At 43.0% G+C, this 72089-nt stretch overlaps 3 protein-coding genes across 3 annotated transcripts; 1 reads left to right on the top strand and 2 right to left on the bottom strand.

Moving 5' to 3' along the window:
* Positions 1–21249: 21249 nt before the first annotated feature.
* On the top strand, positions 21250–48795 carry LOC142203852 (cationic amino acid transporter 2-like). The gene is made up of 12 exons (XM_075274938.1): positions 21250–21477; positions 29830–30205; positions 31085–31240; positions 32383–32548; positions 33727–33863; positions 35989–36211; positions 37031–37167; positions 37859–37961; positions 38712–38839; positions 43488–43654; positions 44093–44201; positions 48664–48795. The coding sequence occupies exons 2-12, from the start codon at positions 29830–29832 to the stop codon at positions 48735–48737; spliced, it is 1776 nt and encodes a 591-aa protein (XP_075131039.1). The 5' UTR covers positions 21250–21477; the 3' UTR covers positions 48738–48795.
* Positions 48796–50241: 1446 nt separating this feature from the next.
* On the bottom strand, positions 50242–55665 carry LOC142205033 (zona pellucida sperm-binding protein 4-like). Its single transcript, XM_075276383.1, has 12 exons — positions 55593–55665; positions 55185–55306; positions 53871–53964; positions 53229–53384; positions 52707–52891; positions 51563–51660; positions 51355–51482; positions 51082–51271; positions 50861–51011; positions 50700–50778; positions 50462–50566; positions 50242–50384 (listed from the first exon to the last, which is right to left on the bottom strand). The coding sequence occupies exons 1-12, from the start codon at positions 55648–55650 to the stop codon at positions 50242–50244; spliced, it is 1509 nt and encodes a 502-aa protein (XP_075132484.1). The 5' UTR covers positions 55651–55665.
* A 7957-nt stretch (positions 55666–63622) lies between these two features.
* Positions 63623–69423, bottom strand: LOC142203844 (zona pellucida sperm-binding protein 4-like). The gene is made up of 12 exons (XM_075274928.1): positions 69364–69423; positions 68448–68541; positions 68160–68312; positions 67894–68084; positions 67638–67735; positions 65454–65581; positions 64837–65026; positions 64616–64766; positions 64345–64423; positions 64185–64268; positions 63876–64001; positions 63623–63765 (listed from the first exon to the last, which is right to left on the bottom strand). The coding sequence occupies exons 1-12, from the start codon at positions 69406–69408 to the stop codon at positions 63623–63625; spliced, it is 1482 nt and encodes a 493-aa protein (XP_075131029.1). The 5' UTR covers positions 69409–69423.
* Between the last annotated feature and the right edge of the window lie 2666 nt (positions 69424–72089).

The following is a 72089-nucleotide window of genomic DNA, read 5'->3' as shown; positions in this document are numbered from 1 at the left end:
GTCCATAGTAATCAGTCCATTTATGAAGAGAAGAACCAGATTACAGATTACTGTTCCTTGAGCAGGGTCTTGCTTTGCTCCCAAGACAAAAATGGGGTACAGATGAATCTGATCTCTCTACCAAAAAACAGTGGCATGGTGGCTACCGTGTTAGGATCAGACAATCTGCACTCCAGCAAGATCTGCTCTCTATCACTGGCTATGACACTTCTCCAGATTTGCATCAAGAGCCAGATTCCAGTCTTGGTTTCTGTTCTCTACCACTGGGTTTGACACTTCACCGGACTTTCCGCAGTAGGATATATTCACTCATGTAGTGAGGCATCTGCTGTATGAAGAGGCAGATTCCAGACTCAGTCTCTGCCATCTTCCACTGGATTTACCTTTCAATGAATCTTCCACAGTATGATGTATTCATTCAACTAGTGAATTATCTGCTCCATCCATCAGATGATAGCTCAGAAGCTCAGTGACTATCTCTGTAGCCTTGCAGCGTTGGAGTCCTGGTTTCGAATCCCAACAAGGACAACAAATGCATGGAGAGTTTATATGTTCTTCGCATGGGGATAACTTCAGGTACTCTGGTTTCCTCCCAGACTCTAAAAATATACTGGCAGGTTTATTTGACGTATAAAATAAAATTAATTATGTCTTAAATAGCAGTGTACCTCAACCTTTTTATGGAGCTTCACAGTACTTAAAGCAAAGGTGATCAACCCAACACATTATAGAAGAGTCAGGTGTGATCTTCACTTCATCCCAATTCCACACATTACGTTCCATACCCTGTGTCCATATTAGCAGTCAGTATTCATTACAGTAATTGGTAAATGTAGAAAGAAATGAACTTCAGCCTGGGTGGGGTCTGTGATGCATGTGTGCAGGCAAAAGAGTATACACCAGACCATAAAATATCAGAGCAATGGATGGTTGTTTTAAGGAATACACCCAACATATCTGTGAAACTCGTGCACTTTGGGAATTCAATTAGCACATATATTTCAAAGTATGGCTAAATCTAATGTGAACAGAGCAATATTTTATAGTTCCCCTGCAGTCACTAGTACATGAATGTTTGGCAGTATTAGAACTCTTTCCGTTTTTGCCCATAGTGGGAAGTTCATGAGAGGAGAATTTTTTATAAGAATTTTTGCTTAATAAAAAGTCAGCCCAAATGGTCAAATATTTTCTAACTATAGCTAACCAGCACATTGCCAAAATGCCATGTAACACTTGATAAATAGAGACAAATTCATACAATATTGTGTCAAAGTTTAATTTAAATTAAAAAAAAAATATATGTTTGTGGTTAAAAGTGTGCCCAAACAAAAAGTTATTGTGTGTGGATGACACATCCTAACAATGTCTTTTTTCAGATCCCTTTATGGTTCTTCCGATGGCTCTTCACATGTTCTGTATATGCAGCTCCCACTCCTGACTGAGATGTGCGGCTTCTCCAGTAGTATTGTACTGATGTTACTTTCTAGGTAGTCTTTTGGTGAACAGGTTGACCACCCAGTTTATGATCTGCAGTGTTGGTGGTATGATAGTTTTCAGACCATACTAGACACACAAAGCTGAAGTCTCTAAAAGGCTTCTGAGACTTTACACTGGCAGGCTCTTCCTTGTAGCAAATATTTCAATCAAGTCTTAGGTTTTCAGGAACTGACACAAGTATCTCAGGGGGAACTGCTTTCCTGTTCTCCACATCATTCCAGCCGACTGTGGGGGATTTTGCACAGAAGTCCTTTAAACATCTGGACAGTCCCAGGGATTAGGAACTTTGGGTAGTAAGGAGTCTTGACACAGATAGCAATCTCTATATGTGCTTTTGATTAACCCCTGAAAGGGAACCATCCAGTGGACATTTTGTACAGAGTCACTCCCAACGCAAAGAAGTCAACCCCTCGTCCATATTCCAAGCCCTTGACCATTTCTAGTGCAGGCTATCCTTTTGTTCCTCGACACTTGTCTGTGGTTCACTCATGTACATCCGTTATAGAAATGCCAAAATCGGCTAATTTGATGTGTCCCTCTCAGATCAGTAGAATATTTTTTGCCTTCACGACACAGTGTATGATTCCTTTTTTATGGAGAAACTGCAGACCATAGACGACTTCTGCTGCAATGAATCTTGATGTGGGAAAGTCCAGACAAAAGTTCTTCACAATCAGATTATCTACAGTCATGGCCAAAAGTTTTGAGACACAAATCTTATATTTTCACATGATCTGCTGCCCTCTGGTTTTTATGTGAGTTTGTCAGATGTTTTTATCACATACAGAAATATCATTGCAATCATATTATGAGTAACAACAGCTTATATTGACAGTTAGAATGAGTTAATGCAGCAAGTCAATATTTGCAGTGTTGACCCTTCTTCTTCAGGACCTCTGCAATTCTCCATGGCATGCTTTCAATCAACTTCTGGACCAAATCCTGACTGATAGCAGTCCATTCTTGCACAATCAATGCTTGCATTTTGTCAGAATTAGTAGGTTTTTGTTTGTCCACCCGTCTCTTGATGATTGACCACAAGTTCTCAATGGGATTAAGATCTGGGGAGTTTCCAGGCCATGGACCCAAAATTTCTATGTTTTGTTCCCTGAGCCATTTAGTTATCACCTTTGCTTTATGGCAAGGTGCTCCATCATGCTGGAAAAGGCATTGTTGATCGCCAAACTGCTCTTGGACGGTTGGGAGAAGTTGATCTTGGAGGACTTTCTGGTACCATTCCTTATTCATGGCTGTGTTTTTAGGCAAGATTGTGAGAGAGACGATTCCCTTGACTGAGAAGCAACCCCACACATGAATGGTTTCAGGATGCTTTACAGTTGGCATGAGACAAGACTGGTGGTAGCGCTCACCTCGTCTTCTCCAAATAAGCTGTTTTCCAGCTGTCCCAAACAATCGAAAAGGGGATTCATCAGAGAAAATGACTTTTCCCCAGTCCTCAGCAGTCCACTCCCTGTACCTTTTGCAGAATATCAGTCTGTCCTTGATGTTTTTTCTGGAGAGAAGTGGCTTCTTTGCCCTCCTTGAGACCAGACCTTGCTCCAAGAGTCTCCGCCTCACAGTGCGTGCAGATGCACTCACACCTGCCTGCTGCCATTCCTGAGCAAGCTCTGCACTGCTGCTAGCCCGATCCCGCAGCTGAAACACTTTTAAGAGACGGTCCTGGCGCTTGCTGGTCTTTCTTGGGCGCCCTGGAGCCTTTTTGCCAACAATGCAACCTCTCTCCTTGAAGTTCTTGATGATGCGATAGATTGTTGACTGAGGTGCAATCTTTCTAGCTGCGATACTCTTCCATGTTAGGCCATTTTTGTGCAGTGCAATGATGACTGCACATGTTTCTTTAGAGATAACCATGGTTAACAGAAGAGAAACAATGATGCCAAGCACCAGCCTCCTTTTAAAGTGTCCGGTGGTGTCATTCTTACTTAATTATGACAGATTGATATCCAGCCCTGTCCTCATCAACACCCACACCTGTGTTAATGGAGCAATCACTGAAACAATGTTAGCTGGCCCTTTTAAGGCAGGGCTGCAATGATGTTGAAATGTGTTTTGGGGGATAAAGTTCATTTTCTAGGCAAATATTGACTTTGCAAGTAATTGCTGTTAAGCTGATCACTCTTTATAACATTCTGGAGTATATGCAAATTGCCATTAGAAAAACTGAAGCAGTAGACTTTGTAAAAATTAATATTTGTATCATTCTCAAAACTTTTGGCCATGACTGTAGGAAACTGGTGGCCAGTTTCATCACACAGTAGAGGTAACTCTTAGTCTGGAAGGCTGCAAGACCATGGGGCAGATAGTGGTTCTCATGGGATAGATGTCATGCTCTGCCAGGATGCATTCATTTTCTATGTGCAAAATCTTGCTGACCACTTTAACAGCAACATGTGCTTGCTGGATGATATCTGTTGCCAACATAACTTCCTCAAACCCTCTACTTACTAAATGAGTGTGGAAGGTAAAGGATTGCAGAGTTAGTGGCACTGTGGCAGTCTTCTTCCTCTGAGTAGGTGAGATTGCTGCTTCTTTCAGACAGACATTGTCACTTTTCTCCTCATGGCAACTGCTGGGACTTTATGTTGCTTTTGACATCCCATTGTCCTCTCTGTCCTCTGTCTCCACTCCAGAATGCTTCTCGCTCTCCTGCCCACCATAGTACTCTACATATACAGCCTCATGGCTTTGGATTTGCTGTTGCATCTGGTGGTAGCGTTGGAGAATTTGCTGTTCCTCACAGAAAATAGGATTTTCCTTCCTGTCAGATGTCGTATTGACTGGGGAAGAAAAAGAAATTGAAATATAGATATTAGTATTAGTATTTTTGGGGCACAAAACGATGGTTTGTTGTCAGCTAATAGAACAAAAAATGTTGGTGGGAGATTTAACAAGTGAGTAATGGGGGATATCATCATTAAATAATAGGGATAATGGGTAACTAATGGGGGGATATAATGAGTAAATAATACGGGATAAAATTGGTTAATAATGGGGGTTATAAGGGGCAAGTAATGGGGGGTATTATGGGTAAGTAATGGGGGATATAATTGGTAATGGGGGTTATAATGAGTAGGTAATAGGGGATAAAATTGGTTACTAATGGGGGTTATAACAGTAAGTAGTGATGGATATAATAGTTAAAGGGGTATTCCCACGAGCATAACCATTTTCAAATTTCTTGATAATTAAATTTTAACATTTTTGCAAGTATAAGTAATTAATCATTAAGTACAGTGTTGGCCAAAAGTATTGGCACCCCTGCAATTCTGTCAGATAATACTCAGTGTCTTCCAGACAATGATTGCAAGCACAAACTCTTTGGTATTAATATCTTCATTTATTTTGCTTGCAATGAAAAAACACAAAAGAGAATGAAAAAAAAAAGTCAAATCATTGATCATTTTACACAAAACTCCAAAAATGGGCCGGACAAAAGTATTGGCCCCCTCAGCCTAATACTTGGTAGCACAACCTTTAGACAAAATAACTGCGAACAACTGCTTCCGGTAACCATCAATGAGTTTCTTACAATGCTCTGCTGGAATTTTAGACCATTCTTCTTTGGCAAACTGCTCCAGCCCCTGAGATGTGAAGGGGGCCTTCTCCAAAATGCCATCAAGAGATCTCTCCCCCACAGGTGTTCTATGGGATTCAGGTCTGGACTCATTGCTGGTCACTTTAGAAGTCTCCAGTGCTTTCTCTCAAACCATTTTCTAGTGCTTTTTTTTTTTTTTTTTTTTTCTTTTAAATGTAGATTGTGAGCCCCACATAGAGCTCACAATGTACATTTTTCCCTATCAGTATGTCTTTTTTTGGAATATGGGATGGAAATCCATGCAAACACAGGGAGAACATACAAACTCCTTGCAGATGGTTTTTTGCCCATGGCGGGATTTGAACACCAGGACTCCAGCGCTGCAAGGCTGCAGTGCTAACCACTGAGCCACCGTGTGGCCCCTTTTTCTAGTGCTTTTTGAAGTGTGTTTTGGGTCATTGTCCTGCTGGGAGACCCATGACCTCTGAGGGAGACCCAGCTTTCTCACACTGGGCCCTACATTATGCTGCAAAATTTGTTGGTAGTCTTCAGACTTCATAATGCCATGCACACGGTCAAGCAGTCCAGTGCCAGAGGCAGCAAAGCAACCCCAAAACAACAGGGAACCTCCGCCATGTTTGACTGTAGGGACCATGTTCTTTTCTTTGAAGGACTCTTTTTTTTCCCTTTAAACTCTATGTTGATGCCTTTTCCCAAAAAGCTCTACTTTTGTCTCATCTGACCAGAGAACATTCTTCCAAAACGTTTTTGGCTTTCTCAGGTAAGTTTTGGCAAACTCCAGCCTGGCTTTTTTATGTCGCTGGGTAAGAAGTGGGGTCTTCCTGGGTATCCTACCATACAGTCCCTTTTCATTCAGACGCCGATGGATAGTACGGGTTTACACTGTTGTACCCTCAGACTGCAGGGCAGCTTGAACTTGGTTGGATGTTAGTCGAGGTTCTTTATCCACCATCCTCACAATCTCTTGAAATCTCTCGTCAATTTTTCTTTTCCGTCCACATCTAGGGAGGTTAGCCACAGTACCATGGGCTTTAAACTTCTTGATGACACTGCGCACGGTAGACACAGGAAAATTCAGGTCTTTGGAGATGGACTTGTAGCCTTGAGATTGCTCATGCTTCCTCACAATTTTGCTTCTCAAGTCCTCAGACAGTTCTTTGGTCTTCTTTCTTTTCTCCATGCTCAATTTGGTACACACAAGGACATAAGACAGAGGTTGAGTCAACTTTAATCCATTTCAACTGGCTGCAAGCGTGATTTAGTTATTGCCACCACCTGTTAGGCGCCTCATGTAAGTAACAGGTGCTGTTAATTACACAAATTAGAGAAACATCATGATTTTTCAAACAGTGCCAATACCTTTATCCACCCCCTTTTTATGTTTGGTGTGGAATTATATCCAATTTGGCTTTTTGACAATTCTTTTTGTGGTTTTCCATTGAAGAAAAATTAAATGAAGATAATAATACCAAAGAATTTGTGATTGCAATCATTTTCTGGAAGAAAATTAGTATTATCTGACAGAATTGCAGGGGTGCCAATACTTTTGGCCAACACTGTATATATATATTTTATGCCCTCTGCCGCAAAACCGTTTTTTTTTTAAATCGGACACAGAGTACTGCATGTCTGACTCTGTGTCCGATTGAAAAAAAAACGGTTTCGCAGCGGAGAGCATAAAACGCTCACCGCCGGACATCTTACAAACCCATTCAAATGAATGGGTATGAAAGAGTCCTGCAGCTTTCCGTCTCCTGCCTCTGTTTTGTGCAGGAAACGGAAACCTGCAGAACGGAGACCGGGCACAGATATGAACGAGCCCTTAAAGAGATATTCCCATGAACATGACAATATATAAATTTATAGATACTGAAAAGTTAAAATATTTTGCAAATATAATTAAACATTTTGCATAGTTTCAAAGATTTTCTCTAACCATCTTAGTGGTGATATCTGTTGTCTTCACTGGATGCCAATGGATAGGACAATGAATGCAGGAACTTTCTGTGGTCTGGTATTTATCAGAGAGCCATCCATGGTTTTATTATTGTGGCCAGGTTATTAAGGCAAGACACAAGAAGATAATTCAGATGGATTTCAGACAATAGAAAGTCATATCCATTGGCAACTGATTAAAAGAAAAGACTCTCACCGCCAAGATGGTTAGAGAAAATCTCTGAACTCTGCAAAATTTATTATTACTTGTATTTGCAAAAATGTTTATCTTTTCACGATCTTCAAATTTAATTATGGTTATGTACATACACCCCTTTAAGTTCATTCACCTTAGTGACCAACATAGACTGACAGTTATTAAAGGGATTCCATCATTAGACTTAGGCACATTTGCCTAATGACATCTTGGAATATCCTTTATTCTTCGCTGTCTAGGAAGCACAGGGTTTGTATGCGCTGTAGTGAGAAGTGCTACAAGAATAAGAAGAGAGGGATCGCCACATGAATGCCACAGGGATGCGTATCGGCCAGACGAGGCGGGATACTGGATATGACTGTGCTGTGTTGGAGCACCAGAGGAACGCACCCTGTGCTCCGTGCACAGAATTAGCATATAAGAATAAAGTCTGTGTTTCAAAAAGAGTGTCAGCAAATGTATGGGACCCTGGAATAGTGATAGAGATGGCATCGGAGAGTCAGGAAAAAGAAAACCCTGTGACTTTGATCTGAACGTTTGCCACAGTTATGGACGAAGAGGGTGGGTGCTCAGTTAAATCCTCTAAGGATTGGTAGGCAGGCTCCCCATTCACATATTCATCATTAGAGGGTGGCTGAGAGACAGTCTGTATTTTGTTCTCTTTTTTTTCATTGTATTTCCCAACAATTCACAATAAGGATTATCCACAAGCAAAACATCTGCAGAATAGAAGACACTTGTAGTACTAAAATTAAGCCACTAGATGGATCCAGAGGACGATGGAGAACTAAAGCACAGCGTCCATAGAGCCTTATAGGGAGTAACAGAAGGGAAAAAAGGAAATGGCCAATTCCATATTACCTAACAGTCCAGGGGGTATAGAGCAGAAATGGCAATCTGAAGAAGGACCACAGGGGCCCAATACAAGCTATGTTAGCAGCCCCCATCTGAAATGGGCCCCAGGTAGTGACTCGAAAGGGGAAGAATGCCAGGCACAGGAGGGCAAGATGTGTCAGCTATCAGTAGGATAGCATGCCAGGATACTTGGGAGCAGCGGAGATATGTCGTCTCAGGCACAATCCCCCCCCCCCCCCCCTCCATTTTGAGAAGATTTAAAAGACAACATGCAGCCCACAATTTGATATACAGCTTCTACCAAGTACAGAAATAACCCACATATGGATGAAAACTGCAGTTTGGGACAGCAGGCCACAGAAGGCAGTGAGCACCATTAGAATTTTGAAGGGCAGATGCATTTTCTGGTGCTATCATGGATTTGCAGAGCTCCTAAGGTGCCAGTGTAACGGAAAGTACCAAGACGTGACCTCATTTTGGAAACTACACCCCTCAAAAAATATATCAAGGGGTACAGTGATCATTTTGACCCACTATATGGTTTTCAAAAAGAAATGTATAGCGGATGGTGCAAAATGAAAATGATAATTTTCCCAGGTTTATGCTATTTCAGTGTCCGATATGTCCTGCCAAGCTTGTGGCGCAGTGAAAAGCTATCTCTACAGTTATTGTGCTCTGATTCCTGATTTTGGAAATACCTTACATACGGCCTTAATCTTTAGCCAATAGAACTCAGTAAAGCACCATGCACATTGGAGACCTAATATCAGTTATTTACACTGCATTTGCAAAACCCCTGAGGTAAAATAAATTACCCCTTTTTAGAAACTTTACCCCTCAAGGAATGTAGCAAGGGTATAATGAGCATTTTGAGCCCAAAAAGGCTTCCCAAAAATTTATTAAATACATTTTTAAAGAAACATGCCATGTCGGTGCCCTATATGTTGTGTCCACTTTGTGGGTGCGTAGACTGAATGGACTTTCACACCCCTTAAACCTCTTGGTGACTTAGTTATGATTAAACCCCTTATATTACCATTTTATTAATAATAACAACAGATGCTGAGGGTAAGACACAGGCCTACGGCCCCTCACAGTATTTTATACTCTTGCTCCCCCTCCCCATTTTTTGTTAATAAAACGTCACCAATTTCAAATCAAAACTGCATCTCCCACGCCCTTCAGTCCATGGCCCTTTCCTTAGGCAGTGCAGGGCCTCACAAAAGTTGTATTTGTGGGTATAAATTACTCGTTGAGGACACTGCAAAGCTGAGAAAGGAAAGGGACGCCATGTTTATGGCCATGTTTTCAGACTACAATGAGGTCTCTATGGTTTCCGCACGAAACATGCGGAGAGAAAAGTGCTGCTTGCAAGGAATTACAAAGGTTTCTTGTACACAGCAGCGATCCAGCACAGGTCGTCCTCAGAATCAGTGGGTAGCAGATTTGGCTAGACTTGACTTGGTTAGGGAGGGGGCCTGGTGGGGGGAGGGAAATGGGACCATAGGGCCGAAGGTGAGTAGGGGGAGGGGGGGGGGCCCGGATTGCACATGTGGAAGGGAGGGGGGGGTTAGGGTCACCGTAATCTCTAAATGGGGGCAGGGGGAGCGGGTGGTGGGCAAGGGCAGGGCCGGCGGCGCGGGAAAGGGGGGGGCCGGGACGCAGCAGCGAGGCCATGGCCTTCCGACCCACCATCCTGTAGGAGGGGCCCGCAGCGGCCGCAAGGAAAGGGACGTGGGGGGCAGGTGGTTCACGCCAGGGTCAGGGGGGCTGCGGACGAAGTTGCGGGTACAGCTAGTTGTCAATAAAGTTTTTTTTTCAATTTAACACCCGATTAAAGTCTTTGTGTATTTTTTCCACCATATTTAGTTGGGAGTCGGGATCTATGGAAAATGTCACAGTAAAGATGCCAAATATATCATGTGCTGGAAAACAAGGAACAATGTGACACTAAGGATGTCCCTCATGTACACCCATCTACAGAAGACAACTTGTATAGATGGGTTAGTAAATTCCAGCCAACGGCTTATTTCTAAGAACACTTACATATTAGAGGGTCCAGGTACAGACAACATCATACATACAGAACAATAGGATTGAGGGTCCTGAGCGCAAGAGCTATGATGAAATAGGGGTGACTCAAAATGAATAGTGCTGGTTTTGTATAATGGTCACTTATCACACAAGGTAATACACATAACCCTGCATGATCCAGTCACTAGTTAGTAATGGAATACACACAGACCTGACCTGCATTCTGTTTTGCCAGTGTTTTTTTATTGACACCAAACTAGAATTTTTGTCCGCTGAGTTCTGCCGGCTATAGGTGTAAATGATGTTCAGTGGGGACTGAGATTTTTCGTTCCACAAAGATCCTAGATATCTTTCTACATGTTCTTCTCTTCTGCAGATATTGCTGAAGAAAACCTGCCATGTAAAGTGTCTTACGCTTTGAGCCCACAGCATGTCAGTTTCTTTCTGGAGGTTTAGCATGTATTTGCAACGCAAAATTCGTAACCCTTCGCCACCTGCAGCAAAAATAAACAATGTCAGCTGTCTATTACTGGTGGGTCCTTGCCAGGATGTCCACCATGAATATCCCGCAGTAGCCCACCACGTGTGTCCTATGGGTGGGTTAATTCCTATAAAAGAGATGAAAAGAATTAATTACCCTGTGATTTATGAGAAAGCCCATCTCCATACCCAATTCAGGCACTAGTAATATCCATCACCCTAGATTTGTAAAAGTGTTCTGCCAAACTCAAAATTTTTCAATATTTGCAACAAACACCATAGGGCAGTGATGGCGAACCTATGGCACGCGTGCTAGCGAGGGCAGCAAAGCCCTCTATGCTAGCACGCGTGCAGTCGCCTGGATCGCTCACTAGCAGGGAATCCTGTTGATGAGCGATCACTGCCTTCAGTTGTATGTGTAGGCTGCAGATCGCGCGACCGCGGCCTACACTGACTGCAGAGTTTCATCTCTAACCCCGATGTAGGCGCGATCGTGCCCATCTGTGCCCACAGTCAAAAGGAGGTGGACGCTGGCGGCTCTTCATGAGTAAGTTTAAGAGTGTGTGTGTGAGAGAGAGTGTGAATATGTTTGAGTGTGATTGTGTCAGTGTGTCAATCATACTGAGGAGCATATAATACTGGGGCGGAGGCATACTAAAGAGCATATAATACTGGGGGGGATGCGTACTGAGGAGCATATAATACTGGGGGGGATGCGTTCTGAGGAGCATATAATACTGGGGGGCTGTACTAAAAAGCATATAATACTGGCGGAGTGTACTAAAAAGCATACAATACTGGGGGAGTGTACTAAAGAGCATATAATACTGGGGGGCGTACTATAGAGCATGTAATACTGGGGGATGCGTTCTGAGGAGCATATAATACTGGGGGGCGTACTAAAAAGCATATAATACTGGGGGAGTGTACTAAAAAGCATACAATACTGGGGGGCGTACTATAGAGCATGTAATACTGGGGGATGCGTTCTGAGGAGCATATAATACTGGGGGGCGTACTAAAGAGCATATAATACTGGGGGGGCGTACTAAAGAGCATATAATGCTGAGGGGATACGTACGCTTATGGCGAGGATGTGTATTGAGGAGTATATAATACTGTGTGTGGGAGGGGGCGTACTGAGGAGCATATAATACTGTGGAGATGCATACTGGGGGGTACTGAGGAGCATATAATACTGGGGGGTGTATTAATAAGCATATAATACTGTGTGTGGGTACAACTGTGGAGCATATAATACTGGGGGGGCTACTATGGAGCATATAATACGGTGTGCAGAGCCTACTATGGAGCATATAACACTATAGGGGGGGCTACTGTGGTACTGTAGAGAATATAATACTGTGTGGTGGGCCTACTGTGGAGCATATAATACTGTAGGGGGGGCTAATGCGGAGTACATAATATATACTGTCTGGGGTCCCCTCACTATTTATGTCACAAAGTATCAGAGTATAATAATATAAGTTTCCAATCGGACATATTCGAACAAAACCACTAGGCAAACTTCGCAAGATGAATCTCATGAGGCTTAGCCAAAAAATTCTCTTGCCTCAGGCAAGCATACATGTACCGCAGGTGGAGAACCACTGTTCTTGGATACAAGTGCACTTCTGAGGTTCTAACATGGTGTATGAGATCTATTAACTTTCCACAGTGGATTGGGACTTTTTAGACGAAGAAATGACTTTGAATGAGATTTTGGAGGCTCTGGGGAAGTGGTGAGTGGCAAGTCACCATGACCAGATTGCATGCCATTACACGTGCACCAAAAATAATCAGATATTTTAGGGTCCTAGTGTATCAATATGTACCACAAAGCGTATGCAACTGGTGGTAGTAGGCATACTCCATCTCCTTGCATATATGATGTGATTTTAGCGCTTTTAAAATCCGGGAATGTGGGTACTATAGGCACCTTTCAATTCTCTATATCAGTTATAAGCTTCAGGCTAAGATTCTGCCTTAACCTTGTCATCACCAGAATGATAAATGAGGACAAACCAGTTTCATCCCTGAGAAATCAACCTCAGAATATATCCACAGGATCAATTGGGCTAAGTTGTGACTGATGTTGGGTGGCCTGAAAATTACTATTTCCAGCAATCACAGAATCTAAATATATACATCACAAAAAATCTCTCCATGTCACATGTTTGTAACATATATCCAGAAATGTAAAACCTAGAATACAACCCCCCCCCCATCCCTGCTATCATTGACGGGTAGAATCAATTTAATTAAAATGGCTTCTCAAAGAGTTATACTTACTGAAGCATGCGCTTGGTCGCATACCTGAAGACATTTTTCACAGACTACACTCACTGATGGTGTCATTCATATAGCATAATGCTATACGTGTATGCTATACTGTCCGGTATTCTAAGTCAGGAAAGAGTCTCGCGTTACTAGATTTCTTACTGTATTTTTTTAGCAGGTCAACTGCATTACCTTGTCTCATAGAATCACATGGAACTCCTCCCTAAGGCTGGATAAACATGTCTGTGGTTGAACAGTAAGGATGGCACACGGATGATATCCATGTCCTGCTCATGCCCCCAGTAACTAATTACTTTGCTTCATAGAGCCAAGGTTGAAAAAAATGGACAGGATAGGACCCGTCCTGAGATTTGCCCCAGGCTCACTGTCCTATAGACAGACTCATGTTAATACATGGAGATGTATATGGGGCTACAGAAAATAACGGGCCAGTGGGCAAGCCAATCTGTAGATTATAGGAAAACTTTTTCCTGGAGTTGGTGCTGAGGAGGTCTTGGCTATAAACTCACTCAGGTGGTTGAGACCCAACAGGGGTATGGCTTGTCTGTGAGCAGGTTCTAAAGGAAGGTGTACCTGCATATACATGTATTAGTCTATGTGTACATATGAAATGGAAATAGATAGATAGATAGATAGATAGATACATTTACTAGACACAATGGAGATACATTTACTAGACACAATGGATTACCATATGAACTTGCCACTTTAAGTTAACCAACGTCTTGCAGTTGGCTTTAATATTTTTGTCAGATTGTTTCAAAAAGTTGGCGAGATTCTGAGATCTTGACATCTATCCAGCTAACAGAAAGCCCCATTCTTTTGATGTCCGGGAATAGTGCCAGCATCATGGGACATTCTCTGACAAATGCTGCAGAGTAAGACTAAGGCTATATACAAACAGTCACAAAATGTCAGCGCTGCTCATATTATTAGAGATTAAATACTATAAAATGTGATTGTCAGACATATAAGATATCAGCAGATGTTAGGCTAGGTTCACATTTGCGCTGTAAACTCCACTGTAGAAACCAATGAAAATCGGTGAAGAGAAAAGTCCCACCAGTTTCAGTATAAAAACAGTGGAAACCTGATGGACTCGGATCGGCGGGTGTCCACGGGTAACTACTAATTTAGCAGTCCAGTTCTCCGTCATTCGGGTCCCCTGACCAACCCGACTGATTGAGAGTCCAGCGCAGGTGTGAACTTAGCCTTACCAGGAGTGTAATAAGTACACAGGGAGGTACATTGCAAAACTAACTCTCTACTCTCTGACCTCAATGAGCAGAAAATAAAATAAAACCAGTTTATTAAAATGACCTGTTTTTCCAGCAGGTCCATAGTCCATTACCTGCTGTAAACTCTGCCGCACAGTCTTCCCTTTGACCTTAAAAGAAAAGTGTCACCAATACTTTATGTATTTATTAAAAGCAGATATTGAAATATATTACTTTATCTAATCTACTTTTAGTTTTTTAATTTATTTTTTGTGTCGTAGTCATTAGAGATGAGCGAGTATATCTGATCGAATACATCCCCTGCATTGTCATTGTTGTAAAAAAAAAAAAGCGCCAAGGAAGGTGGGAGGGGATTTGAGTATTTACTGCGTGGTATTCGACCGAGTACATCAATAACTATGCAAAGGGAGGTATTCGATCAAATACTATTCGCTCATCTCTAGTAGACATCTTGCCTAAGCTTCAGTAATAGTATGGAGAAAACTCCAGCATGGGTGAGTTTGCTACACATGTTGTGTTCACGGAGGGGGAGAAGATAAGCCTTAGGCTGCATGCACACGGAGTTACGCCGGGCTTGTAAAAATCCTCATTCACAGCCGTACGCGTGAGCTCAGCGGACGGCTCCCAAACACTTCCCATTCACTTCAATGGGAGCACTCGTAATGCCGGCGTTACGAGCGCTCCCATTGAAGTGAATGGGAAGTGTTCAGGAGCCGTCCGCTATACTCGTGTGTACGGCTGTGAATGAGTATTTTTACAAGCCCGGCATAACTCCGTGTGCATGCAGCCTAAGGGTGCATTCACACTGAGTAAACGCTAGCTTATTTTGAAGAGTAAAATTACACTTGTAAATTTTGCTATCCCATTGACTTCAATGACATTTTACAGGCGTATTTTTACAGGCGTATTTTTTACAGGCGTATTTTTTACAGGCGTATTTTTACACTTGTAAAAAAATATCATTGAAGTCAATGGGATAGCAAAATTTACAAGTGTAATTTTACTCTACAAAATAAGCTAGCGTTTACTCAGTGTGAATGCACCCTTACATTCCAACTTTGAAAGGACAGAAAAAGGGACAGAATGTGTGGCAACTTTAGCTCCACACACTTCTGTATTAACTCTATCCATTCCGATCCATTTCTTCTCATTGTGCCCTACAGATTGCTCCCAAAGTATAAAGTCCCTCTCCTGGTGCACCCACAGTTTAATGTCCTCCTCCAGCTTCCACCAGTTTAATACCTCCTTCCAGCTACTCCCATGGTTTAATGTCCCCCCCACCAGCTGTCCCAGTTTAATGTCACCCTTGCTTGCATGGTTTAATGTTCTACTCCAGCTACCCCCACAGCTTAATATCCTCCTCCAGTTACCCCCAGTTTAATTTACCCTTCCAGTTGCCCTCAGTTTAATGTCCCTGTCCATCAACCCCCACAGTTTAATGTCCTCCTCCAGTTGCCCCCAGTTTAATGTACTCCGCCATCTTCCCAGACAGTTTTATGTACCCCTCTCTCCATCTGCCCTCAAAGTTTTAATGTCCCTATCCATCTGCTCCCCCCAGTTTAAGGTCCCCCCTCCATCTGCTAACAAAGTTTAACACTAATACCTCTCCTCGCTCCACGCAGATGAGTTGAGGCCAGGAGAGGACCCTAAAACCAGGACTGTTCTGTGGAATCTGGGACAGTTGGGTGGTATGGATAAGTTCTGATATGCAGTGCTCTTCAAAATGAGGTTCTGCAGTAGCAAAAGTGTGTATTATGAGAAATAATGTGCTACCTCTCATATATAATATAGAATATTATAAATCCCATAATCTGACGAGTCACTCAGCCTGCAGCCATCTGCTTTTATCTGGTTGTCTTGTTGTCTTCTAGTCTAGTCTTAGTAGTGGATTTATTAGCCATATATGATAGATTGGTGACATTGTACTGTCAGAGCTCACAGTCTATGAAGTCAGGCCATGAATACATGAATTACATTATGAAAAGTTAGACATAATATACAAAAATAAAGCATGGATTCCAAAGAATGTAACCTACGTGATAGAATCTGCTCCCACAATGAAACTCTTGCAAATGTTAATTATGGCCTTAACCCTCGCAGCCAGCGCATCGGCTCTTGTACAGAATTTGGAAAGTGTTGTGGGAAAAAAGTCTTTTTGGACTGATCCTCTTGTTGGAGCTGGTGGTAGGGGTTGAGTGAGGGCCTTGGTAGGTGGGGAAACGGCTGAAAAGAAATCCATTCTCAAAAAACTCAATTATTTACACAGGTCTGCCCTTACAATACACTGGCTCTGGACCACTCCTCTTCTCCATCCAGTATATCATGAGGGTTTATAGTCTCTGCACACTGGTTTCATGCAGTCTCTGGAAGTACAGTAAGTTTAAGATATTCTACTATTAGATTAGATTATAATTTGTATTGTATTGCTGCATTCCTTGGAGAACCAATGGCCTTCATCTTCATCTTTCACCCATTGAAATATGGTTTACATACTGAAGGGGATCCAGATTGGAAAAATAAGCAATTGACAATAATTCCTGATGGTCTAGTGAGTTTAAATTGAAGCACTTTGGTATGTAGAAAATATTCAGAATGCTCTTACCCTTAGTTCTTCACCAGGGATCTGTTTCTGGCAGTAAATAGCAGAATGGGAAATGATAGATAGCAGAAAGATAAACTCTAATGGGAACTGAGATTAACAGAAATTTTATAAAAGATAATCTCCAATAGTCCATCATCTGAGGAAGTGTTAATGCCATCATTTCTGGTGGTCTAGGGTGGCAAGGGGCTTCTACCTGCTTCCTTGATCAATGGTAAGAGATGGATTAATATCAGCCTCCTTTTATCTTTTTAGGTTTTGGGTAGTGGAGGTTTTTTTGTGTCCCTGGTGGTCTAGTTTGGTGGATTAATTTAATCTTTTCTGGTAGATTACAGTGGTAAATGAATTAATACCTGCTTCTGTGATGGTCTACAGTAGTAGAGAGATCAGTGCTGTCTTTCCTGTTGGTCTTGGTTAGTATATGTGTTATCGGCTGGTCTAGGTAGTTAGTATTTGGTTCTGTGGTGGTATACGGTAATGAAAGAGTTAAAGGGGTATTCAGGTAACACAAAATTGCCCCCTTTCTAAAGGGGTAAAGTGCTGATCAGTGGGAGTCTGACTGCTGGGGTGCTCTGCATAAATGGGCACTGCACAGTACCACTTTTTTACCTTGTATATACAGGCACAGCACTGTACCACCTATGTAGTAAGCTTGGGTCTTGTATACCGTGTTTCCCCGAAAATAAGACAGTGTCTTATATTAAATTTTGGTCCTAAATATGCTACCGTATATACTCGAGTATAAGCCGAGTTTTTCAGCACAGTTTTTGTGCTGAAAAAGTGCTCCTCGGCTTATATTCGGGTCATTACGGTAATTTTCTGCTAGCAGGCCAAGATAGCAGACTCCGCCCCCCCACCGCTCCATCACACGCCGGGTGACGTAGCCACGTAAACTCAGGTCCGCACCCGGCGTGTGGCTGCTTCCTGGCCTGCTAGCAGAAGTACCGTAAGTACTTCTGTAGATTTTAATGTACAGCATCGCCGCGCTCCTGGCAGGAGCGTGGGGATGCTGTGGGCCCCGGCACCCGCCCCGGTGTCTGGATGCCGGGTCCGGATGCCGGGCTGTAAACGTAATGGCGCCGCTCTGCAGAGCGGTCGCCATAGAAACCAGCACCTCCGCTGTAATGCTTACAGCAGAGATGCTGAAGCTTATGCCTGCGATCTCTGATTATAGGCATAAGCTTCGGCATCTCCGCTGTAAGTGTTACAGCGGAGGTGCCCTCCGGAGATGTCCTCCCCCCTCCGGAGATGTCCTCCCCCCTCCGGCCTGCCCCATACCTTTAAAGTTGCAGGCCGGCTCCTGCGCAGCGAGCTCGCAGGAGCCGACCTGTTCCGACGACAGCCGGGAGCCTAATGAGGGCTCCCAGGCCTGTCATCGCTATATTACTATTACGGCTGGTCTCTATGACCAGCCGTAATAGTAATGTAGAGAATCTCCCATAGACGGCAATACACTTGTATTGCCGTCTATGGAACTTGCAATCAAATGACTGCAGGTTCAAGTCCCCCAGGGGGGCTAAAAAAAAGTTTTAAAAAAATATAATAAAAAATAAAATAAATAAAAGTTAACAGTGGGTTCACACCAGCACCTGATCTCAGTTATGCAGGTTTCCGTTTTCTGTCAGCAGAAGACAGAAACCGACATTCAGTGTCTGTGGGTGAGCCGTCTTCTGCTGCCCATGGCGAAACCGTTTTGTTTTTTACTGGACACAAAGTCCTGCATGTCCGACTAAAAAAAAAAAAAAAAACGGTTTCAATGCGGAGAGCAGAAGACGCTCACCGGTGGACACTTTTCAAACCCATGAATGTTTCTCGGGCAGGAAACGGAAACCTGCATAACTGAGATTGGGCGCTGGTGTGAACCTGCCCTCAAAGTAGAAAATGACTGTGAAGCACATACACATTAGGTATCCCTGTGTCTGACAGTGCCCGGTCTACTGAATATAGGGGATCTGCAGTGCTCCTGTTCTGTCAGAAAGGGGTTAATAGGAGCACTGCAGATACCCTATATTCAGCCAGGCTGAATTCCAAGTGGGGGTAAAAAACCCAGTCCTCAAGCTCAGGGAAGGGGCAGACAGACAACCAAAACACCCCCTCCCCTTTCCCAGCACTTACTGCACCCAAGAACTCGGCCATTTTAATTTTTGAAATTTTCCAGTAGCTGCTGCATTTCCCCCTAGGCTTATACTCGAGTCAATAAGTTTTCCTAGTTTTTTGTGGTAAAATTAGGGGGGTCGGCTTATATTCGGGTCGGCTTATACTCGAGTATATACGGTATGTCTTATTTTCAGGGGATGACTTATTTTATTTTTGTGTGCTGCTGCCACCACTGCGTTACGCTGAGATGTGCTTGCTGCGCAAAGACATGAAGAAAAACATTGCAGCCGGCTGAACTCTGTGTGTGATGCTCTATGTGCACAGGAAAGCCGGCTGCTGCCTCTGCTGTGATACCGTACGTTGTAGCTCATCCTGCAACAGCAGGAACAGTGGATACAACGTATCGCAGTGGCATCAGCAGCCGGCATACCTGTGCACTCGGAACATCGCACACAGTGTTTTCCTTCATACAATCTTTGCACAGAAAGATTATTAATATTGGTGTATGTCTTACTTTCAGGGGGTGCCTTATATTAGGCAATTCAACAAAACCTCTGCTATGTCTTACTTTCAGTGGATGACTTATTTTCGGGGAAACAGGGTAGTATCTATTTACTAAACTTTGCTCTGTTACCTGGAACTGTGATAAGATATTTGCAGATATACCAGCATGAGCCGAAGGCTGGTCAGCAGCTAAAAGACCCTCAAGACCCTGGACTTGCTCAAACAAGAAGTGTCCCCATAACATTTATCCCATCCATAGGCACCCGCATAACATAGTGTGCAAGTAATAATATTGTGTGCCAGCCATAGGTAACCCCATAATAAAAAAAAATGTTCTTGGCTGTTTTTACTTCCCCTATTCATGAGTCACCCCTCCCTCACCATAGACCCCAATGCTTTACATGGGAACTATCAGGGTTACATCATGCAAGTGGTCTTTTAGAAAGGCTTCACTGTACATGTTTTCCTGCTTTTCTAGGGCAATGGAATGTTAAGTACCTACTTTCCTGGTGGTGGGGGTAGTGGTGGTTAGTTATAATACCTGGCGGTATGGTTATAACATAAAATAATCCTTTAATAGTCCCACAGTGAGGAAATTTCAGCATGTTACAGCAGCATAGTAATACAGATACAGGATAATACACAGTAATATATTACGGAAGTAGACACATAAGCTGAGAAGAGAAGATATACTAGGAGTCCATAGCAGCTAAGGAAAAAACGGAAGAGAAAGAAGGAAGACTTCAGGATCAGTTAGTTCTCAGTGCGGAGTGATCTTCACTTGGTCTGATGTAGATTATGTAGCCTGATCGCGGTTGGAAGGAAGGACTTGCGATAGCGCTCCATCTCACACTTGGGGTGAAGCAGATGGTCACTTACAGCGCCGCTAAGTGCCATCAAAGTCTCATACATGGGGTGGGATTTGTTCTCCGGCATGGAGGTCACCACAGACAGTATCCTTCTGTCACCAACCACCTGTACTGGGTCCAGGGGGCTACCCAGGACAGAGCTGGCCCTTCTGATCAGCCTGTCAAGTCCAAGTGAAAAAGGCCCTAAGAAGTGGCCCCTAGACTCCAAAGGACCTCAGCCTCCTGAGCAGGTAGAGTCTGCTTTGACCCTTTCTGTGCAGCGCCTCCAGGTGATCAGCCCAGTCTAGTTTATTATTGAGGAGCACACCCAGATACTTATAGGTCTTGACTATCTCAATGCATGTCCCTGGGATCTCCGCCGGGATCAGAGCACTTCTCCGTTTACTAAAGTAATGTACACTGTGTGACCATATGGGCACAGCACCAACAGACGCTAAGGCATGGAGCATCATTTAGGCATGCAGAGCGACTATCACTCTGTAATACAGAACCACAGGGGCTCTGCGCGTGGTCTTACCCCTAATACTACTCCAATACAGTTCTGTAAGAAGACTTTGCAGTGAACATTGCAGTAAAGGGCGAGTATCTGTCGACAACAGTGACTGATCTTGTAACACTGATATAAGTCAGCAGAATACTGTCATTTAATAGGACGACTCATATGAATAAGGTCTTTGTACCATACATTACAGAATGTGAAGAAAGGACAATAAATTGTGCTGTCCGATGAATAGAAATTCACATCCATAAGTCAGATGTTGTCAAAGTTTTTAATTGTTGTTTCCTTAACTTTTCTTCTACCAAAGACAATGTTCAGCCCTCTCAAACCCGATGCCAACAAAAGGGACCAAGTCAACAATTTGCTGACTATTGCTGCTTATAACAAGCGGAGGCGAGACCTGCAGCACATTCCCAACGCAAGGAGATTATGAGATTTGAGAAATGCATAGCAAACTTTGAATAGTTCCTTAGTATTGGACGGAGCTGGCTTCTTAAGTGGCTTTAACCCCTCCTTTCCAGTCGTTTCATCCATTGGTTGCCAACAGAAAGCTGAGTATCATGCGGGGAACAGGTTTATTGTAAGCTTGTGTTTAGTATTTTGGTAGCCATGGTATGATGCATTATGCAACCAACATTTTCTTGGTAAAGTTAAAGGGTTAAAATATTAGAAGGCTTAAACAGTAGGGGGAAAGGCTTTGGGAATTAAGTTAGAAATACTTTCCTGGAGGTACAGATCAGCCGCATGGTCATATGGTGGAAGTATAACTCTTAAGGTAAGATTTACTCTAGCTTCATACTTTTTCTTCATCTTTTATTTGCATACATTTTGATAAGTGTCTCATTGCTGGGGGGGGGGGGTCTTACCGCTAGGACCCTTGAAGACCATAAGAATGGAGGTCCTGACATGTGTGAATGGAGTAGTAGTGCGCATGCACAACCACAGCTCCATTCCCCTTTCATTGAGATTACAGAGCACAGTACTATGGTCATCAGTCCCATGGAAGTGAATGGAGTGGCGGTAGTATATGCCCACTACTGTGTTCTTGTGAACGCTTTCTGGGAAATGCCCTTTAGACTCCATCTACGTCTGCATTATTGTTCCCATTTGTAATTGAAGCCATGGCACTCTGTTATATTCATTGTACTTTGGGTACTAAGATTGCCCTATAGAGCCCATTTACTTACTTACAATGGGGTCTGTTTTTCTGTAATGTTATTTTATAGGAAGGATAGCTGCATGCATTGGTATCACCTCTCAAAACGCCATACAATAGTCAATTTCTGACTTCCACCCCAACCATCTCTGTCCCATGGGAAGACTGACATCCTCCAGCTGGAGTCATGTTCCTGACTACCTTCTTGGGGGAAGTCAATATTTCTGCTCTTTGTAGAGCTAGGTGTAGAAAGCAGAAAATGGGTGCACCAGGAATGTAATATTGCATATGAAAGTGTGTGTGTGTGTGGGGGGGGGGGGTTGTTTTTTTTTTTTTTTTTTTTTTTCAAAATGCCAGAACATGTAGTGACATCAAAATTATTTCTGGAAACCAATTACATTGCTGTTCCCTACACAACATTGTCATTTCTATTGTGATGATATTAAAGGTCATAGACTTCATTTAAAGGGAGTCTATCACCTCCCCCAGTATACCCAACTGTCAGCACCTATTATGGAGCACACTACAGTAATAAATAATATACCATTGTTATGAATGTCATCTTTGTAGATTTGAAGGAAAACTATTTAGAAGTGTTATGCAAATGAGGCTATTGGTTGAGTGGGGGCGGGCCTTCAGCTCCCAGGAGAACTGCTCTTGCTGCTCAGATCCCTACCATCTCCTGCCTGCATCACACCTCTAGCACTGATAGTTGATCCTCCTACTACTATGACGTTACCCATCCTATTATGGCAGCAGAAGCAATGGTCCAGGGAGCTGAAGAACACCCCCAGTGCACAACTGCAAAAGTATTTAAAGTTCTTTTCCTCCAAAGATACATAAGTGATATACATAACAGAGGTATCTTGGGTATTATTGTAATGTGCTCTGTAATGCAGTTATGGAAAATTAATATGATTGGGGGAGGTGATAGACTCCCTTTAAATTTGGTGGGATTTGTAACGGAACCTCCAACCTAAACTTGTAAACTATCATTACACTATTTTTGCTGTGTTTGTTCATCTCATGATGAAGCCAAAAGGGTATCCCCTAGCACAAACCAAAAGGTCTAAAACCTGTTACATCAGATGAACATGGCCATAGACCACTATAGACTTGTTGGATGCCTCAAAATTGTCCTCCGCTGGGGAGGTGTATGTTGGTATATTTTTGTTTTTTGCTTACATATGATCAGTAGGATTCAGGTTGTGCTTTACCTACAAGATCCTATATATGATGTATATACTTAGGGGGCAATCACACGATGTAATGCGGCATTGATTCTGACATGATAACTCATGTAAGAATCACCGCTGCAAAACAAAATCCCATTGACTTCAGTGGGTTCCGTTTAGTTCTTGTAACACATTGAAATCAATGGGTTAAAAAGCCTCCCATTGATTTCAATGTGTTACGCACGCTAAACGGAACCCATTGAAGTCAAAGGGATTCTGTTTTGCAGCGGTGATCCTTACACGAGTTATGGTGTCAGAATCAACGCCGCGTTACATCGTGCGAATGCCCCCTTAAGGATCGAGTAATATCAGCAGGTTCGGCAGCTATTAATCTATTGTATATGGCCAGCTTAGGCCATTGCCAGACCCTTGTGGCAGTCACAACACTTTTCCCTGACATCTGCAATTGAGGAAAAGTTTTAAGGCCTCCATACATGGTTTACACTCTAATATATATTATTATATATGTTTATATATGTTATATCTACTATAGTAGCAGTCAATAACATAGGGACAATCACAATGAGGACTAGAGAAAGATTTTGCATAGCCTTCCTTGTCTAATACCAGTGTGATGTCCTAGGATTAGAAACGTTGCAGGAGTTGTGTTATCTTACACTGCCCAGCACCACTGACAATGGAGGAATATTTCAAGTAGCAAAGGAAAAATACTGAATAAATATTGTAGAAGATTTTGTAGAGATTTTACTCAAGAATTTAGGTCAAAGCTTTACTTTTTGACAATACCGTCATCCTTCACCCGCACCCCAGTGTTATATATCCTCCATTATTTCCAGTAGTCTTTGAAATACACTTAATATTCTATTCTGGTTCCAGAGCTGGAGAAGAAATAACAATGCTGTTAGGACGGGTACGCTACTTGCTTACAAATGAAAAATCGGCCCTGGTGGGAAAACACTGTCATTTCTTTCAGTCCTAGCAGGTGTTATATGAGCATGTTTGAGGTCATTCAAGGGCAATAGAGAATTACACCCAGGGGCTGAAACTGTAGCTTCGGGGCCCAAATGCAAAATCTATAGTAGGGCTCCCTACCTACTATGTTCCAATGCTAGTGTCTTTTTAGGCTTCTTCAAAGCCCAGATGCAACTACTAGCTATGCCCCCTAGAGTTCTCTACTTCCTTACATTTCACAAACATGTGGACCCGTAGAATATCAATCTGATTCTTCATTTATGGTATCACAGGTTCAATTGAAAGCAAAATATTATTTCTCTGACTTGGACACTGTTCACACCGTTATTAAAGTCTATTCTACCAGGTTTCTGTAATAGTTAGCAGTGGTGTACATAGGCAAGAGTTGGCTCATAGCATAAATGAAACTCTCCTTACTACAACTGCTGGGACAGAAGGACCTGGTGTTTTGTTATTACCCTCCATTTGTTTTCCACCCCTTGGTTTGATACTATTGTAATTCATCTTTATTTGCTTGGATGTTCTCAGAATAGCCATGGAAGAATAAGGAGATAGATGAGAATGCATGTGCAGCTCCATGTCAGGTTGACCCCACATGGAGACCAGTGATGTTCCCTGAAGATCCATATCCAATGGTATATCTTCTATGTAGGCAGACCACACCATTGCTTCAGAGCCCCCCCTGGAATGAGGGCCTGGCAGAATGAGTTTTCAAGCAATCGCCACTAGGGGCAGCTCACTGCATAGAGACTTTTACAGCTCTTTTTGAGCTCTATGGCATTTGAATGTACCCCTTTGTACTGCGCACCCCCTCGTGATGGTGCAGCATGCCCGTGGACACTGCATAAGTTGTTTTATGATAGTGTTCTGTGCCACTGGCTGTATATTTTGTTTATATATTATTTTATATGTGTTTATGTATGTTTGCAGCTTCCCTTATGTTTATAGCCCTATGATTTATCCCACTGGTTGGCTATCCTTCTGTGTTAGAGGGCTTTTTACAGTCTTGGCCTATTTCAGGCCACTGGGCTTGGGGTGGATACTAAGTCTCCAGAGGACCATTACTCAGTCAGTTGAGTGTGTGCTGGTATTAAGACTGGACCTCTGAGTGTGTCCTCGGCAGCCCCTGAGGGAGAAGTTACTGCTGATGGCCATCATGTCCCCAAGACAGCCCTGAAACAGGGAACACATAGCTGTCGACCTCAAAGAGATGACAAGTGTGACTAACACTAGAAAGGAGTCGTGCTTCTCAGAAATGTATTAGCTGGGACCCAAAGGCATCCAGGTATCTGGTCCCCTGGGACTTCGGTTTACTCGGTTCCCATACTCAATACTGGAAGAAGCAGATTGTTATCCATTATCTGGAAAGGAGTGAATGCACCATACAGTTGTGCTAAAAAGTTTACATACACGGGCAAAAAAATTTTGGCCTTTTTTAAGAGAATGTGAATGATAACGCAAACACTTTTCTCCACTCATGGTTAGTGGTTGGTTGAAGCCATTTATTGTCCAAATTCTGAGTTTTCTCTTTTTAAATCATAATGACAACCAAAAACATCAAAATGACCCTGTTCAAAAGTTCACATACCCCAGCTCTTAATACCATATATTGGCCCCTCTAACATCCATGACAGCTTGAAGTCTTTTGTGGTAGTTGTAGATGAGACTCTTTATTTTCTCAGATGGTAAAAGGAAAATGTTTGTTTTGGTACCGTGTTAGCCAGTGGTTATAAAATATAAAAAAAAAAAAAAAAAACTTTGCAAGTCTTCAGTAGGTGATACCTTTTTTAATGGCTAACTCATAATGATGACAGAATATGACGAATATGAGAGGAAAGCTTCGAAACGTCATATTCTGTCATCATTATGAGTTAGCCATTAAAAAAGGTATCACCTACTGAAGACTTGCAAAGTTTTTTTTTGTTTTTTATATTTTCTCAGATGGTAAAGCTGCCCATTCTTCTTGTTCCTGTAAATTCCTGGGCTGTCTTGCATGTCCTGCGGGCTAGAGATCTCCCCAGAATGGCTCAATGATATTGAGGTCAGGAGACTGAGATGGCCACTCCAGAACCTTCACTTTCTTCTGCTGTAGCCCATGACAGGTCGACTTGGCCTTGTGTTTTGGATGGTTGTCATGTTGGAATGTTCTAGTGCGTCCCATGTGTAGCTTCCTGGCAGATGTGTGCAAATTTGCAGTCTCCAGTATTTGCTGATAACGTGCCACATTCATCTTTCCTTCTACTTTGACCAAGTTTCCTGTGCCTTTGAAACTCACACATCCCTACATCATCAGTGATCCACCTCTGTGCTTTACACTTTACTACATCCGTCTGGTATCCAATTGTTAGGGAATTGCTAGGACAGCAATTCCCCAGTAGCTGTTGAAAACCCTGGGACGGGACACACGAGAAAGTGAGCCCCAAGCTGAAGCCCCCAACTGTCCGTTCCTATTGTCAGGACCTATCCTATGTAATAGGCGGCAACCACAAAGACGATCCCTTCCTGTATATGTGATATACAAAACGCAGACAATACGGACAACAACAAAGGAAGGTCAGCTAGCCAAGGGTCAGTAAACAGTCGAGCAATGCAGTGCCAAATCGGAGTCCAAAGAATAGTCAGTAGGGAAAGCCAGAGGTCAAGGATTAGAATGCAAGCAGAAATAGGGACAGTAAGGAGCAAGTACGCACAAGGCAATAGCAAGCACTGGTGTGAATGAGAGCCAAGGCTAAAAAGGGAGGAAGAACCCGCCCCTGGAGTTGACAGGAAGGCAGGCTATCAACCACAGGGCAAGGCCAGATTAACCATTAGAGGAACAGAGGGAAAATGTAGGTGAAGGAGATGAGTGTGGTAGAAAATCAATCACAGAACTAGAGCCGTGTTCACACAGTGCAACCAAAAACTTTAAGCCAAGAACCAGACTGCACACGCCTCCTGCACCGCCGCATGGGAGCCGAGGGTAGTGCAGTGACCCGAACAGGCAGAGATGTTACACCAATATTTTGTATATATATTTATACCATATATACTCGAGTATAAGCCGGCCCCAATATAAGCCGAGGCCCCTAATTTTACCCCCCAAAACTGGGAAAACTTATTGACTCGAGTATAAACTGGGGGGGGGGATGCAGCAGCTACTGGAAAATTTCAAAAATAAAATGGTCAGCCTGTCTGAATACAGGGTATCTGCAGTGCTCCTATTAACCCCTTCCTGACGGAACAGGAACACTATAGATCCCCTATATTCAGTAGACCGGGCACTTTCAGACAAAGGGATACCTAATGTGTATGTGTTTCACAGTCATTCTCTACTTGTATATGTATTCTAGGGAATGGAGGGATTTAGAACCTTTATTTATTTTATTTTTTTATCATATGTTTTTTTTTAAAGCTTGCTTTTTTTTTCCACTATTTTATGGGAGATTCTATACATTTATACATTACTATTGCGGCGGGTCAATGACACCCCCCTCCCCCCCCAAAAAAAAAATATATATATATATATATATATATATATATATATATGAAGAGCTCAACGGAAAAATGGCCTAAGTCCAAAAATCAATATTGTGAGAAAAACGAAATTTAAAGTTTTAGCCTAAAGCAAACGGGCATTATTGTGGAATATATCTATCCAATGTAATCAGCTAATGAACACCGTTAATCCTAATCATGGGTGTACAAATTCTGACCGGGACTAAGCGAGCACGCTTATAACAAAAGTTGCACGACATCTAACAGGAGTACCTTCAAAGCTGTATAAGTTCCAAAATTTAATACAAAAATTGCATAACAGAAATAAAGGCACATCTTAAATATGGCTTACACATCGAAGGCGCTACAGCACACGTATCTTTATGGTTGCCACAGCAGTCGGCTTAAGTGCAATCTTATGCTAATATCGTCAAATATACCGTAAAAATTATTAAACGATGAAGAAGAATAATTACCTGCCTCCCTTTTCGGCGCTAAATATGTGCAAAAGTCGATTTAGAGCCTTTTAAACAATAAGACAAAGTTTTTACACTAATATAAACAACAGACCGGAAGTCACGATTTCAATGAAAAAATGACCAACGAGAGTGAAGTAAGTAAGTTTGTATTGGACTTAGGCCATTATTCCATTGAATGTAAATTCTTCTGCATTGAAATATATGGACTTAGGTCATTAATCCTAGGTACCTTGTAAACCCAATGCATAGAACGAGGTACAAAGAAGCTTTCTAGGTAATAATTTGAAATATGACAAAATGTGGACTTAGGCCATTTTTCCGTTGAGCTCTTCATACATATATATATATATATATATATATATATATTTTTTTTTTTTTTTTTTTTTTGCTTGACTCGAGTATACACTCACCGGCCACTTTATTAGGTACACCATGCTAGTAACGGGTTGGACCCCCTTTTGCCTTCAGAACTGCCTCAATTCTTCGTGGCATAGATTCAACAAGGTGCTGGAAGCATTCCTCAGAGATTTTGGTCCATATTGACATGATGGCATCACACAGTTGCCGCAGATTTGTCGGCTGCACATCCATGATGCGAATCTCCCGTTCCACCACATCCCAAAGATGCTCTATTGGATTGAGATCTAGTGACTGTGGAGGCCATTGGAGTACAGTGAACTCATTGTCATGTTCAAGAAACCAGTCTGAGATGATTCCAGCTTTACGACATGGCGCATTATCCTGCTGAAAGTAGCCATCAGATGTTGGGTACATTGTGGTCATAAAGGGATGGACATGGTCAGCAACAATACTCAGGTAGGCTTTGGCATTGCAACGATGCTCAATTGGTACCAAGGGGCCCAAAGAGTGCCAAGAAAATATTCCCCACACCATGACACCACCACCACCAGCCTGAACCGTTGATACAAGGCAGGATGGATCCATGCTTTCATGTTGTTGACGCCAAATTCTGACCCTACCATCCGAATGTCGCAGCAGAAATCGAGACTCATCAGACCAGGCAACGTCTTTCCAATCTTCAATTGTCCAATTTCGATGAGCTTGTGCAAATTGTAGCCTCAGTTTCCTGTTCTTAGCTGAAAGGAGTGGCACCCGGTGTGGTCTTCTGCTGCTGTAGCCCAGCTGCCTCAAAGTTCGACGTACTGTGCGTTCAGAGATGCTCTTCTGGCTACCTTGGTTGTAACAGGTGGCTATTTGAGTCACTGTTGCCTTTCTATCAGCTCGAACCAGTCTGGCCATTCTCCTCTGACCTCTGGCATCAACAACGCATTTCCGCCCACAGAACTGCCGCTCACTGGATGTTTTTTCTTTTTCGGACCATTCTCTGTAAACCCTAGAGATGGTTATGCGTGAAAATCCAGTAGATCAGCAGTTTCTGAAATACTCAGACCAGCCCTTCTGGCACCAACGACCATGCCACGTTCAAAGGCACTCAAATCACCTTTCTTCCCCATACTGATGCTCGGTTTGAACTGCAGGAGATTGTCTTGACCATGTCTACATGCCTAAATGCACTGAGTTGCCGCCATTTGATTGGCTGATTAGAAATTAAGTGTTAACGAGCAGTTGGACAGGTGTACCTAATAAAGTGGTCGGTGAGTGTATGTCGAGGAGGGCTTTTTCAGCACAAAAATTCGGCTTATACTTGAGTATATACGGTAATTGTACGATTTTTTTTTTTTCTTGTACAGTAGAATCCTCCTCAACAATATCACCTTTTCAGAAAACTGACCACCAAAACGATAAATAAATGTGCAATATATTATTACATGTCAATGCTTCAGTCCTAATATCACGCACAGATTTTGTTGTATGCTTGTTCCTCCCAGATGCCATCCTGTGATGCCCTACATTACTTTTACCAAAGCCTAACAAGAACAAAAAAGATCAATCTAGAAGGCACCCCGGGATCTGGCCTATGTCGATGTCTGACGTCAGTGGACCTGGTGGCGCTGGGTGTCGGAAGCACCTTGGGGGCTGGTGTTTACGTCCTAGCTGGTGAAGTGGCAAAAGTGGATTCAGGACCAAGTATCATCTTATCCTTCCTGATCGCGGCTCTGGCCTCTGTGCTTGCTGGACTGTGCTATGCTGAGTTTGGTGCTCGGGTACCGCTGACTGGATCTGCCTACTTATACAGCTATGTGACGGTTGGGGAGCTCTGGGCTTTCATCACAGGGTGGAACCTGATACTGTCTTATGTCATAGGCAAGACCTAATTTGTCTCCATCTGTTATGTTCAGTGCAAAGGCTGGAAATTCTTATTTTACCAATGCTGAAGTTATTTTCTATCATATTCTACCCTGTTTACGTACAGATATACCCAACCTTAACCTTGACTTTCCTCTTGGCACAACACATCCTGGGAAAAAGGTTGTGGCAAAAAATAACCAGCTTTTTATAAGCAAAAAAAAAAAATGGAAATTTTGATGTCTATCATATAGATGTGTTTATATGTGGCCACCTAGTGGTTCTGTTGTGAATTGCAGCCAGTCTGCAGTTTGATAGCACAAACTGTAAAACAAAGACATTAAAGGGAATCATTGGTGAAAGTGACTTTTAGATAAACACAAAAAAGGCTATTCTGCTACTACCTTTAATTTTTATATTGTCCCTGCCGTTCCCCAGGGCCTCCAAGCACCCCCCCCCCCCTTCGCGTCATACCTTTCATCAGCCCCTCTAGTGCTTGTGCTCCATTTGTTCTCCTCCTCCTCCTCGCATACTGTGCCGTCATCTTTTCTCCAATTGTGCTGTACCAGCTCAAATCTTGGGCATGCGCAGTAGTGCGAAGTGCGATGGCCATCTTGGTATCTTGGTGCAGTTTATTGGAATAAGCTATATGTACGCCATAATGATGCCATTTACAAATACAGCTCATCCTGCTTAAAGAACTTTCTTATTCAACTATGTTAACAACAAAAAAAAAAAAAAAAAAGAAAAAGTTTTGCCCCTTGGAACTCACTGCTGCAAAATAAAAAAAAACTGCAGTGGTCTCAATGCCACGGGGTTATAGTGCACTTACCATGAGGGATTCACATATATAGCAGTGTGCACTGTCATACCTTCTTAATCAGTATTGTCTTTTAGGCACTTCCAGTGTGGCCCGGGCTTGGAGCGCCACCTTTGATGAACTTGTTGGAAAGGAAATTGGAAAGTTTTTCAGCAGCACGATGCCAATGGATATGCCAGGGTTGGCAGAATACCCAGATATCTTCGCTGTATGTCTCATACTTATTCTTTCAGGTATTAAAGGAGATCTTTTCATTGTAGTGACAATGAAGAAAATAACTAAAAAAAAAAAAAAAAAATTGCAAGTAAAAGGGGTTGTATGCAGGGGCGTAACTTGAAGGGGTTGTCCATGAATTTCAGAAACCCTGTAGGGAAGTAGAAACATAAGGCTAAGTTCACATAGGGAGCGGAAGCCGCGGGGAGCCGTGTCACTCTCGGGTCAAAACCTGCCTGCCACGACTGTCGCGGCTTCTGAGCAGGTTCAAATGAACGGGCCAACCCCGGAGGTTGCTGCCGCCAGGCAGATGGAAGCCGCCTGAAGAAAGGGCAGCCCGCATGCTGCCGATCACGGAAAAAAGTAGCCTGGCGGTCTACATAGACCACCATTGTGAGGGGGCGGATTATGACGTGGATTACGTGCCATAATCCGCCCCCTTAGTGCCCCTGTGAACGAGGCCTAAAAAAAACCAAAATGATACTCACCTGTTTCCGGCGCTCTGTTGCTCAGTGCTGTTCAGTACAGCGCTCTTGTGGCTGTTTGCACTCACATACATAACCAATTCCTTCCCTGTGGCCACTGATTTGCCTCAGCGGTCATGTAGAGCGCTGGACTTACACTGGCTTATACTGGACCGCAACGCAGGACAACGTAGCGACGGGGACAAATGAGTATTTTTTTTCATATCCCCTTTTCCAGCTTCCTCCAGGGTTTCTGTAATTTGTGAACACCCCCTTTAGGGCTCCCAGGCCCTGGTACAAAAGCAAGCATCATTCACATCCCTGGTCAGTGCCCCCATATAGTAATAATGCCCCCTTTTGTGCTACAGACTCCCCTGCAGAATAACTTTGTCACTATATCTTGGGAACCAACTACTATGTGTTTTGCCATTAAAAAGTTAAGATCCTGTTTTCTGACAGTGGAAGGCTATATTTTCATAAATCTTCTCAATCTAGCTCACCAGTGGCAGGGCAATACATTTATGGCCCACAGAGTACCAACCGTTGAAGATAATCAGAAAGGTCTAGTCGTGGCCACTGCAACCCTGATAGATGGATAGATAGATAGATAGATAGATAGATAGATAGATAGATAGATAGATAGATAGATGTAACATAATGGCATATCATCATATCATGATGTCTTTTTCCCATTCTAGGGCTTCTGTCATTTGGTGTGAAGGAGTCAACCACAGTGAATAAAGTCTTCACAACCATTAATATGATAGTCTTGGTGTTTGTTATAGTGAGTGGATGTGTTAAGGGTGACCTGAGGAACTGGGAGATCACAGAGGAACAGCTCAATGCAGCCACTTATAGAATGAGGTATCTATTATCTTGTCTCTGGGATCCTATGGCAAGCCAGTTTTTGAAAGATAACACATGTAAGATATATGTGTTTAACCCTTTAAGGACGCAGAGCAGTATGGATGTTTATGCTCCACAACTTCTTTCATATTTTCCATCCCCGCCTTCCAACATTCATAACGTTTTATCTTTCTGTCCACATAGCTATATTAGGGATTATTCTTTGTGTGCAGAGTTGCAATTTTAGTTGCACCATTTTGGGGTACATCTAATGATTTTGTGGAGGTCAGTGTTAAAAAAAAAAAAAAAAAAAAAAAATTAATTTTATCATTACTTTTTTGGATTTTGTTTTTACGGTTTTCACTCTGCATTAAAAATAACATGGCAACTTAGTCCGGCAGGCCATTGTGATTACAGAGATGCCAGATTTATATTGGGTCTATTATGTTTTCCGCTTTTACTAATAAAGCACCATTTCTTTTTGCCTGGGTTCACCATATGCTGTCTCCTATAACTTTTGTACTGTTGTGTTGAGAGAGCCGTGTCAGGGACCTTTATTTAAAGTTTTTATTGGTACCAATTTAGTATGTATGACTTTTTGATCACTTTTTATTGCTACTTTTGTGGGGGAAGCGAGGTTACCAAAATACTTTAATTTGTGCATTACATTGTTTTGGTTGTTTTTTTCTACAGCGTTAACTGTACACGATAAATTATGCTATTTTTGGATAGTACAGACTTATCTGCACATGGCATTACCTAACATGATTGTTTACTCTTTTTTTTTAGCATTACTTATTTTTTAAATTAATTTGGACTTTCGATTAATTATTTAACATTTTTTTTTTTTCCCACAAGGGGATTTGAACCTGGGATTTGCTGATACAGAGTGCAATGTACTGCAAATGCATTGTTTTGTGGTACATCACACATAATATCCCTATGTGCCCTATCAGCTCAGCCTACTGGCTTCTATAGCAATCACTGGGGATCCGAGAATTAGTAAAGAGGGGGGTATAATCCTGGTCCAGAATCATCCAGATGCCATGATTGATATTGTATTTTTCCAACTCCAACAGCTGTGTAACTATAGTGTAGACCCCTGAAATGGCTTGCACTTCTAGAAAGTAGCACTCAGTATATCTTCTTTATCAAATGACTTTATTGAAAGACATTTTTAACCATCTTACCAACAGTAACCATTCTGCAGGTGCCAACATGACTGGTACATATGGAGTCGGAGGATTCATGCCATATGGGTTTAGCGGTACCTTGGCTGGAGCAGCTACCTGTTTCTATGCTTTTGTTGGGTTTGACTGCATTGCCACCACAGGTATGTATGTAATTTATGTATGTACTAGCTGCTACCCGCGACTTCGTCTGCGGTGATTGTAGAAATGTGTAAATAGAGTGGCGGGTGAAATGTTAGTAGTGTGTCAAAGGTATGGGATATGACTTTTTGTAAACTGAGAGAATACGTGAGCCTTTTTTGTTTAACGTAGTTTTTATTTGAGCTGCTCTACGTTGTTTTTGCAACAGTGTACATACAGTGTTTGGGAGCGAGGTTTTTCAAGTGAATATAGTTCGATATACGACATTGTATGATTTGTTATTTTCCGCACGTTTTGGGCACAGGATACTCTTGAGCAAGCCACATAAAGTTGTCCATGTGAGAGGCCTGGTGTGGCCAAATGTATTCCTGCTACTTTCAGCGTTTGTCCTTGGGATTTAGTAATGGTCATTGTAAAAGCCAATTTAAGAAGGGGGCATTCACACGGAGTAACGCCGGGCGTGTATCAGTGCTGGTAAACGCCGCTGTTATGAGCGCTCGCATTGAAGTGAATGGGAAGTGTTCAGCAGTCTGCTGTAACGCCGGCGTGTACGGCTGTGATACACGCCCGGGTTACTCCGTGTGAATGCCCCCTAAGTGGAAATTGTAGTCGTTTGAATTGAAATGGGAAATTATTTGGTATAATTGGAATGCGTGGGATTAAGACACTGCCCTAGCTCAATGTAGACGGCGGAGATGAGCAGAAGGATGCCTACGCGCAGCGAGGGACAGACCGGAGCTGCGGGACATGTAAGAGAAGGCGGCGGATGAGCTAATGTCGGCACGAACTGGAGACATGATGGGGGTAGCGCACTGTATGAGCGATTGTGGAAGGGAAGGGCTATTGCGGGCGCACGGCTAATGGCCACCTGGCATATCGAAAGTGGCGGCATGCGCCGTAGTACAATGGGGTATGCCGGCAGGGAGCAAAGGCAGTGTAAGGGAAGTGAGTGGTGGTATGCAATGAAGCGGCGGTTGGCATATGAACATGAGTGGCATGGCCATAGCAAGGGGGGTGAAGTGAGGTGCAAGTGACTGTGAAGTGTGTTTGGGGAGGAGAAGAGGAACGATAGGGCATTGCGGGAGAGGGGTAAGGTTATTATGGAGCGTAAGGTGTTGGTACAGCGGAGTATAGAGGCCAGAGGTCCTGGTAGTGGAAGAATGGTATGTGAACTTACCAGTGTCGGGCTGGTGGATGGATCGTGCAGAGGAAACAGCAGGGAGGTGATAGCGGCATCGGGTAGTGTTGCAGCTTGGAGCCAGTCTTTTGGGTGCTGCGGCCTAAGCTGGAGGTGCAAAATGGTGGTGTGCTAGTAACACGTTGTTGATGTGTGCAAGGTGCGCGTGCTCCTGTCAAGATAGTGTAGTAGTGTGGTGGGTGGTGCCGCGGATCCTCCCGGCGGTGGGGGTCGGCAAAGATGGCTGATCCGGAGAGTGGCAGAGGTAGCCTCCTGCAGTATGGTGAAGGTGAGGGTGAAAGTGGGAAAGTATATGTGAATGTGAGTGTGTGGGGTTAGGGGCTAGGCTGTAGAGGGTAATGTGAAGTTTAGGGGCTTGCTATGGTCCAAAGTGTGTGAGATTGCAGAGATGGTGATGTCAGTTTATTTTTTGTGGGGGTCCTGTGGAAAACGTATGTGGGTTATTGTTTTGAAAAGTAGCCTATTGCGCATCGGGTGTATTAACTATGTTTGTGGAAAATTTCAGCCAAATCGGTGGAGCGTGTTTTGTGTGATTGACCGCCAAACATCCAAAGTCACAAACCCACAAACTCACAAACATTTCACGTTTATAATATTAATAGGATGTAAAAAAAATTCTTAAAGGGTTTTTATCAATACTACAATATCGTTGACCCATTCGTAGGACAGGTCATCGATTTCAGATTGGTGGAGATCTGTCACCCAGCACCCTCACCGATCAGTTTGTTTGACCGATCAGCACCATACATTTTGTTTGAAATTGCAGCTCAGCTCCATTCACTTGTATCTGATAGGTGGGGTTTGACAGCCAAACCCCACACAGATCAACTGAATACAGTGTGTATGGTTGAATGCAGCTTTGGATGGAATTGATCTCAGATCTATATCAGAAAAGAATGAACATCTGATTGAACTATTTTTTTTTTCAGGAGAGGAGGTGAAAAACCCGCAGAGAGCAATACCTCTCGGAATAGTAGTATCCTTGTCCATTTGCTTCTTGGCGTATTTCGGAGTCTCTGCCTCTCTCACACTCATGATGCCATATTACCTCCTGGATTCACAGAGTCCTCTTCCAGCTGCTTTTGAATATGTCGGGTGGAGTGTGGCCAAATACATTGTAGCCGTTGGATCCCTTTGTGCCTTGACCACAAGGTAAGTTGAATATTTTTTTTTTTCTTTTATGGATTTTTTATGACCACCATATTGCAAGTGCTACTTTTCCATTGAAAAAATGCCACATTTCGGGGGCCACACGGTGGCTCAGTGGTTAGCACTGCAGCCTTGCAGCGCTGGAGTCCTGGTGTTCAAATCCCACCAAGGGCAAAAAACCATCTGCAAGGAGTTTGTATGTTCTCCCTGAGTTTGTATGTTCTCCCTGTGTTTGCATGGATTTCCATTCCATATTCCAAAAAGACATACTGATAGGGAAAAATGTACATTGTGAGCTCTGTGTGGGGCTCACAATCTACATTAAAAAAAAAAAAGCCACATTTTGGAATAGAAACTGCAAAACTCCCCAATATAAGTAAAAGCTTTGAGTCTGCAAACCCATAAAGAGATAAAGTGTCTGGGATTGCTATATAGAGCAACCTTGAATATACAGTATATGCATCAAGAGACTTTGGGTTAGGCCTTATGTACATTATTTTTTTTTTTTTTTCTTTAATGTAGATTGTAAGCCCCACATAGAGCTCATAATGTACATTTTTCCCTATCAGTATGTCTTTTTGGAATATGGGATGGAAATCCATGCAAACATGGGGAGAACATACAAACTCCTTGCAGATGGTTTTTTGCCCTTGGCAGGACTTGAACACCAGGACCCAGCGCTGCAAGGCTGCAGTGCTAACCACTGAGCCACCGTGTGGCCCCTATGTACATTATATTCATTTCAGTCCTTGATACAGAGCCTAACGTAAAGCCATGCGGTGATAGTCAACTTTTCTGGTTTGAAAATGATCTTTTTAATAGTCTTCTAGGGTCTATTTTCCCAATGCCTCGAATACTCTTCGCCATGGCTAGAGATGGACTACTCTTTCAACCATTATCCCGAGTTAGCAGCCGGCAGAGTCCAGTAATCGCCACCATGACATCTGGAGTAGTGGCAGGTATTATCTTCTGTTCTATAATAGTTGTTTAGTAATTCGTAAGTAGTTGGAAATTGGCTTCATTTGACAAAAAAAACAGGTAAAGGGATTATATGAGGTTAGGTACTTGGGTACGTCTTCTGTCTAGTAGTGTAGCCAGGGGAAGGCGAAATGTCTGGGCCACTGTCAAATAGCAAGTTTTTCCTATATAAACAGAAGGTCAGGATGTCAATGCTAGTCTGTGGGAGTCAGATCAAGGCCTCTAATAGACCCCCATGTTGAATGTAACCCCCTGTTCATAGAGGATACACTGTGTGCATCACAGGAGCAGAGAGAAGGTCGCTGCTCCAGAAGAAGCATATAACTCCACAATAAAGCTGTTGGTAAGTTATTAAATAAGATTCAAAATATTGCTTTTAAGGATATGTCAAAAACATCTGATATATGCTGAAGCTACTTCCTAACCGGGGTCCCTGACTCCTGCACTTCCTGGTGGTGTGACCACTGTAAATGGCTGTTTTTGGATCTCTCATATAAGTGAATGAAGAGAGTCAGGCATGCACAGCCACCATTCTATTGATAACAATCATGTCACTAGACTGAATGCTGATATGCCATAAATGTATAATATGGGAATACTCATTTACTGATGGCAATTACATTGATAATAGAGTAGAAGAATGTTTATAACAGCACAAGTTCTACTTCACAGCTCTCATGGCGTTCTTGTTTGATCTGAAAGCCTTGGTGGATATGATGTCTATTGGTACCTTACTTGCTTACACCTTGGTGTCTTCCTGTGTTCTGTTACTAAGGTAAAGAAATAAATTATACAAAAGTAGTTATATAAATTGTTTCTTAAAGGGGTTGTCCAGTTTTAGTAAATAATAGAGATGAGCGAGTACTGTTTGGATCAGCCGATCCGAACCGCACGCTCCATAGAAATGAATGGATGCACCTGGTACTTCCGCTTTGACGGCGGCCGGCCGCTTAACCCCCCGCGTGCCGGCTACGTCCATTCATTTCTATACGAGCGTGCTGTTCGGATCGGCTGATCCGAACAGTACTTGCTCATCTCAAGTAAATAAATGTTGTTTGTAATGAAAAGTTCTATCATTTTCCCGTAAACTTTCTTTATCAATTCCTCAGAGTTTTCTAGATATCTGATTGTTATCTGCTTCCTCCCAGTAGATAAAATTATGGTCATGTGATATAAAGTCCCTGGTCGTGTGATGTACACACAGATGCAAGGCTCGTTACAGTCACAGCACAGACATCTGCCTGGTAACGAGTTGTGCACCGGTGTGTCACATGACCATGTACTGTATATCACATGACCATGTACCGTATATCACATGACTATGTACTGTATATCACATGACCATGGAAGAATTTTATCCCTTGGCGGTAAGCAAAATGAATGACATCAAGCAGAGATCTAGAAGACTTTTTTCTATAGAAATTATATTGAAAAAAAAAAAAAGTAAGATTTTTCATTACACAAACACTAACATGTATTTGCTGAAAATGGACCACCCCTTTAAGCTTTTATTTTGTAATTCCAGATACCAAATACAAACCGAAATTAGCCCGGTTACCAATGGAAACATCCAAGAACCTAACGGTAATGGGCCTTCATCCATCAGGCAAGCACATTCTACCATCCTGGTGACACGGAGCCTAATAGCCTTAAGTTAGTAATCTTTATGTCCTTATTACTAAAAATGTAAATCTTGCATATCATGTATGGTGTACCACTTTTACGGAATGTAGGCAAGATTTAAGGCGTAAAGTGAGAAAAGTGTCAAACGCTATCATTAAAATATAAAGTCCACGCAATCTCTCAGTCTCAATAAAAGGAATATGAGCAAGTTGAAAGACAGACATCAGTCTCACCTGCTCTCACCAGATATATTCTACATTTCATAATATCCACTTCTCAATATCAAAAATCCAGTACCGCCAATCCTTCTCCTCAGATAATGAAGACTGGAACACAATCTTCAGTTATTGATCGGGTACCGCATATCCACAGGTTATAGAAATTGCTATGTCCACTATTGCTGCCAGTTTTAATTTTACAGTTACTGTATCTAAAATTGTATTTTTAATTTTCTTAATTTTATGTATAAAACCACTTTGCAATTCAATGAAAGATCTGCTCTGGTTTTGCATGGGCTCTGTGAGTATAGGCTACAAACAAACCCTGCAGTCTGCTGCGTTCAATGTGCTCCTTGTTTCTGGGTTACATGCATTCAGAAGGTTACCAAGAAATAGGGCACAGATTGACAGGAGAGCAGAATCAGACTACACAAAGATAAGCATAAGCCATACACAAAGATAAGAAGATAATCTGTTTTCCCTTAGTCCAAACAGCAGCACAATGAATGGGTTATTCCTGCCCGTGTGCTGTTTAGAACAGGTGGAACTTTTAATTGGTCAAAACATCCCCTATAAGAGGTCAGAGAGACACACCCCCCCCCCATGTTTAATTATAAAGTACATCATTCTGAAAAATTCTTAAGAAAAAAGCAACAGAGTCCAACAGGAGAGTAGTTTCTGCTGCTGCTTGGACTAAGGGAAAACATAATCTTCCATTCCCCCTACGTCCAATAGCAGCACAATGAATGGGGAGATAGCAAGAAACCCCTCTAGGGAGGGACCTCTTGACATACAGTTGACAAAACTGAACCTCCAAAGTTGGTAGCCTCCGAACTGCGCCAATCTGATCTATAGTGCCTGACAAAGGTCAAATGTGACTTCCAGGTGGCGGCGGTACAGATCTGCTCCAGACAGACCGAGTGTTTCTCTGCATAAGAAGTCACAACCGCCCTGGTAGAGTGGGCACGTACAAAATCTAGGATGGATAGACCTTGAGTGGAAGGAAACAGAAATCACCTCCTTCAACCACCTTGACAAAGTGGTTTTGGATCATTTATCCTTCTATTGTGTCCAGAAAAATTAATTAATACATTTTGGATCTCCTAAAGGCACTAGTGCCCTGTAGGTAAATGTGCAGGCATCTTACAAGATCCAAGGTATGTAACCTTTCCTCCTCTTGTGAAGAGGGAGAGGGAAAAAAAGATGGTAAAGAAATAACTTGATTGATGATATATCCAGACGGAACTTTAGGAAGAAATCCTGGAAGGAATCTCAGTTGTACTCTGTCAGGATAAAAAGACAGATAGGGTTCTGTGGCAGCCAGAGCTTGAAGATCGCCAATCATGTTGGCAGAGGTGATAGCCAGGAGGAAGGTCACCTTGTAAGATGACAATTTTAAATTTACCTCTTCCAGAGGTTCAAACGGAGCCCCATAGAGCCCCTGAAGGGCCGCAGACAAGTCCCATTGTGGTATTAGGGGCCGAATACAAGGCCAAAGCCTGGCAGTCCTTTTAAGGAACGGGGCAACTAAAGGATATCGAGATAAGCGTCTGCCCAAGAGAGCTGAAAGGGAAGCTGCATGGACCTTCAGGGTAGCAGGCGTAAGGCCTCTGTCTAGGCCGCTATGTAGAAACTCCAGAATAGTATCTGTAGAGGAGTTCACAAGCCGCCTTTCCGAACACCAATTTCGGCACACTCTCCCAATCCTTTGGCAACTCCTGGTAGTAGATTCAGCTCTATTGCAGACTAGAGCCCTTCAGATGGCCTCTGATAGTCCTCTATGTCCGCATAAGGACTGGTCAACCTCCAGGCTGTCAGGTTGAATCTCTTCAGGTCCTGGCAGAGTTGGTCTCCTTGGGTTACCAGGTTCTGAATTAGTGGAAGCCTCTAGTATGTCCCTCGGCTCATCTGAATGAGGTGGGAAATCCATGCCCTTTTTGGCCAGAACTGTATGATCGCAATTACCAATACCTGGTCCTGTCTGATTTTCATCAATACCTTTTGGTATCATAGGAAGTGGAGGGAAGATGTAAGCCAGCCTGAACATCCATGGAATTGATAGGTCATCTACTGCCAAGGGATTATCTTCCTGGTAGAGGGAGCAAAACCTCTCCACCTTAACAGTGATTTTGGTGGCCATCAGATCCACTTGTGGGAGACCCTACAACTGAGTGAGCTGAAGGAACACTTCCTTGTTGAGGGACCACTCGCCTGACCTCTGATGAGTTGATTCGCAAGGATATTCAGGCGCCCCTTGATGTGTACTGCCTTGAGATGAGTTAGGTTCAAGTTCATCAGAGAAAATTACCTTACTCCGGTCCTCTATGGTCCAATCTTTATGGTCTTTGGAAAACTTCAGCCTGGCTCTCTCCTTTGCTTCTCATTGATGAAAGGCTTCCTTCTGCTCAGGCAATGTTCCCCAACTCTGAGTACTGTTTTTTCCAGCAGGTCAATGCGCCATGCCACACAGCTAGGTCAATCAATATGTGGATGAAGCGGCACCACATCAAGACCCTGTCATGGCAAGTCCAATCTACAGACCTGAACCCCATTGAAAACCTATGGAATGTAATCAAGAGGAAGAAGGATAGTCACAAGCCATCAAACAAAGAACAACTGCTTAAATTTTTGTGCCAGGAGTAGCATACGGTCACCCAAAAGCAGTGTGAAAGACTGGTGGAAATCATGCCAAGACACATGAAAGCTGGGAATAAAAATCCTGGTTATTCCACCAAATATTGATTTCTGAACTCTTCCTGAATTAAAACATTAGTATTAGAGATGAGCGAACAGTGTTCTATCGAACACATGTTCGATCGGATATCAGGCAAAAAAATGTGATTCCCCTACCACCTTCCCTGGTGCTTTTTTTGTACCAATAACAGCGCAGGGGAGGTGGGACAGGAACTGCGACAACGGGGGCATTGAAAAAAATCGGAAAAAGTAATTGGCTGCCGAAATCAGGTGACCCCCATTTTAGACGAATAGTGGATTTCAAATCCGGGTCATAGTAGACTGTGAACTTTGTGACTAATGAGACAGGGATAGCTGTATAGGCAGGGATAGCTAGGGATAACCTTTATTTATGTGGGAATGTTATTAAAAATAACTTTTTGGGGCTCTATCGGGTGTGTAATTGTGTTTTTTGTGAGATAAACTTTTTTCCCATAGGAATGCATTGAGCAGCGTTGATTGGCCGAATGAGATACAGAAGACGTGCAGAGACTCAGCAGTGTTGAGCCAGTTCTGCTCAACTACACCATGTGCCGGTCGGCTCTGCTGTGTGAGCTCGGCACACACTCAGCTCTGCATCACCGCTGGCATTGGCCAGCGTTGATTGGCCAGTATACAGAATCAGTATACAGAATCAGCAGAGCTGAGTGTGTGCCGAGCTCGCACAGCAGAGCCGACCGGCACACGGTGTAGTTGAGCAGAACTGGCTCAACACTGCTGAGTCTCTGCACAGCAGAGCTGAGTGTGTGCACTCGCTCATTTCGGCTGCATCACCGCATACCCATAGGAATGCATTGGCCAGCGTTGATTGGCCAGTCTCCAGCCAATCAGCGCTGACTCTGCCGGAGGAAGCGGAGTCTAAGGTCGGACCTGAATGGAGACTGGTGTGGAGCGATCTTAGACTCCACCTCCTCCGGCAGAGCCAGCGCTGATTGGCCGAATTCTGAAGACTGGCCAATCAATGCTGGCCAATGCATTCCTATGGGAAAAAGTTAGCAAGCTGACAGGGATTTCTATGTAATAAAGTGACTTATATGCCCCCAGACATGCTTCCCCTGCTGTCCCAGTGTCATTCCAGGGTGTTGGTATCATTTCCTGGGGTGTCATAGTGGACTTGGTGACCCTCCTGAGACGGATTTGGGTTTCCCCCTTAACGAGTATATGTTCCCCATAGACTATAATGGGGTTCGAAACCCGTTCGAACAGTGAGCGGCTGTTCGAATCGGATTTCGAACTTCGAACATTTGGGTGTTTGCTCATCTCTAATTAGTATTGTTGTTTCTAAATGAATATGAACTTGTTTTCTTTGCATTATTTGAGGTCTGACAGCGCTGCTTTTATATTATTTTGACGATTTCTGATTTGCTGCAAATAAATACATCATTTTTTGCTTTGAATTTCAGAGACATGTTGTCAGTAGTTTATAATATTAAAAGAACAATGTACATTGTACTCATAAATTACTGTCAGGTAGGCAGTCCTGGGCTACAGCACACCATCTGGGTCCATCTACTTGACAGCAAGGAGCATAATTGTGCTGGAACTAACAGACATGATTGTTTGGGCATTGCCTATGGAAGGATGCAAAAATAAATAATTAAAAATGGTGTTGAAAAGAATTTGGAAGAGTTACATTAGAATATTGATAGATAGATATATAGATAGATAATCTGATGGAAAAGCAAACACTGGAACAAATCACTACAGACATGTTTATCTGCTTCCAGCCGTCCTAATCTGTGTGACCAGTGTGATGTCTACAGCGGCCTCGGAGTATATGCTGTTCAGTACCATTTGGTATATTATTCTCATTGCTCTGACTCTCTTTGGAATAGTAGCACTCACCATCTTCATTTGGAGACAGCCACAGAATCCGAGTAAAGCAGCATTTATGGTAAGTGTTAGTCACGTAATGTACTAGTATTAGATAGCACAAGGTCTCCCATTAGAGTAAATGTGCAAGGGCGACAAATATTGAAAGGTCTCTCCCTTCAATATAATTCAATAATGCTTTCTGATTCAGAGGAGCTTTCAGCATATGATCACTGAAAATAAACTGTACTAAGGAGCTAAAATCGAACTTTTATTAAGTCTCATTGAAATTAATAAACCCTGTCTATACGATCACCCGATCTGCCATGTATAATTTCCCAATGAACACCCTTTTATATTATTGTATAGGTACAACCCTAGATCCTCATAGGATATAGGATTGAATAAATTATAGAAATGTATTATAGTCCTTGTATCTAATTGCTCCAACCCTAATGCATTCATATAGGAGCACTGCCAGCACTACAGGACCCTATAACTAATGGTTGTCTTTACGCAGGTTCCATGTCTACCATTTCTGCCAGTACTAAGCATCTTTGTTAATATATACCTGATGGTCCAACTAAGTCTTGATACTTGGCTTCGATACGCTGTCTGGATGGTGCTTGGTAAGTTGGAAGGACAATGAGCTCACAAGAGGTAAAACAGATACATTTTCTGTATCTATTCCTCAGTTTCCTAGATCTGTGCTAGATCATTCATTCTGCTTACTATTAAAAACAGTTGTGTTATTACTGTACTGTGACTGTAAAATGCTCTGCACCTGTGTGTATATCACATGGCCACGGAGCCTAGATCACATGGCCACGGACTGACTTTTCTCCACTAGAAGAATGAAGGACAGCAAGCAGAGATCTAGTAAACCATGAGAAATTGATACAGAAATTATATTAAAAATTGGAGAACCCATTATTCTTATAAAAACAATAACTGATCTCTTAACACTGGTCTGAAATTGGACAACCCCTTTAAAGTTTTATTAGATATATTTTTTCTTGGGTTTTAAACCTCGGACCTTCCATATGGGAGGCAGACACCCTCTAATCTGATAGACTCTGGTGTCCAGGCCATGAGCTTGCAGGTGAGATGTACGTGCCATGTGCTACTCATTATTGCAATTTAAAAATTAAAAAACGTGATCTTTCAGTAAAATGTAACCGTGTAAACCCTGCAGATTTTGCTGCAATTTTTCGAGCTAAGACCCACAGCGGATTGAGCAGAAGGTAGAAGTATAAGAACGTCCTATATATTTACAACTCCTTTTGAAGCTCTATGGTTAAAGTAGCCTTGCTGGCTATATACCTGCCAGTGCATTATATGCTCAAAATATGTGTTATATATAGTGAAACCTGAGAAACCACTCCCTCTTACAGACATTTTCTGTAACAGTTTTCCATACTATCGTCTTTGACAAGACGACCTCTCTACAAGACCACTTAGTTTTTGGTTAGAAAAATACTCGGGGGAGGGGGGGGGGGGGCGTAGTCTGTTACCAAGTTCCAACAGCAGAAGGAGGCAGTCATCCAACTCAGATTCCTTTTAAATTTTCTGCTCCCAAAATCTCCTGACAGAAAGCCCAAGCAGAGCTTTTCATCATGACTTTTTGCCACAATTAGGCTCAAATGAATGATCCTAAATCAGAGCGTATCTGGTGCCGTGCAGGGTGCTTATTTTTTCAGCTCCGTGCTTCTAGGCTTGCGCTCACAATGGTTTCAAAGGGAGGCAGAATGAGGGTGGAAACTGCCTTAGGGTACTTGACTGATACACAAGGTTCTAGGTTAGAGACTTGGAACAAACTTTTTTAAAAAAAATAAACAGTATGGGGACCTCCCCCCAGCAAAATCTTTGTATTAACCAGACAATGTGCTCTGTTCAGTATAATTACACAGGAGATATAGCTATATATAGATATCTATCTAGCTATCTATGGAGTGCTTCATTAAGAGTGTTCGTTGTTGTACCGTGTTAGCCAGTGGGTTGGAAATGTAAAAAACACAAAAACTTGGTGATCTTCAGTAGTTGATACCTTTTTAATGGCTAACTCATAATGATGACATATGGCTAACGTTTCGAAGCGCAAAAGGCTCCTTTGTCAAAGCAAATTTAAAAACATTTCTGAAGGATGCATATATATATATATATATATATATATATATATATATATATATATATATACAGAGCAGGCACAAAGGGTGTTAGATTTCAGGAGGAGGGGGGGTTGTTAGTAATTGGTGAGACAATGTAAGCACTTGGTAGAGACATTTGGTAGAGACAATGTGGTAATTGGTAGAGACAATGTAAACACTTACAGGTCCTTATCAGTTCACACGTTACTGTAAAAAGACATGAAACCCTGTGATGCATTAAGTCCACACTCTAGTGTCTGAAGCAGTGTCATGAATTTATATTCATGTATGCACCTTTCTCTCTTTGATCTGAAATTCCCTCTCAAAACCAGAATTTTCATGTCATTGGTGATGTTGTGATCCCCCCTGCAAAAATGTTTTGACACGGGAAGGTCAGTTCTTTGTTCTTTAATAGTATGGCGATGTGAGTTCATACGCAGTCTAAGCTGCTGTCCGGTCTCTCCAACATACAGATTATCAGTAGAGCATTTGGTACACATAATTAAATACACTACATTGGAAGTGCTGCAGGTGAAGGCACCTGGAATTTTATATTCCTTGTTCGAGTTAGGTATCTCTATCCTGTCAGTGGTCAGTATGTGGGGGCAGGTTTTGCACCTCTTATTTCCACATGGAAATGTGGAAATAAGAGGTCATCCCCAACCAACACAGGAACATTTCCATGTGGAAATAAGAGGAAATAAGAAATAAGAATTTCAGATCAAAGAGAGAAAGGTGCATACATGAATATAAATTCATGACACTGCTTCAGACACTAGAGTGTGGGCTTAATGCATCACAGGGTTTCATGTCTTTTTACAGTAACGTGTGAACTGATAAGGACCTGTAAGTGTTTACATTGTCTCTACCAATTACCACATTGTCTCTACCAAATGTCTCTACCAAGTGCTTACATTGTCTCACCAATTACTAACAACCCCCCCCCCCTCCTGAAATCTAACACCCTTTGTGCCTGCTCTATATATATATATATATATATATATATATATATATATATATATACATCCTTCAGAAATGTTTTTAAATTTGCTTTGACAAAGGAGCCTTTTGCACTTCGAAACGTTAGCCATATGTCATCATTATGAGTTAGCCATTAAAAAGGTATCAACTACTGAAGATCACCAAGTTTTCGTGTTTTTTATATCATTAAGAGTGGTGATACATTATGTATCAAACAGTTATAAACGCACTTAATTCTGGGGCCACATAGACACTTTGCATTGCTTTTCCCTAGAAGTGAAAGATTACTTGCATCCTATTATTCACTGAGTCAATAATGGAGAAATCACCTGGAATTCATCAGTGTTTCACTCATTATTGACAACCCCATACTAATTTACAAAGTCATTTTGTTACCCTATTTAAAAAAATAAATAAATAAAGATAAAACCCTGAATCAAAGATTTCCAGGAACCTCTAGTTAAAGAACTTTTCAGAAATGAGTAGTACATGTGAATATAAGAAACACTGTAAGATAAAGATAGTTTCCTCCTCCACTTAGGCTGGACTTACACGGCCGTAATGCAAGTCTGCAAATGGTCCGCAATTGAGGGTTTTCAATTGCAGAGACATATTCAATGTGGCCTCTTACACCACCAGATATTTTATCCATGGTGTGCAACCGTAGTCCGCAATTTATAGGACATGTCCGTAATGGCTGTAAATTGCGGCACTGCACGGACTCGCCCATAGAACTCTATGGGCGAGTGCAGCAAATCAAATCAAATCAAATAAAGCTTTATTGGCACGTCCGAATAGGTATTTGGCATTGCCAAAGCTAGTAAAGTGGGTGGTGGTGGTGGTGGGGGGAGTTGGATTCGGGTGGGTGAGTGGTGGGTATAGGGGGTGGGGGGGTGGCTTGGGTTATAACAGTCCATGGAGTTTCATCTTCCTCTTCGTTGGTGACCGCTATATGGGGAGGTGGGGGTGGGGTGGATAAATATAACAGTCCATGGAGTCTCATCTTCCTCTTAGTTGGTGACCGCTATATGGGGAGGTGGGGGTGGGGTGGGGCGGGTCTATTGGGATAAATATAACAGTCCGTGGAGTCTCATCTTCCTCTTGTTTGATGACAGCTTGACACGTATTGGGCAGCGATCTCCACAGTGGCCTCTTCTTCTCCCAGTAGGATGTAGAGTTTCCTCTTCTCGTCTGCAGATATGAAGTCTGGGATGTGGGCAGAGAGTCTTTAGTAGTAGAGGGCCCTCACAGCTGAGTATTTGGTGCAGTGTAGCAGGAAGTGTGTCTCGTCTTCTAGGGCCCCCTGGTCACAGTGCTGGCACAGTCTGTTCTCCCGTGGCTTGTACGTCTGCCTGTATCGCCCCGTCTCTATCTCTAGGTTGTGGGCGCTCAGTCTGTACCGGCTCAGGGTCTGTCTGTGCTTGGGGTGGTGTATTCTCTCCAGGTAGGTGGCCATGGTGTAGTCCCTTTGTAGGGATTAGTACACGGCGAGTTTCTTGGAGTTATTTATTTAGTTTCTCCATTCTTCAATGTACCGCTCTCTGTTTGCCTCTGTGGTCGCCTTTATTTCGGCCTTGGTTAGCAGGACACAGACATCCGGAGTCTATGTTGCCGATCAGCAACATTCAGACCGCACATTTAATACGGTCGTGTAAGACCAGCCTTAAGCTGTTCTCTTGCTCCTTATCTTACTGCTTGTCTAAATTGTTTTCAACCTCAAACAACTCTAGAAGTTAAGGGGGAAGTAAAAGGCTTCAGCAGGCTGGTTAATTTATCACTTCATTCTGTGCACTAGTAGCTTCTTATCTACAATCTAAGTGTTAAAAAAAAAGTTCAGTATAGAGGTGTGAAGCAGCAGCAGCAATTTGAAGTGTCTTTTCTATGCCTCTTCAAATCTTAATAGTTCAATAAGTAGAAAGTAACATTTCTTATATTACTAACGTATGCTCATATACTTTTGCAGGCTTTGTTATATATTTTGGATATGGAATCCACCACAGTCTTGAGAGGTTGAACATGCCAGTTAGAGTTGTATAGAAGATGGGGACAACACAGAAGAAACGGGATCAAAAGTTCAGTTCTTTGATATTTGGCTAATCTTAACAGAAAACCACCCTTAAGTATGGCCTTAAGATTTCTTTTAAAACAGTTTTTTTTTTTTTTTTTAAATAAACACAAATTACTTTGACCCAGATATTGCAGACTCTGATATTACATAAGCATGTTGATGCCCTTTAACCCCAGGCTACAATTGGAGTTAAGTTCTGTAATATTCAAGGACCAAAGTGTTATAGAATCCAAAAACTTAAAAAAAAAAAAAACCCTTTATACATTAGTCTATTTTTCAAAATCTTCAATTAATACATTGCCTCTATAGAGAGTCCCTACTCTATAGGGAAACCACCCCAGACTTAGCCACATTAAGCACAGCAATAGCAAGGTTATACAACCCTCTAATAAATGGATTCAAGATGTACAGTGAAACTGGTTTGAGCTGACCACCCAAATGGTGCAGAAAAAGGTAAACAAAATGTGTCTAATGTAGTCATTTTCCTGGTGGCAGTCTACAGTTGGTGCACCATGACAACAGCCGAGACCCTATTGAAGTGTTGTATTGAGTCTTGACAATTCTCTTACTGCAACTGAAAAATAAGTTTACACTGAATGAAAAGTCCACTTACCCATCCTGTAACCTATGAGGTTGAAACTCCATACCATGAGGCTCCGCATGAAGGTCACCAGGCCCACCATAGTGTACTAGGATGACTGACATGTCTACTAGACATGAAAAACCTTCCTCTTATTTATTGAAGGTTGAAATAGAAGACTCTGGTGCCAGAGGACCACCAATGGCACCCACTTACTGTGTAAAGCCTGATACAGATCATGTGTGCTACACTTTCTGCCACTGTAATACCCCCTTCTCCACACCTGCCCTCATTGACTAAGGACCACACTTTCCACAAATGTTCACTGGATTGGTGCCACAGTCTCCTCCCTCCTGCAAAGGAGATCAAATTGCCTCTGGAGCCAAGCCCACCTCCCAGACAGGTCACCAGCCTCCTGATAGACTACCGAGTACCCTCCAAGCAATACTTTGAGGGTCTCCTTTCTCCAAAGACAGGAAACTGCACTGAAGCTAGGAGGTCTAGAGTTAGTGGGTTTCCTTCCCCTGGAGGCAGATCCTCCTCTGTGGGTGGGAAGTAAAGTCCCTTATATGGTAGGTAGGAAGAGAGTCCAGGTGTCACCACATTTGTTCAACTGACCATTGTTTTGCTAAAACTTGTGCAAATGGGACAAAGTCACCAAAAACCTACACCCCTTTATGGTGTGATGTTACAAGGGTGGAAGACATCAGTTTGCACCAAGTGGCTTTTTTACATTTATTTTAAAGCCACTTTGACACTGTTTTATGTGACTTTTGGTGCAGTTGCCATTCTGATTTTATCAAGCCTTAAGTGGCAAGATGTTTTAGACCCTTGTGACAATAGCCAGTTAAAAATGAATAGGAGGACACCAAGGTTTTAGAAAAAGTCTTTATTCAAGCATTTAGTTCTTGCCTTTTACTTTGAGTTCTACAACGGAACCAAACTCCTAAAAACACAACAAATGCCACTGCAACTATTCCTCCAGCGGAGACCGCCCTCACAACATCAAGAGCTGAGTATTCAGAGAAAGCGTGACCTAAAGAGGGTAAGAGATAGAGTTATAGACTATATATGACCATTGTCAGACTTTACACTGCACAGTAGAGTTATTACCTTTCAGTTTTAAGGACTCTTTCCCAACAGGGAGGAACTGAACTGGTCCATCTGAAGAAACCACATTCTTTAGGGATGCAAATCCAGCATCTTCAGCTGCACGTCCTAGAAGATAGTCTCATTCATATATGCAATATGACAGTATACAGGAGTTAAAGAGCTTTACATCCAGATCTACTTTAACATGGTAATTGACAATATGGCTATAGAAAGGATCTGTTATCTCAAGTAAACTTACTTTTCCTTGAGGAACATGAAACCACACAGTTGTCAGCAGCAGATGGGACACAGACAGAAGCACTGCAGTGAAAATAGATCTAGGGTGGAGACAATATGGACAGTTTGCCAAGAAGCTCTTATTCTGAATTTATTTATTTTTTTCATTATTAAACAATTTACCAATCCTCCAAGCGCAATCTGAGTGCTTTGGTCCACAAATGTGAAGGTCTCCACAACAAAGCGCTGATAGTGAGATGGGAAAGGCAGGCTTTGTGTAGGTCCACCAACAGGTATACTCTGGGATACATAGTTGTCACCATCAAAGGGGCAGCTGTAAAGCAATGTGTTAATAAGATGCATAGGGTCAATTCTACAAGCTAGATTAGAAACAGATCATTAACCTGTTCAGCAGGATAGGCCACTGAGGAACAAGTGTGGGGTCTATGGTGTTGGTGGCCCAGCAATCATTTAGGATCAGGACAAGGTTGGGATCAGTTCTGTGCAACAGACGGACTTCCAAGTAGACTGGATCTTTGAGTACTTTGACCACAGGGTAGTCACTGTCAGAGAAGTATGAGGAGTAGGCCACGTCTGGAAAGATATCAAAAGGTAAAGAAATACAGGCAGCTAGTGTATGTTAGAAAATTCTCTGTGGACTTTATTAAATGAGTCACCTCGACTAATCCTCATCTCCATCAAGAGGGGTCCAGAGGTTGTAACAGGAAGCGGTGGTGGCAGAGTGGATACCCCAACTTGTATAGGAACAGCGCCACTTTGGTAATAGCTACACCGCACAGTTATCCTGGACAAATTACAGGATATTGTTTTAGTATACAGAAGTTTACACCCCAAACCATACTTGTACAGTTAAACATATCTTACCGCATAGTGCTGTCTCTTGTGATTGTAGCTCCTTGCCATGAGACAGTGTTTCTCACACCTTCAATGGTGCTTTCATAGATTATTGAACTGCCAGAAACCTACATTAGATATTGGACCATTACAAGACATTGTCTAGTGCAATTAAAGCAGCAAAGGTTTCATAGCTTTATAGTACGTGACATTAAAACATGTTATAAAGGTTGGGGGGCGGGGGGGTTTGAGAGGAGTTGTATGGGGTATGCAGTTCAGTCACTTTAATGGAACTCAACCGCAATACCAAACAACCCATAGACAGGCATGGTGCAGACCCTGGAAGAAAATAGGATGTACATTTTGATTAACAGACCATGAGATGGTCACCAGAAGGTAATTACAACGCCTTGTACAAGGGTAGAACAAGGAGCTCAACTGTAGTCAAGATGACCACTGTGCCAGAATTGTCTCAGTCCCCCTGTTCTTCTGAACGGAGATCTCAGTCAGAATGTCCATATCCAAACAGAGGGATGTCAGCTTTATGCAAGCAGATGAACATCTGACAGTAACACAGACCAAGCTTCTGTAGCTTGCAGATAAGAAAACCCAACCATTGGAGATTTGAGAAATCACTCAAGCAATTGGGGGTAGGAGTTGGGCAGTAGTTCTAAAGAGCAGAGAAGGAAGCCCCAGCAGGAGAGAATTAATGCAAGAGTTAAAGGCTTTTTATGCAAATTGAGCTGGAGTGCAGAATAAGAGGCATATTTGGAAGTTACAGAAGCCTCTACAAGGTATCTGTAATACAGATTTCTGCACAGAGACCCTCACCCCTTCCAACATATAGTGTACTATTACAGCGGATGTTGGATCCCCATACAGTAATGTAGTCTTCACTATAGGGAAGCTACCAGAGTGGTCCCCAATTATAGCCACTATACCGGGACAAGACACTCTGGTGTGAGGTACAGGCCAGAGGGCAGTCACAGGCATCATATAAACAAGGTTGTGGACAAGTCAGAGGGTCAGGGTGGGCATCTAAGGTACAAAAGTCCTATACTATTTGTTAATATTTTGAAGCTTGCTTCATGTACCTACCATTACAGTGTAGTAAGCCATATGCTTAGGCACCATTTGTAGAGAGCATGTAGTGTTGCCCAACTAAACTACTCACCTGTTTCAAGCTGGCACATGCTAAAGGAAACTGGAAGACTGCGAAGGAAGCACTCATGGACATAGACACCTGTGGGCAAGAGTCCAAACCAGCCACACGGACAGAAGACAAGTTCAGTGGTGGCATTGTCAGATCCTTGGAAACAGCAACCACCATGTGATTGCCACTTGTACACTGTGTGGTCACTGCAGAAGGAGTCAAGACAAGACAGACATTATACAGGGAAAGACTATTAGGCTAGGACAATAGGCCAACCTTAGCCGTTTCATGGACAGCCCAACCAGAGATTGTATTGTGGTGCTGCCTCCATCCCACATAGATGAAGGAGGTAGGATTTTCGCCAGCTAGCACATTACTGAGACCATGAAGTAGACTAGTAGTGATTACATACCCCCATACTTTAAGGGAGATCTCTCCATATTATGAATCTTAGTGGTAGTAACCTTACTTTTGCACAGCATGTGTGTGTGGGAAAATTCAGCAATAATTTAAGCCAATTACCAAGGTGAACACAATACTTACATGGATTTCCATAATAACAAGGCATTGTGGAGTCCCTTGATGAGAAACAGCACCCAGCTTGCTCACAGACGTCTTGTGACACCGGCGGCGTTAGACAAGAAAGTTTGTCCACCTGACTCACAGCTGAGCACACACTTGAGCTAGGAGCATCCATCGCTATGGTATAAAAGATAGGACATGTAACCAAGTACTCGGATACTATGATCCATTGATGAGGATTGTCCAAATCTAGTCAATGCATTTTTAGTTATAATCTTACATTAGAGACCATGGAATGATTATAATCCAGGAGTTTAATACATTGTGATTTGGCTCCATGCGTGCACTTTAGCATAATGAATTGAAAAGCTACCACCACCCCACCCCCCATCCACAGTACTGAGGCAATCATAATGATTGGAACCTAATAGTTCAGGGCCAAAATGTGTCCTCCAGATCAAACTTTAAGGAAATGCATGTCAGATGAAAAACCAGCAACCTCTACAGGGCAGCAGGCATTGAGATATAAACTTCTCACGTTAACCCTAAAGACACTAGCTATAGAGTACAGCAGAAGCCATGGACCTACATATTGGTCCATGTTTGGACAATTACAGGTTATATAGGGTAATAAAATTATTAGAGGGAAAACTGTCGGCTTACCATTTATAAAAGGACAAGTTTTCTCCACCTTGTACTGCTCAACTTCGCCATTGACAATCTCTTCCAAAATCAGAGTCATTACATATTCTCTAGCCTGTAAAGACAGCAGGTCAGTAGATGGCAGCTCATCCATGTCATAGAACAGGAATATTGGTGGGCTATAAGGGCAAGCCATTTCCCATTCTCCAGAAGCACAAGTTGAAACTCCCTTGGCCCCCATACAGTCTACAGAAAGACCCTAATTTTCAGCAGAGAGGCCCTAGAGAATCCTCTATGAAATCATATGCAACTGCTTCGCCCACAGTTAGGGCCCGTGAACACTTCAGCATAATACACGTGTAAAAATAACACTCCCGTTGACTTCAATGAAATTTACACATGTACATTTTTTTTTTTTTAAACACACATGTAAAAAAATTTCGTTGAAGACAATGAGAATGTTATTTTTACACGTGTATTATGCTAAAATGTGCTCACGTTAACTCCGTGCGCATGGGCCCTACTCATTTGCCATTGTATATACACCAGCAATTCCAAACCGGCATGCAGAAACAGTCTAGTTAAGACATAATCCAAGTGATGGCAGTGTAGTTGGGACGAATAATAAAAGCAGAAAGCCATCCATCATTGAAGGCCCAATGCATTGGGAACATTATAAATTGTGTGTCACTAAGGATTATTCATAGTACACGGTAAGTATAGGATAGTGTAGCTTTAAGGCTAAAGCCAGAGCCAAGGAGTAACTGTAAGAGGATTGGGAAATATACAGGAAGTATTTATTTTTTTACCTATTGCTCAAGACACTCCTGGTTTTGGAGGAGACAAAAAAAAAAAAAAAAAAAAAAAAAAACTAAGAAAAAAAAAAACACCCTTTTGTAAGTGTCATTTCATACGTGTGCCCCACAGGTCTGAAGAGGTTACTAGACACTGGTATATACAGTATTCAGTGCACAGTTTGAGCCTTACATTACACACTTCAGTTATAAGCTCTACTCTGAATTTGGAGTAGACCAGCCATGACCTCTGGATGTCCATATGTACTTGGTCATATTTATAGGTCCAATTTAATCCAGTGAAGTTGTAATACTGGCGTAAAATTCACTTTCGGGTAGCCTTCATGAAGGGGGGGCTTTATGCCCATGACCTGATATTAGATTGAAGTCTATGGGGACTGGAAGGATGGGCCAGATGCTTCACAGTAAACACTAGCAGGTTGAGCATTGAATTAAGAGATTACTAGAGCTAGGTAAAACAACTCCAATATGGCAGACTGAGTAGTACAACTGAACACATGGGGTTCCATCAAGGACTTACCTTCTCCATGATGTAACATCCATCGTAGGCAGCGCTTATGAACACTGAACCATTTAGTTCCTTGCTTATCCAGAACCCACATGCAAAGTCATTGTTGAGGGTGTGAGGCTCCCCCTTAAAATCTGAAGGCATATTAAACATCTGAATTACATATAGTTAAAGGCCAAGTTCACACACTATATAGAGGACAGACAATAAGATGCCAATATCACAAGATTCTGAATGTCTGTAACTAAAAACATACAGCAAGATAAGGTCAGTCAGACATCAGGTGACAAGTTCAACCATCTATAGGGCTCTAAGGAACCAGACTTGGGCCAAGCACAATAAAGTCTATGACAAGTTTGTCAGAACAGGGCAACCATCATGTGCATTGGGGATTTAGAACTCAAAAGCAGTCCTACTCACCTAGAACTGTCAGTGAAAATGCAGCACCCTCAATGGACATAGAGAATGACAAGTTCATACGTTCAGTACCACAGTGGAGATGTGAAGAATCATCCCATAAAGCCCTAGCATCACTCCAGACCACACACCATGTCCAGAACACCAGGGCTATGCACAGGATTCCTCTGTTGTATCCCATCATCCCTGTAATGCTGAACACAACCTGCAACCAAAACCCAGCACTTTTATCATAAAGAGGGGAGTGGGCAACTAATCTAAACACCTGCTCAGGTGAGATCAGACTATGCGGATTTCATGTGTGTATAATGACAAACTCAGAACAGCTAAAGCTAGGTTAACCCCGTGTAGCATTCACATTACATGCATTAGGCTGGGTTCACCTGGTGCTGTTAATGGTAGTAATAAGTAGCCTTTTACCTGTATTCCTATAGCCGTTAAAAACCTCTCTTGATTACAAGTGTCGTAGAGATGTATTACCCATAACTATGACTAAAAACTGCATGCAGTTCTTCAGTATGGTAAGTGCCTGGTAAATCCAGCCTCATAAGGCTATGTTCACATGTTGTGGCTTCAATACGCCTGCCACAAAGCCAAAAACTGGCTATGACTGAAGCTCCAGCAGTATTTGTTTTTGACCCTCATTCACAATGAAAACACAAAACTTGAACAGCCTCAGGGTATGTTCACATGGAGGTTTTTGAAAGCAGATTTTGAAGCGGAATCTACCTCTAAATCCGGACACAGATGAGTTGAATGCATAGGCAAGTAAAACAGGAGCTGTCACAGCTCAGCTCCTGCTATACCGCTGCGCTCTGGCTAGTGGATGTGTAAGCGTGATGTGATGACGTAACTCACATCGTGCCTACAACTTTGTGACTGAGACTGTGGCGAGAGCTGCAAGGGAGAGGTGAGTATCAGTGTTTTTTTGTGATAAACATTGAGGGGGGAACATAATGAAGGGGGCCCATGAAATTAGGGGCAGATGAAGGGGGGAAGAACTATTTGAAACTGGGGCAGAGATGGAGGGGAGAGGGACATGAAACTGGGGGCAGAGATGGAGGGGAGAGGGACATGAAACTGGGGGCAGAGATGGAGGGGGGCATGAAACTGGGGGCAGAAATGGAGGGGGGAGATGAAACTGGGGCAGAGATGGAGGGGGGCATGAAACTGGGGGGGCAGAGATGGAGGGGGGCATGAAACTGGGGGGGCAGAGATGGAGGGGGGAGATGAAACTGGGGACAGAGATGGAGGGGGGAGATGAAACTGGGGACAGAGATGGAGGGGGGAGATGAAACTGGAGACAGAGATGGAGGGGGGAGATGAAACTGGAGACAGAGATGGAGGGGGGAGATGAAACTGGGGACAGAGATGGAGGGGGGCATGAAACTGGGGACAGAGATGGAGGGGGGAGATGAAACTGGGGCAGAGATGGAGGGGGGCATGAAACTGGGGGGTAGAGATGGAGGGGGGAGATGAAACTGGGGATAGAGATGGAGGGGGGAGATGAAACTGGAGACAGAGATGGAGGGGGGAGATGAAACTGGGGCAGAGATGGAGGGGGGCATGAAACTGGGGGGCAGAAATGGAGGGGGGAGATGAAACTGGAGACAGAGATGGAGGGGGGAGATGAAACTGGGGACAGAGATGGAGGGGGGAGATGAAACTGGAGACAGAAATGGAGGGGGACATGAAACTGGGGGCAGATGAAGGGGGTATATGAGTTGAGACAAATGCTGCTGCACACACTACTGTTCAAGGTAATGCAATCCTTTATTTGAAGGATAAGTGACTTTTACAGTGATAGGGCCATGAACATAAAGTAAGTCAGCATATATGAACAAAATGAAAACTAGATCAGGATATATTTATTTCACGTTTCGGTCATGCGACCTTTATCAGAGTAGATCTAGTGCCGGGCGGGCTGAAGAGGGTTTTCATGGCAAGGGGGTATATGAAACTGGGGGAGAGAGGGAGGGGGGACATATAATTTACGGATGACTGTAGGAGGATTATACTGTGTGGGGGTACATGAAAAATGAATGAGAATGGGCAGAGCCAACATAAAAGTGGGCGGAGCTATATATATATATATATTTTTTTTTTAAAATGTAGATTGTGAGCCCCACATAGAACTCACAATGTACATTTTTCCCTATCAGTATGTCTTTTTTGGAATATGGGATGGAAATCCATGCAAACACAGGGAGAACATACAAACTCCTTGCAGGTGGTTTTTTGCCCTTGGCGGGATTTGAACACCAGGACTCCAGCGCTGCAAGGCTGCAGTGCTAACCACTGAGCCACCGTGTGGCCCCCAGCGGAGCTAAATTTGCCTCTTTCTGTTCTTCGAAAGTTGGGAGGTATGCATTTCTACACCAGATATGTGACATAGTAGTGGCACATCTTACGTGTATGGCCAATATTTGCCTCCAAAATGTATCACTGTGATGTTTTTCTGCCCTGCTCACTCTAAGCCCCCTTGCAGACGACCATATGACTGGTCAGTGTGCCAACCAGGTGTTTCCTGGATGGCACACTGACCTATTCATTTCCATGGGCCCATTACATGACCGTGAATGACACAGTCGCGTGTACAGGTCAACAGTCCAGGATGCAAAATATGAAACAGGTCCCTTTCCTGCCCGATTTTGCAGCCCTGCTTCCACAGCTCCAATTCCTTGAATGGTCCCGGTCATGACCTGGCTTAAGACAGTGGGTGTAGCAGAGCAGGAATCAAGGCCGGTCATGGCCGGGATACCTTGGCCCATCACATTCAGCACAACTCCAGAAAACTGGTATGAGGTATACCTGAAACCTACACCAGTCTTTGTTTCTCCGCCCAAGAGGAGGTCAAGAAGTGGGGGAAGAAGGAGGGCAGTCTCCATGATGGCTATACACAAGAGTACCTGTGCCTTCTAGTCTATCCCTTTGTTAGCTATTTTTGTATCTCTGGTTATCAGCAACCATAGGAACTCTGTTGGGACAGTTCTCACCCTGTTAGATGAAGCTGTAATATGTCACCTTGTGTGATTGTGCAACTTGGCCTATCCGCATAGTCAGCCATACTGGTTCTGTACTGTTTGTATTGGCATACAGTGTTCATAGTCTATTATAGATAGTTATATCTCCTGTTTCTCTACAGCCTGGCTTAGTACATGTTAGCCTACTGTATGTTATTCATACTTGCATGTCATTATACTTATATATTGTACCCGTCTTATGTAACATCTTGTATATTCTCATTTGTGCCTCAGTTTCTCCCAAATCTTCTTAATAAATATTAAAACACAGACTTCCACCCAATTTTTTTTTATTGACTAATAGGAAGATGTTTAACTGCCTGTGAAGGTCCACATAGCCCAGAGGGGTATGTGAAGTGGGGGCAGAACAAGCACTATTTAAGCTCTGAGGGTTGGTGGGCTCGCTCTTCTTGGAGCCATACATCTGTATAGTTTACAGTTATTCCATATTGCTTAAGTTTTCTTCTGTTCCTTTTCAGAGGAATATTTTGAACTCAGGCTAATGCTTCCCTTCGTGTAGACGTCTTCTGCTGGTTCTGATGACGGAGCCCAGCGGTAGGAACTCTAAGCACAGACACTTTGCCTGTATTGACTGTGACATTCCAGTAGAATAGATGTTGCCAGTGCAGAGCTAGATACACTGAGAAACCTTCTTCCTGAAGTAATTTTGTGTGGGTCAAGGATTATGTTAAGGATACAGTGAAAGAAGTCCAGGAATTCATAGCACAGCTTTCAAAAATCAAAGACTAGCAAGCATACCTTCACAATGGTAGACTAGTTGAGACTTCCACTTCCTCCATTAAGGACTAGGATATGAGGTATTTTCCAGCAGGTAAGATCGAGAAGTTACTTAAATCCATCTGGAAGTCTCCATATCCACCTCTAGGGGGTCTAGGGCCTTCAAAGTGGATTTTCCTTTGAGAGACCTTATTTGTCTGCAGTCTGACATCAAGTTGAGAGTAGATAGTCCTGATCTACTCTCTGCCTTTAAAGGGATCCTATGATTCAATCACTTTTTTTTTTTCTAACATGTCAGAATAGCCTTAAGAAAGGCTATTAGTCTCCTACCTTTCGTTGTCTTCTCAATGCCACCGTTCGCCTAAAATCTTGTTTTCTCGGTATGTAAATGAGTTATTTCACAGAGCTTCTGCAGCGAGGTCTTCACCACGTCTTCTTCCGGTGGAGGCTTATAACTTCTAGGCCACTGTCAAGCCTACTGCACAGGCTCGCGGCCACAAGAAAAATAGCCATGCACACAGTATTGCAAGTGGCCATTTTCTCATGGCCAGCGGGCATGCACAGTCGGCTTGCCCTAGAAGTTACAAGCTGCCACTGGAAGAAGACGAGGTGAAGACCTCGCTGCAGAAGAGGTAACGCTGGAGAAAGTTCTCTCACAGCATTGGGGCCACCCCCAGTACAGTGGAACCTCGACATACGAGTTTAATCCGTTCCAGACCTGAGCTCGTAAGTCGAGCTACTCGTATCTCGAACGGAATTTTCCCATAGAAAATAATGTAAATAAATCTAATTGGTTCTAGCCCTCTAAAAAGTCCAAAAATTAGCCAAAATGCTGAAGAAAAACACATTTTTAATTAAATGTACAGTACAGTACTCAGTAATCTTACATTGGCGAAAGACAAGTGTGGCTAACGGAGCGAGGGGGAGGAAGGAGGAGCGAGGGGGAGGAAGGAGGAGCGAGGGGGAGGAAGGAGGAGCGAGGGGGAGGAAGGAGGAGCGAGGGGGAGGAAGGACAAGTTGACTGCACAGGACAAAGAGAGCGTTCACACTAGCGTCGGTGTCCGACAGCTAGTGTCCGATGCTAATATCCGCACAAGATTTTGCACGGACATTAGCAGTGGACACCTACCCTAGTGTGAACGCTCCCTTTGTCCTGTGCAGTCAACTCGTCCTTCCTCCCCCTCGCTCCCTTAGGCTACGTAAACAACACTTTCTTAAACTGTCAACAAAACAACAGTTGCATACAAATGACAATAAAATTGTAGAAATATTGAACTTACACTTTCCTAACTTTAAAACTTTTAAAGGCAGCATTCACACGGAGTAACGCCGGCGTGTGCTGTACAGTATCACAGCCATACACGCCGGAGCTACGGCAGGCTGCTGAACACTTCCCATTCACTTCAATGGGAGCGCTCTTAACAGTGGTGTTACGAGCGCTCCCATTGAAGTGAATGGGAAGTGTTCGGCAGTCTGCTGTAGCTCCGGCGAGTATGGCTGTGATACTGTAGGTACAGCACACGCCGGCGTTACTCCGTGTGAATGATCCCAAACTTTAAACTGAAGTTATGCTTAACTTTACGTGTGTAGCCTACGTTGTCACTACACTAATCATTTGGGTTTGCCTTTTTGCCTGCACTTTCAGCATCTTCACTTGGAGCAGTTCTTTTCTTCAGAAATGTATCCAGTGACATTTGCTTTTGTCTGCTCTTCAAAATGTTGCGGAAATGAGTCAATGAAGTGTCATTGAACAGTGCTGCTGAACGACTCTTAGCAACTTTCTCAGGATGATTCTTTTCAATGAATCGTGCAACACTCTCCCATTGTGCTAGCATTGATTTTATTTCACTTGTAGGAATAGGTTCCTGCAGCTCCTGTACCTCTTCCTCACTACCGCTCATCTCTTGACTCATCTCAGTCTGTTGCATCTCATGCAGCGCCTTCAGATCCTCTGTAGAGAGCGGTTCTTCATGCTCCTCGACAAGCTCCATGATATCGCCCTCGTCTACCTCCAGACTCATCGACTTGCCAAGTGACAATCTCCTCCAATGGCATGTCGGTCTCTTCCGCCACCCCACCAGAGTCACTTAGTTCAACCGCAGCAGGCCACAGCTTCTTCCACGCCGAGTTCAGTGTCCGTCTTGACACTTCTTGCCAAGCAAGGTCAATCATGTTAAGGCATGAAACAATGTTAAAATGATCCTTCCAAAACTCACGCAATGTCAAATTGGTATTTTCTGTCACATCAAAACATCGGCGGAATAAATGCTTTGTGTACAGTTTCTTGAAATTGGATATAACCTGCTGATCCATTGGTTGCAAGATTGAAGTTGTGTTGGGTGGGAGAAAGACAACCTTGATAAATTGAAACTCTTCAAGGATGTCATCTTGAAGAGCGGGCGGGTGGCCTGGAGCATTGTCGAGGAGCAGTAAGGCACGTAGGGGGAGATTATTACTCAACAGATACTGCTTGACTGTAGGACCAAAAGCAAGATTTACCCAGTCAACGAAAAACTGCCTGGTTACCCATGCCCTTGCATTGGAGCGCCACATAACATGCAGTTTTTCCTTCAAGATCTTGTGGGTCTTGAATGCTCGAGGATTCTCTGAATGGTAAACGAGCAGCGGCTTCACTTTGCAGTCACCAGATGCGTTTGCACACAATGCAAGGGTTAGACTGTCCTTCATGGGCTTATGTCCTGGCATGTGTTTTTCCTCGGCAGTGATGTAAGTCCTACGGGGCATTTTTTTCCAAAATAGGCCCGTTTCATCACAGTTAAATATTTGCTGTGAGACGTAGCCTTCTTCTTCCACTAGCTTAGCGAAATGCATTATGAACTTTTCCGCTGCTTTCGTGTCTGCACTTGATGCCTCCCCATGCCTTACCACCGAGTGAATTCCAGTTCTCTTTCGAAATTTTTCAAACCAGCCATGACTTCCCTTGAACTCATCTTGATCTTCCGATGTTGAAGGTTGATTGTTTTTTAGGTCTGAGAATAATCGCACGAGCTTTAGCGCTGATGATTGCTTCAGTTACTGTATCTCCTGCGAGCTCTTCTTTGATCCATATCAGCAATAACCTCTCCATTTCCTCATGTACTGATGTCCTAAGTTGGGATAATACCGTCGTGCCTTTCGCTGGTTTAGCACTTTTAATGATGTCCTTCTGCTTTAGGATCGTACAAATAGTGGAAGTACTCCGTTCGTACATCCGAGCAAGTTCTATAACACGAGTCCCTTTCTCATGTAACTTTATCAGCTCCTGCTTCATTTCTATGGACATCATCCTTTTCTTCTTGTCAGCGCTTACTTTCTTCTTGGGACCCAAGATGCAAAAGAAAATGGCCGACATCACCGGATGCAAGGGGATTCTGGGTCAGGTGACGCGCAAGCTGGGCTCGTATCCCGAATTTGAGCTCGTGTGTCGAACAGAAATTTCACTCGCATCGAGGCTCGTAACTTGGATTACTCGTATGCGGAGCAACTCGTATGACGAGGTTCCACTGTACTGCAAAAGAACTCATTTACATACCAAGAAAAAAAAAAACAAAAAAAAACAGGATTTTAGGCGAAGGGTGGCGTGGAGAAGACAACGAAAGGTATGAGAAAAATACCCTTTAACAGTATTCTGACATGTTAGAAAAAAATAAAATGATAGGATCCCTTTAAATGTATTGATCTAGCAGTGGACTTGCTATGTGACACATCCATTGAGCAGGTCAAGTTGGCTGCAAAGACCATGGCTCTTATTACTACTGCTAGATGTCATTTATGGCTCAGAGCGCGGGTGGCCAATAATACTTCTAAGTATAAAATCTGTGGGCCACCCTATGGACCAGATAAAGCTCTATAGTCAGGATTAGACACGAGCAGCTCTGCAAAGGCATCTGGCATCACCTGACAGCCTCAGCCAAGGTGGAGAGGTTACATTGCTGCTGTAACATCAGGAAATAGGATGATGCTGTGGAAGATAGTCATTTTGTGATACTCAAGTTAGGGGGGAGGACTACTGGAGCACAGTTAGATTTAATACACTGCAGACAGGCAGAGAAGGAGTAGCGAAGCTCTGCACTGTGTTGTGTGACTGACGTGTTCACTGTTACACATACACCAGATATGTCACCCTATCATTGCCTATACATCATACATATGCAGGTCTTCCTAATTTTTACTCCAGCATTAGCCAGATACATTGCCATGCTATATACCACATCAATTCATTCTTCAAATACATAAATGCAGAACAAGTCATTTATAGAAAAATCACTTTATTCATATTTTTACAGAGTATATGGTGGGACTCCGACGCTTGTGACACTGCCAAACTCCAAGTACTGCAACAGTTACAGCAAGAACCCCTCCTCCCACAGCTACTGCTCTGAGCCATGTCATGGCAGATTGCTCTGGATCAAGATCTGGTGAGAGAATATATTATTTTTTTTTTGGGGAGGGGGGAATAAAAAAAAATTTTTTATATATATATATATATATATATATATATTCCTCATGCCAGAATAGTCATTACCATCATCTTTGACTCTCCTTGGGAAGTTATTAATATCAATTAAGCCCCCATCCATACGATCTGTGTTTTCGGCATCAATAAACTCTGAATCAGCGGTGTCATTCTGATAGTCATAATCCCAGTATTCTGCAGGTGGAATTTATATAACAGATATCAGAAATAAATTTTACAGTCTCCTGATAGAACACCAAGGATACCATTCCCCTGCCACAAAACCCATTACAATCTAAATATGGGTGGCTCATGTATACCCAGGTTCCTCTACCATGGTTTACTTGTATATGGACAGGTTGGGAATTTAAGTTGTACCTGGAGCCCAATCTGATGGCTTAATCAAGCTAACAGGGCCTTGGCTTACTGTGATCTTCTTACCACTGTCCTCAACATCTCGCTCTGCAGGAAGACGACATGACAACCGTTAGCTTAGGCAGCCAATAAAGACACCAAACCCATAATAGGGGCACCTTACTTTTTCTTTGGCCACATAAAGTACTGCAGGAATCTGTTGGAGACGGGACACATACAGCAGCGCTGCAGTGAAAGAAGACCTGGACAGTACAAGAGAGGCAGACACTTAGGATAGTCCAAGATGAAATAAGAATACTTGATGTCTATAGGAATGCTCTCCAAGGTTCTTAGACGCAACTTATGCCGCCCCCTCCCCCCTTCCTTTTGCATTAGGAGTGCTCTAGCATACTACCTCTAGCTACACATATGCAACAAGGTGGAAGCCATTTTACCAGTTCACTAAGAGAATGTTGGTCATTCGGATCCAGAAATGTGAAGGTGCTGACAAGGAAACGTTGGTAGTGTGTTGGGAATGGCACCGATTGTGAGGGAGATCCAACTGGGACTTGGATGGTTTTGTAGTTGTCCTCAGGAAAGGGGCACCTAAAATCATATACAGAGTAACCAAGGGGTCTCTAAGCACATGGAATTAGAGTTACCCCTCCAAGCTTACCCATTGACAAGCACAGGCCACTGGAGTTGTTGGGTAGAATCTGGAGTAGTAGTGGCCCAGCAGTCAGCCAACATTAAAATTAGGCTTGGATCTGTTCTTTGCAGTATGCGGACCTCCAAGTAGACTAGATCTCGGAGAACTTTAGTAACAGGATATTCGTTGGCCGTGTAGTATGAGGCATATGTCTCATCTATGAGAATAGTCATGAATTAAGCCACATTAGTCAGTCACTGTGGAAATAATCACAGGCTCATAACTAGAGTTTACTGCAATCTTTATGACCATCACCACACCCTGCACCAACCTTCGCCACACCAAAGATAGAGGTCAGTTTACCAAAGTCACCCTTCATCTGGATCCAAGTAGTGTTTGATAACTGTGAGCCCAGTCACAAACAGGGCTACAAGGTCCTCAAATTGAATGGAGTGCTGTCACTCAACTGAATCTCTATGGGACTGACAAATTTTAGTCAGCCCCAGGGCATTGAATGGAGTAGGCAGAATGCCAGAACAACCAGTACATCATTCAGTTAGGGGCCCCTGAGAACCCCATTGATAGTCATCCTCATGTTGATAGGCACGGTATTGCCATGCCATACTGCAATGATAACAAGTTACCTTTAGCTATTCTCATCTCCAGCTCGAGAGGTCCAGAGGTTGATACTGGAAGAGGTGGTGGCAATGTAAGGACCTCAGCTTGTAGTGGGACATAACCACTCTGATAATATCTACAGCGAACAGTCAGCCTAAATAGATACAAGAATACTATACTGTGAACAGTGGCATACAGGGTTGATCGAATGTCCACAGCAAGATTGAAATAAGTCCTTTAGGTCCTGCTTGACACCTTCTGTCCTGGGTGACTGTGTGGTAATAGGCTGGCCATATAGCTCTGGAAGCAGCTCTTGACAGAGCAAAAGGGATCAAGTTTATTAAAAACCTAGCACACTGAACTCCTTTGTAGAGATGAGAGGGTACTGTTCGGATCAGCCGATCCGAACAGCACACACGCATTGAAATGAATGGAAGCACCTGGTACTTCCGCTTTGACGTCGGCCGCTTAACCCCCCACGTGGCGGCTACGTCCATTCATTTCAATGCATGTGTGCTGTTCGGATCGGCTGATTCAAACAGTACTCGCTAATCTCTACTCCTTTGTTATCCAGGATTTTAGTATATTGTCTGCTTTCTCAAATATCATGTCTTCGCTCTAAGACGGAACTACTACAGTTTCCACCATCTAATAGATCTGTCCCTGATATATCCATTGCAGTCTCAGGCCTTACAATAACTCCTAGTCAGCATTCCCACTGCCTCAGGGTTATGTTTGACTCAGACCTTTCCTTCACCCCTCATATTGAATCACTCGCATGCTCATGTCACCTCCACCTCAAAAACATCTCCAGAATACGCCCTTTCCTTACCAGAGATACACTAAAGACACTTATTGTCTCTGATTCGTTCTCGCCTTAACTACTGTAACTTCTTACTAATCGGTCTTCCCCTCACTAAACTCTCCCCTCTACAATCTATTCTGAATGCAGCGGCCAGGCTCATCTATCAGTCTAGACGCTTCAGCGATGCCTCCAGTCTGTGCCAGTCGTTACATTGGCTGCCTATTCATTATAGAATACAATATGAAGTTATCACTCTCATCCACAAGGCTCTCCATAATGCCACACCTCCCTACATTTCCTCCCTCATCTCTGTCTACTGCCCAACCCGTGCTCTCCGCTCACTCAATGACCTAACACTTACATCCTCTATTATCAGAACCTCCCACGCTCGTATACAAGACTTCTCCTAAGTTGCACCACTTCTTTGGAATGCTCTACCCCTGACAATCAGATTAATTCCCAATTTCTAAAGCTTCAAGCACAAAGACATTTTTCAGACAGGCCTATCACAATTCCTAATGCGCTGTAATTAGAATCCCTAAAATTAACCCTTCTCTGTTCCAGCTCCCACATGATATGATGCGGTTTCAGGCTGACTATAGGTCCAAGCACCATCCACATGTTAAAGGACATGAATGCTGACAGCTCAAAGGTTTAGGTTTGTGTAATGACAGTAACCTATATTACAAAATAGTCTGACCACTGTATAAGCAATGCTACCTCGGATGCCACCCCTGCTACCTCATAGATTGGCCCTCAGTCCCATTGTGTGAAATAACTTTCTTTGTAATATATCTATCTGTATTTGAACCCTACAAACTGCACAGCGGAATATGTTGGCGCTATATTAAAAAAAATTATATTGAGTGGGACAGCTTTATGTCTATTTGTATCTACTTTTCATTGGATTTTGTGTAGGATGAGGATTTTTGACTGCACCGAGTGTTCATAGGTAGATTATTTAGTGTCAAAATTGTAGGTATGGTTGTAATGCCAAAGCAAAGGATTGGAGTTCTGACTGATACATGCCTCCTGACTATCCCCTCCCAAGGATAGCAAAGCCTTAGAGGAGAGTTAAGGGTATAAGTTACTTTATATGACTGTCCTGTGTATGACTCTAGTGTACCCAAAATGGAGCAGCTCATACCCACAGAGAGTACAGGAAATGCAGTACTATATGCACTACACTAATACAGGGGGTGGCCATTATAATTTGTATGTTAAGTCTGTCTTAAAGTTCTTTTTGAACCATTGAAGCTTGGAGTATTGAACGTTGTACCCTTGGGACACCAACTTGAGGGACCATTCATTTTAATAGGGAGGATACAACCATGTAGGTGACTAGTCCCCATTAAGCTGGTGAAGACAAAAAACCCTAGCTGTCTACAATACCCCTTAGTCTTACCTCATTGTACTGTCTCTAGTGATGGAGGATCCTTGCCACGTCCTAATATCTCTAGTGGCTTGAACTGTATTTTCATATGCAACAGAGTTGTCAGAGTCCTGTTAATTGACAAAGTGGTTTTAAGACTGTTAGAGTCACTAGTCACCCTTTTGTAAAGTCTCCAATTGGAGTCTCATATCGTAGGCTGCCATGAGGCCACCATATGAATAACTGGCTTGTCTGGGGCTGTAGGTTACAGAGGATTCTAAGTTCTTACCCGAATTATTCCACCACATGAGAGGGGAAACTTAAACATTAGGAACTCTGAAGTCCTAGAAATGGTAAGTGCTGAGCAGGATGAGGAATCCACACCGATGACATAAGCCGATTCCAAGATCAAAGATGGTACAGTCAGATCTTTAGAGAGTATGATCAGAACCTGACCGTCATCTGTACACTGCGCGGTCACTGGAAGAAGCACAGACATGAGCAGCAGTACCCAGGAATAGCCGGGACCTCATAAGGGACAACCCATTAACATACCTTTGTTACCATAATAACATTGAGGCTGGTCTCCATAAGAGAAGCAACATCCCAGTTGCCGACAGACATCCTGAGGAACAGAGGAATTGGCACATTGCAGGCGATCACTTCTCTGGATAGCGGCACAGTCACCAGGGCTCGGAGCATCCAAAGCTATGGAAAAGTTTAAAAAAAAAAATAAAGGAAGTCAATGTTACATGTGAGGCATTTATTGCCACCTGCCAAATACTGAGTGGTGCAAGATACAGCCCGAGTACAGGTTAGCTGAATCCATGAACATGCTGTTACCTGGTAAGAAGGGGCACTTAATGTCCTTTTTATAATGCTCCACTTGACCATTCTTAATACGTTCCATGATCAGCGTCATCACGTGATCTCCAAGCTAGGCAGAAGATCCAGACACTTGTTAAACTGAACCATTTTATAGACCGGCAAGTAAAAATCGTTTAGTTATAACCGCAAAAGAAGTTTAAGGCTAAGGCCCCACAGGAGGGGGAAAAAAAAAAAAAAAAAAAAAAAAGCCATGGTGGCAACAAAACCGTTTTCCCACCACACTTTTCTCCAAAGTGTCCCCATCTGATAACCTTCCACCATAGGCCTATGCTATAGAATTCCTGCATTCTTTTCATATCCATTAAAATCAAAGACTATTATCACTAATCTGGTCAGTAAGCCCCACACATTAGGGTCCCAAAGTTGCGTTTTGCCCCTTGCGAGTCGGTGCCTTTGTTGCTGAGATATTGCCTTTTTTGTCAATATGCAAATGAGATCCTCGGAGCAAAAAAAAGAGGTTGAACCTTAACCCATTGGAGCAACTGCAGTGTTTTTGTTGCTCCAAAGATCTCATTTGCATATAGATAAAAGCAGAAATATTTCAGTAATTGAGATACACAGTCACAAGGGAAAAACTGCATTTGATCCAGGTGACCCTATGATATCTGCAGGGCTGGGTTAAAATGCTGGGATCTAGAGACTCCCTTTAAACCAGTGCAGAAGGTGTAGTCACTTAGTTACATAAAGGTGTACAAAATAAAATATGTTCCTATTACATTAATGTTTGACTGTCGTATAGGCCAAGAAAAGTCCTGCAGAATGTAGGCAGCCCTATACATCAGCTTACTAACTTTAGACCCCAAATGGTCAGCAGGTTCACCGTTCATTGCTAGCGCAAGTTCCTTTCATGTAGATTTTGCGCCTGACTTACCTCTTCTCTGACATAACATCCATCATAAGCAGCACGGAGAGTCATAGAGCCATCAAGATTTTGTCCTACCCAGAGTCCACATGTAGAGTCATTCCGCAAGTCTTGTGACATACCCCCGACACCTGCAAGACAGACAAGGCTCTATTCACATACTATCTTGGACCATGTGGATAACGTAAAGGGGTTGACCAGTCTAAACCTTTAGGCCGGCGACCCATGGGCTGGAAACACCACGATTTGCCCACAGCGGAAACATCATGGGGAAAAAAAAAAAAAAAAATCACGGTGTTATACAGTACATGCTAAATGGCTGGGATTCATGTGAATCCCATGCCCACTTTGCGGTTAAAACTGCAGCACGGACATGCTGCAATTTTCAAAACTGGCTCAGGTTTAGAAATTGCAGCATGTCAATTATATCTACGGAAACACTGGCGGCTTTCCCGAAGATATAAATGGTAACAGAAAATCTGGAGTAGGAAGCCCCATGAACTTTCTGTTCAAAGCGCTGTGGGAAGAACTGTAATGCAATATATATATATATATATATATATATATATATATATATATATATATATATATTTGTGTCCTGTCCACACTGCTCCGTTGTCATCCCACTCCTCCCAGGTCTCTTTCGAGGTTGTGCTGATGCCACTGAGGCCCATCAGCAGCTAAAGCACAACAATCGGAAGCCGCCACTAGAGCAGCTGAAGGACACCAGAGCAACCGGGACAGGCAAATATGCATTTTATTATTTTTTTTCCCCACAGCTTATTTAAGTATTCACATAAGGGGTGTCCTCAAGACAAACGTTAAAACTTAACTTTTATTGTAAAAGATCAGGGCAGGCAGCCCTGCGGCCCGCACAAAAGTCTCAAACTTTGTCTCTAAAGTTTAGAGACAAAGTTTGAGACTTTTGTGCGGGCCGCAGAGGTGCAAAACTCCCGCTGCTACTTGCTTCTGTACGCTGAGAATAATCTATTGTTATAGATACGAAAAAATTTTTTAGGAGTGTGAATATATATTCAATTAACTTCTAGACACCTAAGGTTATTGATAAATAAAACTACTGTGTACCATAACCTAGCAATCTTAGCTCTGATAGTCTCCTAGGCTAGTAGTGCGTCAATAGATTAAACCTTCTATTCTCAGATCCACTCCCCTACTGATACCCAAGGGAGATTGAGAGTCATCTGTTTTCAGCCCACACCTATCTCCTACATGGGGTTAACAATAAGTTTTAACGTTTGTCTTGAGGACACCTCTTATGTGAATATATAACTTTTTGGTGCTCCTAGATCCGATATCCACAGCTTATATTGCTTTCTTTCTGCAGCATTTTGCATGGAGTTCACTTTTCCCATATTAAATCAGTAGGGCAGACATGAGCATTTCCACCGGTATATCTGACATACTGGGTTTATCAGCACAGTAAATAAGAGCCATACTAGAATCCTAAGGGTATGCTCACACAGTTTTAGCAGAAAAAACAAAAATAAACCCACAACCCCAATTTTATATCCCAGCACACAGTATGAACACAGTATAAAATCCACTAGTAGATTTTGATGTGGTTTTTACAAAACCCATCATCCTCATGTTACTACTGACTCCCATTTATATAAATAAGGCAGATTCCACATCAAAATCCTCTTACAAATAACTCTAGGTGTGTGAATTAACCCCAACTAGTCAAGGCCAGGTCAGAAGTACTCACCCAGTACAGTTATAGCAGAGGCGAACCCTTTCTGCATAGAAGGAAGAGAAAATCTCATATTTCTGGACCGACACTGAAGATCAGAGATTTCATCTAAAAAGTCTTCAGTGCCGGATACTAAACATTGGAAACTCCAGCACCAGCCCAACACCAGCAGCCTCAGCCCCCAAGCACACCAGCCCATCTTAGCTGCAGCTTCCAACACTCCAAGTAACCAGCAGTCAGACATTTATATCATGATGGGGGAGGGCTTCATAGTGATTGGACAGGTGGGATAGTACCTATAGGTGCATAGAGGATATACACCTCTATTCATCCTGGTATATAACACGTTCATTCATTTACCACCCATTTACACTGAAGGTACTATAATGTATTAATAGATAGGTACAGGGGTGTATTCACTCAAGGTGCCTTTTACATCAAGGACAGTCACACAGCAAAATCTATATGATCCACTTTGAAAATGAATGTTTTTCACCCTTAAAGAGGACCTTTCACCACTTTTGGGCACAGGCAGTTCTATATACTGCTGGAAAGCTGACAGTGCGCTGAATTCAGCGCACTGTCGGCTTTCCCGATCCGTGCCCGGTGTAAAGAGCTTACGGTGCCGGTACCGTAGTGCTCTATGGTCAGAAGGGCGTTTCTGACCATTAGCCAGGAACGTCCTTCTGCCTCGCGGCGCCTATCGCGCTGTGCTGTGGAGCAGGGAGGAACGCCCCCTCCCCTCCTGATAATACTCATCTATGGACGAGCTGTGTGAGCAGAGGGAGGGGGCGTTCCTCCCCGCTCCACAGCACAGAGCGATTGGCGCCGCGAGGCAGAAGGACGTTCCTGGCTAATGGTCAGAAACGCCCTTCTGACCATAGAGCACTACGGTACTGGCACCGTAAGCTCTTTACACCGGGCACGGATCGGGAAAGCCGACAGTGCGCTGAATTCAGCGCACTGTCAGCTTTCCAGCAGTATATAACACTGCCTGTGCCCAAAAGTGGTGAAAGGTCCTCTT

Source organism: Leptodactylus fuscus, chromosome 5 (genome assembly GCF_031893055.1).
Source record: "Leptodactylus fuscus isolate aLepFus1 chromosome 5, aLepFus1.hap2, whole genome shotgun sequence".
Lineage (NCBI taxonomy): Eukaryota > Metazoa > Chordata > Amphibia > Anura > Leptodactylidae > Leptodactylus > Leptodactylus fuscus.
Note: the sequence above shows the minus strand (reverse complement) of the source record. Positions and strands in the feature narration are given on the sequence as shown.

Bases quoted from the DNA above. Each gene is read 5' to 3' on its own strand.
- LOC142203852 (XM_075274938.1), top strand. From the start codon at position 29,830: ATGCCATCCTGTGATGCCCTACATTACTTTTACCAAAGCCTAACAAGA. The intron at 32,549-33,726 runs GTATCTATTATC...TCTTACCAACAG, and splicing joins GCAGCCACTTATAGAATGAG to TAACCATTCTGCAGGTGCCA. The intron at 43,655-44,092 runs GTAAGTGTTAGT...GTCTTTACGCAG, and splicing joins CGAGTAAAGCAGCATTTATG to GTTCCATGTCTACCATTTCT.
- LOC142203844 (XM_075274928.1), bottom strand. From the start codon at position 69,408: ATGACTCTCCGTGCTGCTTATGATGGATGTTATGTCAGAGAAGAG. The intron at 68,313-68,447 runs GTAACAGCATGT...ACTTTTCCATAG, and splicing joins TAAGTGCCCCTTCTTACCAG to CTTTGGATGCTCCGAGCCCT. The intron at 65,582-67,637 runs GTAAGACTAAGG...GTATCTATTTAG, and splicing joins ACTAGAGACAGTACAATGAG to GCTGACTGTTCGCTGTAGAT.
- LOC142205033 (XM_075276383.1), bottom strand. From the start codon at position 55,650: ATGAACTTGTCATTCTCTATGTCCATTGAGGGTGCTGCATTTTCACTG. The intron at 51,483-51,562 runs GTAAGATATGTT...TAATTTGTCCAG, and splicing joins ACAAGAGACAGCACTATGCG to GATAACTGTGCGGTGTAGCT. The intron at 50,779-50,860 runs GTAAATTGTTTA...TCTCCACCCTAG, and splicing joins AGATTGCGCTTGGAGGATTG to ATCTATTTTCACTGCAGTGC.